The sequence below is a fragment of the Anolis sagrei genome, chromosome 9, assembly GCF_037176765.1.
Source record: "Anolis sagrei isolate rAnoSag1 chromosome 9, rAnoSag1.mat, whole genome shotgun sequence".
NCBI classification, from domain to species: Eukaryota; Metazoa; Chordata; class Lepidosauria; order Squamata; family Dactyloidae; genus Anolis; species Anolis sagrei.
In genome coordinates this window covers 21,035,753-21,096,700 of record NC_090029.1, presented here as the reverse complement: position 1 = coordinate 21,096,700, position 60,948 = coordinate 21,035,753, and the positions used below count along the sequence as shown (strand labels likewise).

At 42.5% G+C, this 60,948-nt stretch overlaps 3 protein-coding genes across 6 annotated transcripts; 1 reads left to right on the top strand and 2 right to left on the bottom strand.

Annotated features, from left to right (window-relative positions):
* The first annotated feature begins 546 nt into the window (after positions 1–546).
* On the top strand, positions 547–19,466 carry MPI (mannose phosphate isomerase). Its single transcript, XM_060755537.2, has 8 exons — positions 547–701; positions 5,497–5,624; positions 7,610–7,810; positions 9,843–9,984; positions 10,361–10,543; positions 13,964–14,137; positions 15,424–15,632; positions 18,304–19,466. Exons 1-8 carry the CDS (start codon positions 686–688, stop codon positions 18,520–18,522), a joined length of 1,272 nt encoding a protein of 423 aa, XP_060611520.2. The 5' UTR covers positions 547–685; the 3' UTR covers positions 18,523–19,466.
* A 4,899-nt stretch (positions 19,467–24,365) lies between these two features.
* Positions 24,366–37,580, bottom strand: FAM219B (family with sequence similarity 219 member B). Of its 2 annotated transcripts, none has more exons than XM_060755538.2 (6): positions 37,424–37,580; positions 35,439–35,535; positions 33,156–33,246; positions 31,958–32,035; positions 29,564–29,612; positions 24,366–27,396 (listed from the first exon to the last, which is right to left on the bottom strand). In XM_060755538.2, exons 1-6 carry the CDS (start codon positions 37,514–37,516, stop codon positions 27,241–27,243), a joined length of 564 nt encoding a protein of 187 aa, XP_060611521.2. In that variant the 5' UTR covers positions 37,517–37,580; the 3' UTR covers positions 24,366–27,240. The 2 variants fall into 2 exon arrangements, with proteins under 2 accessions (XP_060611521.2, XP_067327438.1); XM_067471337.1 differs by having other exon boundaries at positions 35,439–35,538; positions 37,424–37,575.
* A 2,407-nt stretch (positions 37,581–39,987) lies between these two features.
* On the bottom strand, positions 39,988–54,204 carry COX5A (cytochrome c oxidase subunit 5A). Of its 3 annotated transcripts, none has more exons than XM_067471336.1 (5): positions 54,183–54,204; positions 44,813–44,926; positions 43,420–43,541; positions 43,065–43,187; positions 39,988–40,146 (listed from the first exon to the last, which is right to left on the bottom strand). In XM_067471336.1, exons 1-4 carry the CDS (start codon positions 54,187–54,189, stop codon positions 43,074–43,076), a joined length of 357 nt encoding a protein of 118 aa, XP_067327437.1. In that variant the 5' UTR covers positions 54,190–54,204; the 3' UTR covers positions 39,988–40,146; positions 43,065–43,073. The 3 variants fall into 3 exon arrangements, with proteins under 3 accessions (XP_067327437.1, XP_067327436.1, XP_067327435.1); XM_067471335.1 differs by lacking the exon at positions 54,183–54,204 and adding an exon at positions 53,582–53,954; XM_067471334.1 differs by lacking the exon at positions 54,183–54,204 and adding an exon at positions 53,582–53,951 and having other exon boundaries at positions 44,813–44,929.
* Between the last annotated feature and the right edge of the window lie 6,744 nt (positions 54,205–60,948).

The window sequence follows — 60,948 nt, the reverse complement described above, 5'->3', positions numbered from 1 at the left end:
CTTAACGCAGTTTCATATCGTTCTAACTGCCATCCACCATAAACACATACATATAATACATACATACACACACACATATATATGGTAGATGCAACTACACTGTAGACTTAACACAGTTTCATACCGCTCTAACTGCCATCCACCATAAACACACACACATAATATATATACACACACACATATATGGTGGATGCAACTACACTGTAGACTTAACACAGTTTCATGCCTCTCTAACTGCCATCCACTATATATACACACACACAATATATATATATATATATATATATATATATATATATATATACACACACACACACACACACACACATATACACATGGTGGATGCATCTACACTGTAGACTTAACACAGTTTCATACCGCTCTAACTACCATCCACCATTAACACACATATATACACACACATATAATACATACACACACACACACATATAGGGTGGATGCATCTACACTGTAGGGGTGGTTTCAGTCTTTTCCACGCCCACTTTGTTTGCCTCCTCCCCCCGCAATCCGGATTCCTAGGAGAGAGAGAGAGAGAGAGAACCCGGATTCAAGGACTACACTTCCCGGCGTGCTTTGAGGAAAGGGGGCGTGGCTGAGACAAGCCTTTTGCCGGCTGGGAAATAACGAGGCTGAAAGAGACGCTGCGAGGAGGAGGAGGAGGAGGATGGCCGAGCTCAAAGGTGAGTGAGTGAGTGAGTGGTCCCCAGGGCGGGGGAGCCAAGCAATGGCCGCCCACGCGGGGTCAAACTGCCCTAACTCTTCCGTGTAGACGCCCCCTTTACTCCGCAATGGTCACCTCCCATTGCTTCTCAACCCTTTCTCTCTGCCCCCTTCTACATTGCCAAATAAAATCCAGGTTATCCCCTTTGAACTGGATTATTGGGCAGTGTGGACTCAGGCCCCTCCTACACTGCCAGATAATCCAGGTTATCAAAGCGGAAAACCCACATTTTGTGATTTGAACTGGATTATTTTAAGGCCCTTCCAGACAGGCCTTGTATTCCAGGTTTTCTGCTTTAAACCGGATTATATGAGTCCACACTACCAGATAATCTGGGATAAACAAAACCTGGGATCGTATCCTTCCACACAGCCATATAACCCTGAATATATCAAGGCAGATAATCCGCAATATATGCTTTGAACTGGATTATTGGGCAGTGTGGACTCAGGCCCCTCCTACACTGCCAGATAACCCAGGTTATCAAAGCGGAAAATCCACATTTTGTGATTTGAACTGGATTATTTTAAGGCCCTTCCAGACAGGCCTTGTATTCCAGGTTTTCTGCTTTAAACCGGATTATATGAGTCCACACTGCCAGATAATCTGGGATAAACAAAACCTGGGATCGTATCTTGGGATACAAAAGGCGCTTCCACACAGCCATATAACCCTGAATATATCAAGGCAGATAATCCTCAATATATGCTTTGAACTGGATTATTGGGCAGTGTAGACTCAGGCCAGATAACCCAGGTTATCAAAGCAGAAAATCCACTTTGTCTGATTTGAACTGGGTTATTTTAAGGCCCAGACAGGCCTTGTATCTCAGGGTGTGATCCCAAGTTTAAAGTGGATTATATGAGTCCACACTGCCAAATAATCTGGGATAAACAGAAAACCTGGGATCGGATCCTGGGATACAAGGCGTTTCCACGCAGCCATATCAAGGTAGAAGAATATCAAGGCAGATAATCCAGAATGTCTGCTTTGAACTAGATTATCTGAGTCCACACTGTCATATAATCCTGTTCAATGTGGATATTATATACAGCGGTGTGTATAATATCAACACAGATAACCCACAATCTGCTTTGAACTGCATTATATGAGTCTACACTGCCATGTAATCCAGTTTAATGTGGATATTATATACAGCTGTGTGTGTAATATCAACACAGATAACCCACAATCTGCTTTGAACTGCATTATATGAGTCTACACTGTCAAGATCACCCAGTTCAAAGCAGATAATCTGGATTTTATACAGTAATGTAGAAGCGGCGTCACATTAACCAGTTCAGAGCAGATAATCGGGATTGTCTACTTTGATAATCTGGATTATATGGCAGTGTAGATCCATCCTAAAGCCCTTTCTACACTGCCATAATAATCCAAATGATCCGCTTTGAAGTGGGTTATATGGCAGTGTAGACTCAAATAATCCAGATCAAATCAAACAATGTGGATTACCTGTGTTGATAAGTGTAACTCCAGCCTTAGGCCCCTTCCACACCGCTGAATTAAACCCCACAATATCCGCTTTGAAGTGGGTTATACGGCAGTGTGGACTCAAATAATCCAGATCAAATCAAACAATGTGGATTACCTGCGTTGATAATCTAGATTATATGGCAGTGTAACTCCAACCTTAGACCCCATCCACACAGCTGAATGGAACCCCGCAATATCCACTTTGAAGTGGGTTATATGGCAGTGTAATCCAGATCAAATCAGATAATGTGGATTGCCTGCATTGAATATATTCTGGGTCAAATGGCTGCGTGGAAGGGCCCTAAGTCTGTTGAATGGACTAAAGTCTAAGTCAGTTGAAGGGATCCTTTCAGGGCTAAAGTGAACTGATGGGAGAATTGGGATTATGGGAACTGTAGTCCCTAACCCCGGGATGGTGCGGGGATGATGGGAATCACGCTCCTAAATCCCTGCGGAGTGCTGGATCCAAACAGCTGGGAAATGTCACTTTTTGAGCCTCTCTATGAGTGTGACTCCAAGCATAGCGGGCCCTCCACTTGTTTGTTTGTTTGTTGTTGTTGTTGTTATACTGATTAATATCCGCTTTTATCTCTATGAGTGTGACTCCAAGCATAGCGGGCCCTCCACTTGTTGTTTGTTGTTGTTGTTGTTGTACTGATTTATATCCCGCTTTTATCTCTATGAGTGTGACTCCAAGCATAGCGGGCCCTCCACTTGTTGTTTGTTGTTGTTGTTGTTGTACTGATTTATATCCCGCTTTTATCTCTATGAGTGTGACTCCAAGCATAGCGGGCCCTCCACTTGTTGTTTGTTGTTGTTGTTGTTGTACTGATTTATATCCCGCTTTTATCTCTATGAGTGTGACTCCAAGCATAGCGGGCCCTCCACTTGTTGTTTGTTGTTGTTGTTGTTGTACTGATTTATATCCCGCTTTTATCTCTATGAGTGTGACTCCAAGCATAGCGGGCCCTCCACTTGTTGTTTGTTGTTATTGTTGTTGTTGTCGTACTGATTTATATCCCGCTTTTATCTCTATGGGTGCGACTCCAAGCATAGTGGGCCCTCCACTTGTTGTTTGTTGTTATCGTTGTTGTTGTTGTACTGATTTATATCCCACTTTTATCTCAATCAGCAGGCAAATAATTACTCTCCTTGTCTCCACTCTGCTGAGTTTGGCCCCATCTACACTGCCATACTATCCAGTTCCTGAGTATCTGCTTTGAACTGGATTTTATAGCAGTGTGGATGAGGATGAACAAGCTGAAGATTAATCCTGACAAGACAGAGGTCCTTCTGGTCGATCGTAAACCGGATGGGGGTATAGGGTGGCAACCTGTGTTGGACGGGGTTGCACTCCCCCTGAAGCCACAGGTCCGCAGTTTGGGTGTCCTCTTGGACTCATAACTTACGCTTGAAGCTCAGGCGTCGGCGGTGGCCGGGAGGGCTTTTGCACAATTGAGATTCGTGCGCCAACCGTACCTCGTGAAGGTGGATCTGGCTAGGGTGGTCCATGCCTTAGTCACCTCCAGATTGGACTACTGTAATGCGCTCTACGTGGGGCTGCCCTTGAAAACAGCCCGGAAATTCCAACTGGTCCAACGGGCGGCGGCCAGGTTGTTAACTGGTACTCCTTACAGAGAGAGGTCAACCCTCCTGTTTAAGGAGCTCCATTGGCTGCCATTCGTTTTCTGGACCCAATTCAAGGTGCAGGTGCTCACCTACAAAGCCCTAAACGGTTTGGGACCCGCCTACCTGCGTGACCACATCTCCCTATATGAACCCACATGATCTCTCCGATCATCTGGAGAGGCCCTGCTCATGATCCCACCTGCATCGCAAGCACGATTGGTGGGGACAAGGGACAGGGCCTTCTCTGTGGTGGCCCCCTGACTCTGGAACTCTCTCCCCAAAGATATCAGACAAGCCCCAACATTGGTAGTCTTTAGGAAGAGCTTGAAGACGTGGTTGTCCCAGTGTGCCTTCCCAGAATAGGAAACTCCTAGCATTATATCCCAATTGCACTTTACTCGAGATTAAGATTGTCTGCACACCGCACCTATCTCCAAAAACCTATCCATCTCACCTGTCATGTTCTTCATTTTAAAATTTTAATCATTACATTTATCCCGGCCTTATTTTTAAATGTGTCGTGGTGTTATTGTCTAATATTTATTGCTATTGTTTTAATGTTTATTGCTTGTTTTATGAGTTTATTTATTGTTGTATTTGTTATGCTGTTGTTTTATTGATGTGTTGGGACTCAGCCTCTTGTAAGCCGCACCGAGTCCTTCGGGAGATGTTAGCGGGGTATAAATAAAGGATTATTATTATTATTATTATTATTATATAACCCAGTTCAAAGCTAAATCATCTGGATTCAGAAACTGGATTTTATGTCCGTGTAGATCCAGCCTTAGGCCCCTTCCCTACTGGCTCTATCTCCCAGGATCTGCTCCCAGATTATCTTTTTATCCCAGATTATCTGGCAGTGGAGACTCGGGGCCCTTCCACACAGCCATAAAACACAGGGTATCAAGGCAGGGCCCTCCCACGCAGCCCTATCAAGGCAGGAAATCCCCCAATATCTGCTTTGAACTGGGATATCTGAGTCCACACTCGGATAATGTGGGATTTCCTGCCTTGATACTCTGGCATATAGGTCTGTGTGGAAGGGCCCCCAGGAAATCCCCCAATATCTGCTTTGAACTGGGCTATCTGAGTCCGCACTGCCATATATCCCAGTTCAAAGCAGATAATGTGGGTTTTTTATACAGCTGTGTAGAGGGGCCCCCAAATAATCCAGTTCAAAGCAGATAACCTGGAATCCCATCCTGAAATATAGAGCAGTGTAGAAGGGGCCCTAATGGAGCTCCTTGAAAGCTTTGGACTCAGTTTGCAGCAATGGAAGTCAGCCGAGGACGAGGAAGGGAGGCAGGGAGAGAAGCCAGGACACTTTAAAAGTAGCCGAGGAAGTGGGATGGTGGGCCATTCGTCATGGCTGCTAAAAGATGGTTTGGTTCTAGAGAAGGCAGCGCTCGACCCTAGAGCCATAGGGTAGGAAGAGACCACAATGGCCATCCGGTCCAAGACACCATCCAAGCCCTCCCGACAGATGGCCAACCCCACTTCTGTTTCAAGGCCTCCAGGGGTCTCCCAGGCAGCATATCCCAGTGTTCTTCCTAAGGTTTAGGTGGGATCTCTTTTCCTCCCATTTGAATCCATTAGCAACCCTTCTTTCTGTGTGTGCCTCCCTTGCCCAGTATTCCCGCTCTCGTGCGCGGTGCAGAACTACGCCTGGGGCAAGGCCGGCCGGGACAGCGAAGTCGCCAAACTCTTGGCCAGCAGCGACCCCACTGCGCAAATCGAAGCAGAGAAGCCCTACGCAGAGGTAAGCATGGGACCCTTCACCAGTTTCCTTTGTATTGCTATTAAGACTGGTGGGCTGTTAGGAATTGTGGGAGTTGAAGTCCAAAACACCTGGAGGAATGCAGTTTGCCCGTGCCTGTCTTCAGACTTGGTCCTTGTATTGAGCCTATGAGGCTGAAAGGACAGCAAGTGGGAATTAGTTATGTTATTAGTTACTAGCAGTACCACAACGATGCTGTGGCCAATCTTCCCTCCCTCTTTCTCTCCTTCCTTCCTTCCTTCCTTCCTTCCTTCCTTCCTTCCTTCCTTCTTCCCTTCCCTTCCCTTCCCTTTTCTTTCCCTCCCTCTTTCTCTCTTCCTTTGTCTCCCTTCATCCCTCCCTCTTTCCTTCCTTCCTTCTTCCCTTTCCCCTTTTCTTTCCCTCCCTCTTTCTCTCTTCCTTTCTTTCTCTCCTTCCCTTCCTCCCTCTTTCCTTTCTTTCTTTCTCTCTCTCCTTCCTTCCTTCTTCCCTTCCCTTTTCTTTCCCTCCCTCTTTTTCTCTTCCTTTGTCTCCCTCCCTTCATCCCTCCCTCTTTCCTTCCTTCCTTCCTTCCTTCCTTCCTTCCTTCCTTCCTTCCTTCCTTCTTCCCTTTCCCCTTTTCTTTCCCTCCCTCTTTTTCTCTTCCTTTCTTTCTCTCCTTCCTTCCTTCCTTCCTTCCCTCTTTCCTTCCTTCCTCCTTCCCTCCCCCTTTTCTTTCCCTCTCTCCCTCCCTCTTTCTCTCTTTCTTTCTCTCCTTCCTTCCTTCCTTCCTTCCTTCCTTCCTTCTTCATTTCCCTTCCCCCTTTTCTTTCCCTTCCTCTTTCTCTCTTCCTTTTTTCTCTCTTCCTTTCTGCCTCTCTCTCCTTCCTTCTTCTTTTCCACCTTTTCTTTCCGTCCCTCTTTCTCTCCTTCCTTCTTCCCTTCCTCCCTCCCTTTTCTTTCCCTCCCTCTTTCTCTCCTTCCTTCTCTACCCTTCCTTCTTCCCTTTCTTTCCCTCCCTCTTTCTCTCCTTCTCCTTCCTTCTCTTCCTTTTCCCTTCCTTCTCCCCTTTTCTTTCCCTTCCTCTTTCTCTCCTTTCTTCCTTCTCTATTCTTGGACTGCAACTCCCAGCAGTTCTCCTGATCAATCTACCTACCTATCTTATCTATCAGGAGGGTTGCTGGGAGTTGCAGTCCAGAAATAGGAAATTGGAAATATGTTGGGATTGGGATGCTCTCAAAGAAATCCAAGGAGAAGAAAGCTTGCAGCTTGGAAGCAGCGTGTTTGGATCCTCCTCCCCCCCTAAAGTGCCTGGTCTAGGGGATGCTTGGAGCTGAAGTCCGGAAGAGAGTGTGGATATGCTATTGTGTGTTCTGTTTGCCAGGGAAGTCATTTTTGCTCATGCACTGTAGCGTCTTTATGCTTTTTTGGCTTTTTAAGTCCCTTTTGCTGTGTTTTTCAGTGTTTTCATGAGCGATGGTCACTCGTTGGCCTGACAGGTGTCTTGTGTCCAAATTTGGTCTCAATCCGTCCAGTGGTTTTTATAGTTATGTTAATCCTACAAACTAATATTACATTTTTATTTCTGTCGACTAGCTTGGGAGAGTGCCCGGGTTCTTAGAAGAAGGCATTGTTTGTTTTGGGGTATTAGGTAATGTGACTGAAGTTTGGTCCAGATCTGTGGTGGGCTGGGTTCGGTGCTCTCTGAATCTGGGTTGAGTGCAACTCCCTGGTTCCAAGGTCAACAATCACCCCCAAACCCTGCCAGTCTTCACAGTTGGCCATTTTGGGTCTGTTTGCCAAGTGTCTGTTAGGAATTGTGGGAGTTGAAGTCCCAAATGCCTGGAGGGCTGAAGTGTGCCCATCCTTGGTTTCTCCAAAACCTTGGAAGATCCTCAACTGTGTTTGGACCTACAATGCCGTGCCAGTTCTGGCCCCGGCCTGATGGGGAGTGCCCCCCCCCCCCCAAACGACTACAAGGCTTGTGCTTTTGCCTCCTTCCCTCCCAGCTTTGGATGGGCACTCACCCCAAAGGCGACGCCGTGATCTGCGACAACCGCATCCCGCAGAAGACCTTGGGCCAGTGGATTGCGGTCAACCCGGGCTGCCTGGGCTCCAAGGTGAAGGATTCTTTCCAGGGCCAGCTGCCCTTCTTGTTCAAAGTGCTGTCGGTCAACACGGCTTTGTCCATCCAAGCCCATCCCACCAAGGTAAGCAGCTCTTCGTGGGGTCAAAATACTCCGGGTAAGATTTGACAGGTTTTGAGTGCGCGAGGCTTGAATCACGGAATTCCCTATCTCCATAAAGTCTTTGCCGTCTCTGTATTCTTAAAGAAAGGTAAAAAACAAATCAAAAAGGCCTGTTTTTTACAACCCCATTTCTTTATGAGCTCTCCCTCACAAATAATCTGCTCCTCTTTTATCTCACCCTGAGTTTTAGCCTTTTATCTTGCACATGCGGCCCACTCATTGTCATTGTGGATATTGTATTTTTATATTGCTTATTGTATTCATATGTTTTATGTATTTCACTGTGTTGTCATTTGTGTCTTTGGGTTTTATTTTACTGTAATTTTTTGCTTGGGCTTAGCCTCATGTAAGCTGCCCCGAGTCCCCTTGGAGAGGTGGTGGTGGGTATAAATAAAGATTATTATTATTATTATTATTATTATTATTATTATTATTATTTTATGTTGTATATTTGGTTTATTGTAATTGTTGGGCTTGGCCTCATGTAAGCCGCCCCGAGTCCGCTTGGGGAGATGGTAGTGGGGTATAAATAAAGATGATGATGATTATTATTATATGTTGTATATTTGGTTTATTGTAATTGTTGGGCTTGGCCTCATGTAAGCCGCCCCGAGTCCCCTTGGGGAGATGGTGGCGGGGTATAAATAAAGATTGTTGTTGTTGTTGTTGTTGTTGTTGTTGTTGTTGTTATTATTATTATTACTAGCTGTACCCGCCACGCATTGCTGTGGCCAACCTTCCCTCCCTCTTTCTCTCCTTTTTTTCTCTTCCCTCCCTCCCTCTTTCCTTCCTTCCCTCTTCCCCCCCTCTTCTTTCTTCCTTCTCTACCTGTTTCTTTTCTCGTTTCCTTTGTCTTTGGTTCCACCCTTCCTTGTCTCTTTCCTTCCTTCCCTCTTTCTTTCATTCCTTCTCTCCTTCCTTCCTTCCCTCTTTCACTTTTTTATTTCATTCTCTCCCTCTTCTCCTTCCTTCTCTACCCTTCTTTCTTTCCTTCCCCCCTTCTTTCCCTCTTTCTCTCCCTCCTTCTCTCCTTCCTTCCTTCCTTCTCTACCCTTCTTTCTTTTCTTCTTTATCTCCTTCCCTCCTTCCTTCCTTCTCTCCCCTTTTCTTTCCTTCCTTCCCTTTCCCTCTTTCTCTCCCTCCTTCTCTTCCTCCTTCCTTCTCTACCCTTCTTTTTTCCTTCCTTCTCTCCTTCCCTCCTTCTTTCCCTTCTTCTCTCTCTCTTTCTCTCCCTCCCTCCTTCCTTCCTTCTCTATCTTTCTTTCATTTTTCCCTCCTTTTTTCCCTTATTCTCTCTCTCCTTCCTTCATTCTCTATGCTTTTCTTTCCTACCTTCTCTCCTTCCCTTCTTCTTTTTGTGTATGCGTTTTGTGTGTGTATATGCATATATGTGTGTATATATGTTTGTGTATATATAAGTGGTTTCGCGCGTGCGTTGTAATTTTTTTTGTTTTTTGCCTTTTTAAGTCTCTTTTGCTGTGTTTATCAGTGTGTTTATGAGTGATGGTAACTCGATGTCCTGATAGGTGTCTTGTGTCCAAATTTGGTGTCAATTCGCCCAGTGGTCTTTGAGTTCTGTTAATCCCACAAACCAACATTACATTTTTATTTATATAGATTAATGTTGTATATTTGGTTTATTGTAATTGTTGGGCTTGGCCTCATGTAAGCCACCCCAAGTCCCCTTGGGGAGATGGTGGCGGGGTATAAATAAAGATGATGATGATGATGATTATTATTATTATTATTATTATTGGGAGCTCTGGCGTGGGCTGGTCCATGAGGTCACAAAGAAGCGACTGAACGAATAAACAACAACAAACAACATGGTCTTTGGGGCCTATTTGGAGTCTATCCACTCCCTATGTATTTTGGGTCTTATTTGGAGTCTGTCTCGGGTTAAGCGGTGTAAGCAGCCTTGATACCCTGTGTTGCAGGTCTCAGCTTTGGTCCCCCTCCTTCTCTCCTTCCTTCCTTCTTCCCTCCCTCCCAGGAACTGGCCGAGAAGCTGCACGCTCAGTCTCCGGAGCATTACCCCGATGCCAACCACAAGCCGGAGATGGCCATTGCCCTCACCCCCTTTGAGGGCATGTGCGGTTTCCGGCCGGGAGAGGAAATCGTGGGCTTCCTCCAGAGTAAGCATGCAATGGGACTCTTCCGTGGGGAAGTGCATAAATAGCGCCATGCGCCGGTCACCAAACCCTGAATGTGAGAGAGGTCTCAGTAAGTGGTGAGATTTCTGTGTAAATGGGCGTAGCTTCGGAAGCGGATCCAGCGAGGGACGGCTGGGAGGATTCTGCCGCCAAGGATTTGCTCCTCTTCCTCAAATACATAACGAAAGGAGGCATTCCTAGAGAGTTGCTTTAACGCGAAGGCAATTCCTCTCGAGAGTAGCCGGCTCTGGAATAATATCCATCGGTTAGTGGGAAAATATTCTGGCTTGCTATTCTGCAGATTTATGGGTGGCCTTTCCAGGAGGCGGCCAGCCTGATTTGGGGGCTTTTCCTGCAGATGTTCCTGAATTCCGGACATTAATTGGGAACGTGGCGGCGGAGCAGCTGGAGCGCAGCGTGAGGGATGACCCCCGGGGCGTGGCGGCCGCCTTGCGCGTCTGCTTCACTAGGATGATGAAGAGCGAGAAGAAGGTCTTTGTGGACCAGCTCAACATGTTGGTGAAGCGCATCTCTCAAGAAGGTTAGTTCAGCGTGAGGTCGGGTGCTTTCGGCATGGGAATAGAGATAAATAAAGATTATTATTATTATTATTATTGCACCGTTACTAATGTAAGCCGTCCTGAGTAGAGAAGAGACAGGGTACAAATGCCATAAACAAACAAACAAACAAATAAATAAATAAACAAGCCAGTCAAGGTGGTCCCAGTGGTGATGGGCACACTGGGTGCAGTGCCTAAAGACCTTGGCCTGGACTTACAAACAATCGGCACTGACAAAATTACCATTTTGCCCACATCTATGGCAGGCATCTGAGGAACGTCAGGAGAGAATGCTTCTGGAACATGGCCATGCAGCCTGCAAAACTCACAGCAACCTTTTAAGGTTGCCAAAAGCGCAATTCTGATTGTAAGCCACTTTGTACACATACAGGGCCCGTCTCCTTTTCACTTTCGCCATCAGGGAAGTATTTCCAAATTGAGAAGACTTCTCCCTTTCTTCTTTAGGGAGGCAAAACCCTCTTCAGGTCTGAGCACATTTCTCACGACACCTTTGGGCATGTAGGCACAGATTTGTAGTTTTCCGTAGGCTCTGGGTCTTTTGTTCTCGCCCTGTGGAAGCTCTCCCACCCCAGGAAACCAGTTCGACTGCTAGAGAGGAAGAATGTGGGCTTCCATTGGCGGAGGTTTGTTTACGGAGGCTTCCCCTGCTCATTGTTTACTCGTTTATGACCTCTCACAGTACTTGCAAATGACAGACAAGTTCCATTAATTGATGGACACAGGCTGAGAGAGGGATCCAAGTTGGTCCCATTCAAGCCTCTTGTAGGAGAACTAAAACTCCAAAACTCAAGGTCAATGCCCACCAAACCCTTCCAGTATATTCTGTTGGTCACAAAAGTTCTGTGTGCCAAGTTTGGCCCAATTCCATCATTGGTGGAGTTCAGAATGCTCTTTGAGTGTAGGTGAACTATAAATCACAGCAACTACAACTCCCAAATGTCAAGGTCTATTTCCCCCAAACTCCACCAGTGATCACATTTGGGCATATTGAGTATCCGTGCCAAGTTTGGTCCAGATCCATCATTGTTTGAGTCCACAGTGCTCTCTGGATGTAGGTGAACTACAACTCCCAAACTCAAGGTCAATGCCCACCAAACTCTTCCAGTATTTTCTGCTGGTCATGGGAGTCCTGTGTGCCAAGATTGGTTCAATTCCATCATTGGTAGAGTTCAGAATGGTCTTTGATTGTAGGTGAACTATAAATCCCAGCAACTACAACTCCCAAATGACAAAATTAACCCCCCTCCCCAATCACACTAGTATTCTAATTTGGTTGTATTGGATATTTGTGCCAAATTTGGTCCAACAAATGGAAATACATCCTGCATATCAGATATTTACATTATGATTCATAACAGGAGCAAAATGACAGTTGTGAAGTAGCTACGAAAATAATGTTATGGTTGGAGGGTCCCCACAACATGAGGAACTGTATTAAGGGGTCATGTCATTAGGAAGGTTGAGAAACAAAATATCTACATGCCAAGTGATCATTCATTACCAAATAAACTCTGCTACCCCAATTAGGTTGTGATCCTCACAGGCCATGATCTATACCGCAGTGGGTAGTGATCCTAACAGGTCGTGATCCATTATCCCCAATGAGACCAGTTTCACAGTGGAATCTGCAGCCTTGGAAGGTGGTGGAGTCATCTCCTCTGGGGGTTTATAAACAATATAGATGGGCATCTGTTGGGACTGATTTGATTGTGTTTTCCTGCAGTGCATGATGGGGTTGGACTGGGGTCTTAAATAGTTACATATTTGGGTTGTTGTAGGTTTTTTCGGGCTATATAGCCATGTTCTAGAGGCATTCTCTCCTGACGTTTCGCCTGCATCTATGGCAAGCATCCTCAGAGGTAGTGAGGCCTGTTGGAACTAGGAAAATGGGTTTATATATCTGTGGAATGACCAGGGTGGGACAAAGGACTCTTGTCTGTTGGAGCTAGGTGTGAATGTTTCAACTGACCACCTTGATTGGCATTTGGTGGCCTGGCAGTGCCTGGGGCAATCTTTTGTTGAGAGGTGATTAGAAGTTCCAGATTGTTTCCTCTCTGTTGTTTTGCTGTTGTAATTTTAGAGTTTTTTTTAATACTGGTAGCCAGATTTTGTTCATTTTCATGGTTTCCTCCTTTCTGTTGAAATTGTCCACATGCTTCTTGTGGATTTCCATGGCTTCTCTGTGTCGCCTGACATGGTGGTTGTGAGAGTGGTCCAGCATTTCTGTGTTCTCAAATAATATGCTGTGTCCAGGTTGGTTCATCAGGTGCTCTGCTATGGCTGACTTCTCTGGTTGAAGTAGTCTGCAGTGCCTTTCGTGTTCCTTGATTCGTGGTTGGGCAATGTGGCTGCGTTTGGTGGTCCCTCTGGAGACTTCTTGTCCACAGCTGCATGGGATACGGTAGACTCCTGCCGAAGTGAGAGGATCCCTCTTGTCCTTTGCTGAATGGAGCAGTTGTTGGATTTTCTTGGTGCGTCAGCCATAGCAGAGCACCTGATGAACCAACCTGGACACAGCATATTATTCGAGAACACAGAAATGCTGGACCACTCTCACAACCACCACGTCAGATGACACAGAGGACCCATTGAAATCCACAAGAATCACATGGACAATTTCAACAGAAAGGAGGAAACCATGAAAATGAACAAAATTTGGCTACCAGTATTTTTTAAAAAAACTCTAAAATTACAACAGCAAAACAACAGAGAGGAAACAATCAGGGACACTTTAAACAGAGGCTGGATGGCCATCTGTCAGGGGTGATTTGAATGCAATATTCCTGCTTCTTGGCAGGAGGTTGGATTGGATGGCCCATGAGGTCTCTTCCAACTCTTTGATTCTATGATTCTATGACACCTAATCACCTCTCAACCAAAGATTCCCCCAGGCACTGCCAGACCATCCAATGCTAATCAAGATGGTCAGTTGAAACATTCACACCTAGCTCCAGCAGACAAGAGTTCTTTCTCCCACCCTGATCATTCCACAGATATATAAACCCATTTTCCTAGTTCCAACAGACATCACTACCTCTGAGGATGCTTGCCATAGATGCAGGCGAAACGTCAGGAGAGAATGCCTCTAGAACATGGCCAGATAGCCCGAAAAAACCTAAAACAACCCAGTGATTCCGGTCATGAAAGCCTTCGACAATGCATGGTTACATATTTGACTCTGTTTAATTTTGGTAATCCCAGAATCCGACTGTAGGTATGAGTGAGTTGGACCTCATAGATTTGGAAAAGATCGCAAAGGCCATCCAGTCTGACCCTATTCTGCCAGGCAGGAAAGGCCCACAGCAGCTGGGGAGAGATGACGGACTGCCTCCAGAGTATACTGCCATTTATCGGGCTCTCTTTCCCCTTCTGACCCACAGCGGCTGCAGGGAAAGACATTTCTGGCAGTTGTGGGGAGCTGCTCCTCCGGCTCCATTCCCAGTATCCCGGAGACATTGGCTGCTTTGCCATCTATTTCCTGAACGTGGTGAAGCTGCAGCCGGGCGAGTGCATGTTCCTGGGAGCCAATGAACCTCACGCCTACCTCTATGGAGGTGAGTTCATAAGGAGGAGGGAGGCAAGGTAGTAGTTCTTTCTTTCCTATACTAGCTGTACCCGCCACACGTTGCTGTGGCCAACCTTCCCTCACTTTTCTCTCCTCCCCCCCCCCCCCCCCCCATTTCCAAACTTACCTGCCAGAGCGCATCTCTGTCTATGAACCATCATGGAGGTTAAGATCTCCTGGGGAGGCCCTGCTCTTGGTCCCACCACTTTCACAGGCGTGACTGGTGGGACCGAGAGACAGGGCCTTCTTAATCCCAGCATGAACTCTGTGGGCTGCAAATGACCCCCGGACCATGTTATTGCTTATTGTTATTGCTTTAATGTTTATTGTTTTGCTTTATGAGTTTTTTTGTTGTATTTGTTGTGCTGTTGTTTTATTGAGGGCCTTGGCCTTTTGTAAGCCGCACCGAGTCCTTCGGGAGATGTTAGCGGGGTATAAATAAAGATAATAATAATAATAAATAAATAATAAAATAAGATACTTACTTACTTACTTAGGCGATCCCTCGTTGGACGAGTAAGATGGTCTTCCTTGATGACTATTTTTGTGGGTTTGTAGGTGGCTGTGGAGCCCTATTCTTGACCCTCATCTTCTCCCACAGTTTCCAGGTGGAAGGCGGTCCCGGTCGGGGTTGGCTTGACGTGCCTTCCTCCTGACATGTTTCTCTCTTTCACCCTCCACTCGTGCCTCCTCGCATTCTGCAGCACTGCTGGTCACAGCTGACCTCCAGCTGGAGCGCTCAAGGGCCAGGGCTTCCCAGTTTTCAGTGTCTATGCCAGAGTTTTTAAGGTTGGGTTTGAGGCCATCTTTAAATCTCTTTTCCTGTCCACCAACATTCCGTTTTCCGTTCTTAAGTTCGGAGTAGAGCAACTGCTTTGGGAGATGGTGGTCAGGCATCCGGACAACGTGGCTGGTCCAGCGGAGTTGATGGCAGAGGACCATTGCTTCAATGCTGGTGGTCTTTGCTTCTTCCAGCACGCTGACGTTTGTCCGCTTGTCTTCCCAAGATATTTGCAGGATTTTCCGGAGGCAGCGCTGATGGAATCGTTCCAGGAGTTGCATGTGACGTCTGTAGATAGTCCACGTTTCGCAGGCATAGAGCAGGGTTGGGAGGACAATAGCTTTATAGACAAGCACCTTGGTATCCCTGCGGATGTCCCGCATATATATAATATATTTGATCATCACCCATGCCATAGAAGACAGCTCTCTTGTCCCCAGGAGAGGATCCCCCCATAGCGTGCCTTCTTCCCAAGGCTCTTTCTGTTTCCACAGACTGCATCGAGTGCATGGCGTGTTCTGACAACACTGTCCGAGCCGGCCTGACCCCCAAGTTCATTGACGTCCTCACCTTGTGCGAAATGCTGAACTATACTCCGGCTCCCGGCAGCTCCAAGCTCTTGCCCCCCGTGCAAAGCCGCCTGGACCCTTACGTCTACCTCTACGACCCGCCTGTTCCAGACTTTGCTGTCATGAGGATCACGGTGGGTTTTCTTCCTCCTCCTGCTCCCTAGCCAAGATGGCTTTTTGACTCTCCCTGATCCCCTTGGTTTTGGAAATACAGTTCAGTCTTCCCTCACTTGTCGCGGGTATTATGTTCCAGGATCACCCGCAATAAGTGAAAATCCACAAAGTAGGGACACTATATTGATTTTAATATTTATATGTTATTTTGGCATACTTCAGAAAGGGAGGCTGGTATGCGGGCCGGAACTCCCTCCGGCGGCTCCGCTTGCCCTCCTGCGACTTGGAGAGCTTGTGTGTCCGCCACTCCCGGTCCATCTCGAGGGTGCCTGACTGCCTCCCTGGCCTCCGAAGCCAGGCCAGCCTTCCCTGTGTAAAAAAATCTCTAAAATTAGGGCGGTAAATAAAAAACAACAATCTGAAACAGAAGAATTCCAGACTGAAACAATCAGAGTCAGCTAACACCTCCTAACAAAAAATTCCCACAGGCAGGAATCAACCAGGCCTTGAAGCTGCAAGGCTTGCAGTGCTAATCATGGTGATTAATTGCAACATTCACACTTGCCTCCAACAGACAAGAGTTCTTTCTTTCTCCCACCTTCCACAGATATATAAACCTTTTTGAAGGCTTTCATGGCCAGAATCACTGGGTTGCTGTAAGTTTTCTATGGCAGGCATACTCAGAGGTTGTGAGGTCTGTAGGAAACTAGGCAAGTGAGGTTTATATATTTGTGCAATAATGTCCAGGGTGGGAGAAAGACCAATCAGGGTCAGCTAACTCCTCCTAGCAAAGGATTCCCTGAGGCAGAAAGCATCCAGGCTTTGAAGCTGAAAGGCCATTCAATGCTAATCAAGGTGGCCAATTGCAACATTCACACTTGCCTCAAGCAGACAAAAGTTCTTTCTCCCTCCCTGGAGAGGGTGGGAAATGCAGCAGCGATTGATAATACAGAATAAATATAGATACCAATAATATTACATTAATCAAGGAAACAGTAGGTTAAATGTTTTTCAATGTTTACATACAACTAATTTAAAATAAGACTGACCAACTTTGATTAAACCATTATTCTAACCTTTTTCAGGGTCAATGTGCTTACGTATCCTTCCAATAATAATAAAGAAAGTAAAATAATAAATGTAATAACAATAAAGTAAAATAATAAATGTAATAATAATAAAAATAGAGTAAAATGAATGTAATAAAATAATAATAGAGTAAAATAATGCAAATGTAATCATAATAAAAATAAATAGAGTAAAATGAATGTAATGAAATAATAATAGAGTAAAATAATAAATGTAATAACTGTTGTGGCTCAGTCTGAGCCTGAGCTTTCTGAGCCTGAGTTTCCTCAGGACGGGGAGGATGATGGGTTGCAGATTTCTGATCATGTTCCGGTTATTGAGGCAGATAGTGTTGTTTCTGATGAAGAAGAGATGGGCATTTCTGTTCCCCAGAGAAAGGAATGTGGCTTTAGATAAAGATAGTGAAACTTTACAGGTGCAGGTGGAGGCTCCTTCTGAGAGCTCAGGGCCTCTTGGTTCCCGGGGTGACTAGGCCCAGCAAGCCCAGGATAATGAGCTCTCCGACCTTGAAGATAGTGGAGATTTGATTAGACAGGACTGTTTGCAATTAAGAGTTCGGAGAAGAGCACGCCTTACCAACAAACGTGAAGCTAGAGGTCAACGTAATGCTTTCATGTTGGGAGAACATATTTAATGATCTGGTCGAAGGGCATTCTTTGTCAGTGCAATGTTGCTTATACCTTGTTAACCTCTGTGGAAATACCTTGGCTTTTGGGGAAAGCTTCTGGCTCTTTGGGACTTTGGTTTTGATCCTGATTTTGGAGACTTTGTCTTGCTGCCATGGACTCTTGTTTAACCAATGCTAAAGGACTATGCTTCATGTTATTTGCCTTTTGATCTTGGGAACTTTGCCTTTGCATTTAAGACTCTCTTTTGCCTATTGAACTTTGCAACTTTATTTCTCTGTTTTGATTTTGCCTTTTTTCAATAAACTACAAAACCTACAGCCTTGGTGTGTGGTGGTGTCTTGAGCAAGGTGAATCTATCCTGAGCTGCGACAATAACAATAATAATAAAGTAAAATAATAAATGTAATAATAATAATAATAATTAGAGTAAAATAAATGTAATAAAATAATAATAGAGTAAAACAATGTAAATGTAAAAATAATAATAGAATAAAATAATAAATGTAATAACAATAATAATAAAGTAAAATAATAAATGTAATAATAGAGTAAAATAAATGTAATAAAATAATAATAGAGTAAAATAATGTAAATGTAATAATGCCAATAATAGAGTAAAATAATAAATGTAATAGTAATAATAATAAAAAATAAATAAGAGTAAAATGAATGTAATGAAAATAATAGAGTAAAATAATGTAAATGTAACAATATCAATAATAGAGTAAAATAATAGATGTGTAATAAAAATAATAGTAATAACAGAGTAAAATAATAAATAACTTGGACTCAAGTATAAGCCGAGGGGAGCTTTTTCAGCCTAAAAAGGGGGCTGAAAAACTAGGCTTACACTCGAGTATATACAGTATATATATTTAAAATAATCCTGCCTGTTCAAGGCAATTTAAAAGGAAGGAGACATCACCTCTCCTTCCTTTGTTGCCTAACTCTCTCTTTCTTTTTCAATTTTCAGATTCCGGCTTCCATTAAGTTGTACCTCATTTCGGCCATCGACTCGGCCAGCATCGTGCTGGTGGTGCAAGGGGCGGCCGTGGGCTCCTCCACCGCGGCCACGGCCGAGATGCCCCTCCGCCGGGGTTCTGTGCTGTTCATCTCGGCCAATGAGAGTGTCTCCTTGCACCTCTCCAACGGTGAAGGAATGCTCCTCTTCCGTGCCTGCTGCCTCTTATAAATAGCCTGGGACCCTTGGCTCTTCCCTCCCTTGGCTCTGACTCGCGTCGCATCCATAGAAGCTGGCCTGGGCCCCCCAGGTTGATTCCCACCCATCCCATCCCTGTGTCAGGAGCCCAGCTTGATTCCCACTCAACCTTCTTATGGTTGGCACCCGTTTCCTATCCTTCTTGCCCTTACGGTTAATTATGTTTTGAAAAAGCAGGCAGGAAATCCCTGCTGCTGAAGATGGTTTCATTGCTGCTGCTGTTTCAAAAATCGGTTTGCTCGGCTAATGCAGAGCTGGAAAAGCCGCGATTGTCTAAATACCACTAAACTCTAAATCCCATCACTCAGCATGGATTTGGAGTTCATCAACATTTAAGGGAGTTGGTGAAAATTTCAGAACTGTAAAAAAACTTTCAACATTTAATTATTATTTCATTATTGGCGATTTGTATGACAGAACCAATTAGGAACTGCCACTTACAATGAAATTTTGAGAGTTTTGTTAGAGTTCTGAAATTTTCACCACCAGAACTTTAGTTTTGTAAGTACTTTAGAACAGAGATGGGAATTGAATCCTTTTCTCTGGGTGTTTTCTGGACCGTATCTCCCAGCTTACTGTGTCATTGGCGAAGCAGGCTGGCGCTACTGGAAGTTGTAGTCCAACATCTAGAAATTTGCACAGTTCCCATCCCTGACCCAAAGTGTTAGCGGCATCGAGACTGTTTTGGATAGTATACAGATACTTGTTGTTCTATTCAAGAGAAACTTTAGATTATTGCCCGAACACAGGCATGGGCAAACTTTGGCCCTCCGGGTGTTTTGGACTACAACTCTCACAATTGTGGGAGTTGTAGTCCAAAACACCCGGGGGGCCAAAGTTTGCCCATGCCTGATCTAGCAGCATTCTTTAATTGAAACAGAAATGGTTGCAAACCTTGTTATTTAGATATTTTATATATATATATATATATATATATATATATATATATATACATACATACACACACACACACACACACACATACATATATACACACGCACAAACAAAAACATGACAACGTCACATAGTGAATGTTCATGTATACAGTGTTCTCTCACTTATCGCGGGTTTTTCGTTCCAGGATCACCCTGAAAAGTTGAAAATCCATGAAGTAGGGACTCTCTCTCTCTATATATACACACACATACAGAGATACATATATACATACATAAATATATACACACACACATACAAAAACATGACAACATAACATAGTGAATTTTCACGTATACAGTGTTCCCTCACTTATCGCGGGTGTTTCGTTCCAGGATCACCTGCAAAATTTGAAAATCCGTGAAGTAGGGACTCTCTCTCTCTCTCTCTCTCTATATATATATATATATATACACACACACATACACACTAGGCCTGGGCAATCCATGGTTCTAAAGTACTTACAAAACTAAAGTTCTGGTGGTGAAAATTTCAGACCTCTACCAAAACTGTCAAAATTTATTTATTATTTCATTATTTGCAATTTTTATGTCAGAATCAATTAGGAACTGCCATTGATAATGAAATTTTGAGAGTTTTGTTAGAGTTCTGAAATTTTCACCACCAGTTTTGTAAGTACTTTAGAACCATTTAGAACCACACATTGCCCAGGCCTAATACACACACACACATATATACATTGCATTCCGAGGGTGAGGCAGAAGCGAGGAGAGATTTAAAGCCACCGCACACTTTTTTTTTTTGCTAGCTATAAGTAAGGGGCTATAAAGTCGTGATTTACACACTGCTTTGTATCTCCTCTCTCTCTTTTTTATGATTGGCAGCCTCTTTCCAGAGAGGGAGAGTGAAACCCCCTTCCAGACTCCATCATTGCAAAATAGCGAGTCTGCAAAAAGCGCTCTGCGAAGTAGCGAGGGAACACTGTATACCCCATTTTCCCCAAAAATAAGACAGGGTCTTATATTAGTTTCTGCTCCCAAAGATGCTTTAGGGCTTGTTTTCATCGGCTATCTTGTTTCCCCAAAGTGACAGTATCTAGGGCTTATTTTTGAAATAGGGCTTATATTTCGAGCATCCTCAAAAATCAGGATTTTTAAGGATCATGATAGGTCTTATTTTGGGGGTCATGATAGGTCTTATTTTTGGGGTAGGTCTTATTTTTGGGGGGACAGGGTAGCTGCTATCATGCTTATGTCAGGGGCAAGGGGGAGCCTATACATTTCCAGATGCTGTTGAACTCCAACTCCCAACCACCCCAGACAATCTGGCAAAGGGTCAGAGGCCTCGGTTTCCAATCCACAATTGATAATCAGAATGTGTCTGCAACTTGGAGATAAACATTGGCATCAATCCACAGTCCGTACCTTTTTTTTCCCTTCCTGCCCACAGCTGCATGGTTTATCTATTTATAACTTATTAGAAAAATAATCCACAGGTTTACTGTGACTCTCAAACATCTCCAGACTTGCTGTGTTCCCTTCAACCTGGTGAGTTTGAATTCAAAACAAGGTTGAGACCATTCCCCAAGGCCAGCTTTTCCCGCTCAGAACCGATTGCGTGACACAACTAGGACTAGAAATGCATGGAGTGAATACCTTTTTCCCCAACTTTTGTGGGGAATTAGATTAGATATTTTAGGCCAAATGTACCCCTCTTTTGAGGTTTAAGAGCAGAAAGTATCAATTAAAAATATTGGTGCAAGACACAACAAGAAAGTGTTAGGGCACCAAAGTTCTCCCCCCAAAAGTTTTGCAAATGGGACAACCCTTTGCCCAGTACTAAACGGCATACCTTTACCTCTCTAAGTATTCATGTCTACACTGTTTTCCCCAAAATAAGGCAGTGTCTTATATTAATTTTTGCTCCTAAAGATGCGCTAGGTCATATTTTTAGGGGATGTCTATTTCCATGAAGAATTCACATTTAGTGTTGAACAAAAAACAAGAAGCTGAAATTATTGCTTTTAAAGGAGACGATACATACACCATTTCCCCGAAAATAAGACAGTGTATTTTATTATTTTTTATGCACTAGGTCTTATTTTCAGGGGATGTCTTATTTTTCCATGAATTGTCTTATTTTTCACATTTATTGTTGAACAAACAACCCAAACATTGATTATATATTGTGCAGTAGTTGTCATCCCAAACATAACCAGACAAAGTGTAAATCCTTTCAAGAATTTCTTGTTACTTCAATTATTTCCCTTTACAACAATCTATGGTACATTTACCAATCCCGATATTTGTGAACCTAAAGCTTTATTAGGTATTACTTTTGGGGGAGGCCTTATATTTGGCAATTCAGCAAAACCTCTGCTAGGTCTTATTTTCAGGGGAGACCTTATTTTTGTTACGCTCATTATTTCCATGTACAACCATCTATGGTACATTTACCAATCCCGATATTTCTGAACACAAAGCTTTACTAAGTCTTACTTTCGGGGGAGGCCTTATATTTAGCAATTCAGCAAAACCTCTACTAGGTCTTATTTTCAGGGAAGGTCTTATTTTTGGGGAAACGGGGTATTGTTACTCCCATTATTTCCATGTACAACAATCTATGGTATATTTACCAATCCCAATATTTCTGAACACAAAGCTTTGCTAGGTCTTACTTTCGGGGGAGGCCTTATTTTTGTGGAAATTGGGTATTGTTACTCCCATTGTTTCCATGTACAACCATCTATGGTACATTTACCAATCCCAATATTTATGAACACAAAGCTTTACAAGGTCTTACTTTCGGGGGAGGCCTTATATTTAGCAATTCAGCAAAACCTCTACTAGGTCTTATTTTCAGGGGAGGTCTTATTTTTGGGGAAACTGAGTATTAAAATGTGGCAGAGTTATATTGTAACAGAATTGCCAAAGACTGGTTGCGCGTAATTATGGTTAGTTAAAAAAAAAATCAGTAATTGTGATTTGCAGCTGGCATGTTTGAAGCTTACGATGGTCCTTTGACATATTCTTTTTTTCTTTGGGAGTTGTCGGTGTCAAAAATATTTAATGCTGAAAATACAGATTGTGTTTCAAGGAATCATTGAGTCAGGCGCGGGTACAGAGCTTGGAAATGTTGACTTTCTGGACTACTTATCCCTCTAGTACAGAGATTTCCAAGCTTTAGAACACCGTTCCAAACTAAGTCTTGGAATTTGGAATTTTTTTCACGTACTGCTTTCACATTTGCAAAATAATATTCATGTCAATCAACTTCAGATACAGATTTGAACTGAGCAGTATTTTGATTTTTAGAGTCAAGAGGATGCATGAGGGAAAGGGATGTGGCGCCGAGGTCAGCAGAAATCCCTGGAATAAAGCAGCATTCCTCCCATTTCCTTTGCACTAATCCGCATTTAGGTGCTCTGTTTGGAGCTAATAGTACTCAAGAAGAATGCAGGTGGGGTGGCAAAGGGGAAACTGAGGAAGCAGGAACACAAAATCATCTCAGTGGAGTAAAAGCTTCATTTGTTAAAAGAGTCAATGCGTCCAGGAAAAAATCGGCTAAATAAAAGAGGTTTGTGGCAAAGTTGCCCCAAAAGCTTTTAAGCATTTCTGTTTTTATTTATTTACTAGCCGTCCCCTGCCACGCGTTGCTGTGGTCCAGTCTGTGTATATGTGTTTTGTGTGTGTATATATTTGTGTACATGTGTATATATGTTTTTGCAGATGCATTTTAATGTTGTTTTTTTTGCTTTTTAAGTCTCTTCCGCTGTGTTTTTCAGTGTTTTTATGAGTGACTAGCCGTCCCCTGCCACGCGTTGCTGTGGCCCAGTGTGTATATGTGTGTTTTGTGTGTATATATTTGTGTACATGTGTATATATGTTTTTGTGCATGCATTTTAATGTATTTTTTATTTATGTATTTTTTTATTTTGGCTTTTTAAGTCTCTTCCGTTGTGTTTTGTGTTTTTATGAGTGACTAGCTAGTTTGGCCCAATGCTATCACTGCTGGGGTTCAGAATGCTCTTTCTTTGTAGGTGAACTATAAATCCCAGCAACTCCAACTCCCAAATGTCAAGGTCTATTTTCCCCAAACACCACCAGTGTTCACATTTGGGGGCATATTGAGTGTTCGTGCCAAGTTTGGTCCTGATCAATCATTGTTGGAGACCACAGTGCTCTCTGGATGTAGGTGAACTACAACTCCAAAATACAAGGTCAGTGGCCACCAAACCCTTCCAGTATTTTCTGTTGGTCGTGGGAGCTCTGTGTGCCAAGTTTGGTTCAATTCCCTCATCAGTGGAGTTCAGAATACTCTGATTGTAGGCAAACTAGAAATCCCAGCAACTACAACTCCCAAATGTCAAGGTCCATTTCCCCCAAAATCCACCAGTGTTCACATTTGGGGGCATATTGAGTGTTTGTGCCAAGTTTGGTCCTGATCCATCATTGTTTGAGTCCACAGTGCTCTCTGGATGTAAGTGAACTACAACTCCAAAATGCAAGGTCAATGCCCAACAAACCCTTCCAGTATTTTCTGTTGGTCATGGGAGTTCTGTGTGTGCCAAGTTTGGTTTACTTCTATTGTTGGTGGAGTTCAAAATTACAGTTATGAAGTAGCAACGAAAATAATGTTTATGCTTGGGGGTCCCCACAACATGAGGAACTGTATTAAGGGGTCAGGCCATTAGGAATGTTGAGAAACACTACTCTGAGGGAAAACGATTTGCAAACCTTACAACCTCTGAGGATGCCTGCCATAGACGCAGGCGAAACATCAGAAGAGAATGCTTCTGGAACATGGTCAAACAGACCAAAAAAATTACAACAACCCAGATTCGTAGACGACTTTGTTATTTAGCGACTTCCAACACCCATTTTCAATACAGTGCCCTTTTCAGGTAACAAAAGAAAGGAGCCTTTGTAGTGCAAGGTAGAAGTTTATTGATACACGCTTCCCTTGCTTCGAATGTACCAAAACAAAGAGCTCAATAGTTCTCTATACATACAATAATATTAAATATCCAATAAGATTAAGATTGTCTTCCTATATAATGCATTTAGAGTAATTTAAGGCAGCTTTTAAGGCCCTTTTCCAGGGCACAGTGACCTCCCTTCTCTCCCTACAATTGCCATATAAATAAAGGACACACGTACACACTCCTTCACTGACTAGACACTCACTCTCTCCTGACAATCCTCCCTGTGGTTATCCTGCATCTAAAGTTAGTCAGAATACTTCCATATCTGCCATGAAAATCTAACTTCTGTAAAGTCTCCTCTGAAAGTGCTGCAGACACCCAAATAAAGTAAAAAAGCAAGAGAGTCTGGGTGCCTAGAGACTCCAAAGCTGGAATATTCCCCCAATATCCCCCCAATAATGTGGTGGGAAAGCACTGCTTTGTGTTATGGTCAATGTTGCATCCTAATACAACTTACTCGTATCCCCATCAGCTTCCCAATTGTATTGTTTACCTAGAAAAATATCAACATGAGGAGTAAAAGGCCTCACTCTCCACCTGGATCTTTTGGATTGCTACCGTAAACAATGAGAATGGTGATCCACAATCTCTCCGCGGCCAAAGGTCCTCTTGATTTAGAAGAACGAAGGACGCTGGTCTGGGTTCAAATCTCTTTGCTAAAAGGCCACTCCATCCCATGTTTATGAGCAGCCACCATCTTTGGCTTGGAATGGCTATCCCAGAACAACTCTCCAAAGACTCATGCTGCATTCGTGCAAGGTTCGATGGACTTCCTGCTGTTGGAAGTGTACTGCTGTTTTTTAGGGAAGGCCGATGGATCCCGCAAACGTTGTAAACAAAGCTCAGTCAGCGTCAAACTCTTAAAGGGCTGGGGAGACACTTGACTTGTGCACCTTCAGGAGGAGCCTTAGCAAAAGCAAGTGTACCTGCTCTGCCTCCATGGCAGTGGATCCGCCAGGTATGGTTCCCTGAAGTCGGAGGCACCCAAAAGGACTGCATCCAGGCCCACATGTATCCCTTGCTGCCCACAAAACAGCTTTGTGAAGCGTCCAAGGTACGGTAAACAGGTATTGGCTTCCTCCAACCTAAAGTAGGTCTTCCTGCCATCTGCAGGACAAAATAAGCTCCCAGAAGCTAATATAGCATTGTGTTGGTTACAGAAGCTAATACAGCATCGAAACAATATGCAATTAGTGTCAGTTAATTTCCTGCAATAGGACCAAGAGCCTATTCTATAGCTGCATGCTGCAAAATCACACAAATGTAGCTGTGTTGTGATGCTGGACTCCAGTTGCAAAACCGTCCGCACAATATGTTGGATGGTTGTGCCCTCTCACACCCTACCCAGCCACAAAGGCTACACTTCTCCAGCCTCTCAGATTCTTATAACTCTGAATAGGATGCAACTTGCTACCAGGTGAGTGTACCTGGAAAACAGAGTTGCTACACTTCCATAAACTTATTCCATATCTGCATGCTGCAAAACCACACAAATGTAGCTGTGTTGTGATGGTGGACTCCTCAGTTGCAAAACCGTCTACATAAAATATTGGATGGTTGTGCCCTTTCCCATTGTGCCACTCACTCTCAAATCTTCCTACCCAGCCATAAAGGCTTCACTTCTCCAGCCTCACAGATTCTTATAACTGCATAGGATGCAACTTGCTACCAGATGAGTATACCTGGAAAATGGACAGTTGCCACACTTTTCTAAGCTTCCTGAAATCTGCAGGGACAGGTTTGCATTTCCTGCAGATTTTAAAAGTGTGGAAAAATGGGTAAAGACAAACAGCACCTTTAAGTCAAGAGTTAGACCTTTCCAGAAGATCCAAGCAGCTGATCACACAGTTCTAGAACCAAGGTCTGGTGGGCCTCTTGTCTGAACCAGCACTAGTTCCCAACAAAGGAAAACAACTTCAACCCACAACAATCTGCCATTTGTCATCTTCCTTCACAACGAACCCAGGAACTTCCCTGAAGAGTCCTCAGCCTGTCAAGAGGTGCCGTCTCCAAGGAAAGAGAATAGACTTGGCCTCTCCATTCATTACAGAACCTACACATTCAACTCCCAAGTTTCCATTCATGAAACCCAAACCTGAAAGACTCCTCGGGATCGAGCAGAAGTTTGTGTGAATGAATGCCCAAGTTGCACTGAAGCTTGAAGGAACTCAAGAGCAACCATTTCGGCTACCGAGATAGCAATGGGCGTCCAAAAGGTATCTGGCCCCAAGGAAATGATGGATCACGCTGCTTCAGACTCCAGAAATCCTCTCTGATGTGTGAGTATCACCAAAGATGCATTCCCGGCAAGGATTTTGCCATCCTAAGAGAAAGTCCAGTCCAGGCACTAAAGGAAAGGATCCTGAGGAGAGACTAGGAAGATCCCCTTTGTTCAGACCTTAGTGTTGCAGCTTTATTTTTGTTTGTAGGCCAGACTCGTCACTTGCCATCCTTTACTTTGACACCAGAACCTGGGCACTTGACCTTTAGGGAAGATAACTCTTTCCTCCATTGCCTGGCCCCGTTCCACAAGTTCATGTGCTGGCCCTCTGCCTCCTGAGTACTTGCACCTAATAGCGCTCTATATTGCACCACTGAAAAGAGCCCCGAAAGAACATTCGGCCCCCTGAGCAGGTGCCAACAGTGCAAAGGGATGCCTGGTCCTCCCAGTTACCAAATCCCTTTTTTCCATCTCCCTGTCGGTCTCAGTCAGGGCTGGGTTGGCATCCATTGCCTGCCATCCACACTCCCCAAAAGAAAGAAAAAGTGCTGCTATCTTGACCTGTGCAGGGCATCCCTCCCAAGACCGCCTTTTACTGGATGGAGCAGGAGGAAGACTCCCCAAAGCAACATGCGCAAGGCGAGGACGAAATGGGCTTTGGAGGGATGAGGTCGAGGTCCTCGTCATCAGGGATTTCATCGAGGTGGTACCCGTCCTGGAGCAGCTGCCGGCTGAGATCCTGGTTGACCTGCAAAAGGAAAAAGGGAGTCCTTGAATCAAAGGCCAGTGGTCGCCCTTGTTGGGCGAGAGGGCTTATTAACAAAGACCCTCCTCATAAATGTACAGCAGAGGAACTTCTTAGTAGCAGCGTGACCCAGCACCAGGAGCCCAAAATGATAGAACAAAAACACACAAACCAATGATATATCTTCCATAAGAAACTTTTCTTTACACCAAAATAATATGGTTGCACTATTTACAAGAACAAGGTTTTCATAACACAAATACAGTTCTTTATATTTATTAAGATAAATATATAAATATTTATTTATATATTTATCTTATCCCGCCCATTTCAGCACGAAGGCAACTCAGGGCGGCATACAGATCGGCAACTATTAGATGCCATATAGAAATACATATATCAATAAAGACAATTAAAACACACCATAAATACATATAAAATCCATTAAAAACTATAAAAAATCAATAAAAAAACAAAGTCTACCAGTCCAAATTCCTCGTCCATTTACATAGTCTACACCGTTCCATGTTCATATTACGATTTTGTGTTAACTGGTTACGCTGCAGTTCCAAACGTTTGCTCAAAGAGCCAGATTTTCACTCGTTATATTTCTTTCTTTGCTTCCACCCTGGGCTTCTTTCTCATGCAGGTAAAACAGCTTTATCTCACTGAGCTTCCTCAGGAGCTTCACACAATAGCCTTTTACACACAGCGGCCTTCACACTAGAGCTTTACACATGAGGCCTTAAACCTGGGGCTTCTCTCACTGAAGCCTTCTCACACCAGGCCTCTCACATACTGAGGCCTACCTCACACTGAGACCTACTAACACTGAAGCATTCTCATACTGAGGTAAACTAACACTGGAGCCTTCTCATACTGAAGCCTCTTCATACTGAACCCGACTAACACTGAGGCATTCTCGTACTGAGGCAAACTAACACTGGAGCCTTCTCATACTGAGGCTTCTCTCATACTGAAGTCTCTTCATACCAAGCTACAGGCACACCTACTTATATTGAACTCCAGCTTAATAATAATAGTAATAATAATAATAATAATAATAATAATAATAACAGCAACTTTATTTTTATACCCCGCCAACCATTTCCCCTAGGAGACTCAGGGCGGCTTACAAGGGACAAGCCCAAAATCACAAATAAAACACGACCAATTAAAAACATCAGATATAAAGATATAAAAACAATCACCATTGTAAACAACAGCAAAACAATATGGCTGAAAAAAAGAACATAGCTGAGGTACAGGCTCACTGAGTGCAATACATTCCGAAGGGAACGCAAGGAAAGTGCAACAATCAACTAGGCAGGGCTGGGAATCATGTCATCAAAAGTGTTGAGGTAGACGATAAGAGGGATGATGTAAAGTGCTAAAGTAGGGAGAGGAAAATTACTGGTGGACTGTTTAATCAAAAGTACACTGGAACATCCAGGTTTTTAGTTGTCTCTGGAAAGAGGACAAAGTGGGAGCCTGTCTGATCTCCCAAGGGAGTTCCAGAGCGGGGGGGGGGGAGGGGGGGCACCACCGAGAAGGCCCTCTCCCTCGTCCCCATCAACCGTGCTTGAGATGGCGGAGGGAGAGAGAGCAGTGCCCCCCAGATGATCTCAAGGTACGCACTGGTTCATAGGAGAAGATGCGATCACGGAGATAAAAAGGTCCCGCACCGTTTAGGGCTTTATAGGTGATGACCTGCACCTTGAATTGGGACCGGAAACTTATTGGAAGCCAGTGGAGCTGTTTAAACAGGGGGGTAGACCGCTCCCTGTAACCAGCTCCCATAAGTAGTCTGGCCGCAGATCTTTGGACCAACTGTAGTTTCCAGGCCGTCTTCAAGGGCAACCCCACTTAGAGTGTGTCGCAGTAATCCAACCTAGAGGTGATTAGGGTATGGACCACCATGGCTGGATCGGTTTTCATGAGGTACGGGCGCAGCTTTTGCTGAGTTATTGCATCCATTTAACCCTTTCAGTGCTTGACTCACATTTTTGTAATTAAAAATGCCTAGTTAATTTTTAATATTTCTGACAGCCCTTTCCTCCCGCTCCTGCCAGAATACACACCCCAGGAACCAGAACAGTCCGGTCACATTTGGCACCCAAAGATCTGTGGAAATAAATAAATGTAATAACCAGAGAGATAACAGACTTACCTCTGCAGATGAGTAACCCGAGGAACATCGTGATTCCAACTCCCCATCACTAGGAGCAAGAGTCAGGAGAGGATAAAAGGAAAGAAACAAAGCAAGGGTGGCATTATTTCTCCTGTTATGACCAACAATGTCCATTATACTATTATTGCTGCATTACATTTGATCATTCACACATGGGATCATGTTCAAAACAACAACAACAACAGTTTATTATTACCCACCTCTCCTTTCGGCTTGAGGCAACATTGTCAAAGATCTCTATAAACGTATATATTTTATTTATTTATCAAATCAGAAGCTAATTTAGAGTACAATTATAACGTATTTTTTAAAAAATATTTATGTATTTATTTATTTCATATGCTTCGATCCCACCCATCTCCCCACGACGGGGACTCAGGGCGGCCTCACATAGGCATCAGCGATGCTCACAACATATACATCACAAGAATAACAGTTAAAACAGAAAAAAAACTTTTAAAACATTGTACAAATCAACCAATAAATTCATTTAACAATAATATTAGCATGCCACTAAAACCAAAAATCAAGCCGGGAATCCAATATTGCAAACCCAGAGTTCCTTTTCCTATTGTTACTATCATCTAATCAAATGCCTGGCCCCAGAGCCAGGTCTTCAGTTGTCTTCTAAAGGACAGGAGGGAGGTGGCCAATCTGATGTCCTTAGGGAGGGGGTTCCACAGACTGGGGGGGGGGGCACTGCTGAGAAGGCCCTGTCTCTCGTCCCTACCAACTGCATTTGCGAGAATGGTGGGATCGAGAGCAGGTCCTCTCCTGATGATCTTAAGCTTTGTGATGGTTCATAGCAGGAGATACGTTCGGACAAGTAATATGGGCCAGAATTTGGCATGATGCTAAATGTCCTTTGACCAGAAGCTGGTCACTTGGAGTGCCTCTGGTGTCGCTGTGAGAAGGTCCTCCATTGTACACATGGCAGGGCTCAGGCTGCACTGTTGTAAGTGTTCAGTGGTTCGCTCTTCTCCACACTCGCATGTCATGGATTCCACTTTGTAGCCCCATTTCTTAAGGTTGGCTTTGCATCTCATGGTGCCAGAGCCTTATCTGTTCAGTGCCTTCCAGGTCACCCAGTATTCTGTGTGCCCACGAGAGAGACTCTCATTCAGTATTAGCCATTGATTGAGGTTCTGGGTTTGAGTCTGCCACTTTTGGACTCTCACTTGCTGAGGCGTTCCTGTGAGTATCTCTGTCGATCTTAGGAAGCTATTTCTTGATTTAAGTAGTTGAGGATGGACCAGAGATGTCACTGCCTTGGTCCTTTCATTGCTGGCTGTTACTTCCTAGTGGATGTCAGGTGGTGCAATACCGGCTAGACAGTGTAATTTCTCCAGTGGTGTAGGGCGCAGACACTCCGTGATAATGCGGCATGTCTCATTAAGAGCCACATCCACTGTTTTAGTGTGGTGAGATGTGTTCCACACTGGGCATGCATACTCAGCAGCAGAGTAGCATAGCGCAAGGGCAGATGTCTTCACTGGATCTGGTTGTGATCCCCAGGTTGTGCCACTCAGCTTTCCAATACATTGTGTCTAGCGCCCACTTTTTGCTTGATATGCAGGCAGTGCTTTTTGTAGGTCAGAGAACGGTCCAGAGTGACTCCCAGGTATTTGGGTGCGCTGCAATGCTCCCATAGGATTCCTTCCCAGGTGATCTTCAGAGCTCGGGATGCCTGTCTGTTCTTGAGGTGAAAAGCGCATGTCTGTGTTTTAGATGGATTAGGGATCACCTGGTTTCCCCTGTAATGGGCAGTAAGAGCACCTAGAGCTTCAAAGAGCTTCTGTTCAACCATCTCAAAGCTCCCTGCTTGAGCAGTAATGGCACGATCATCAGCATAGATGAAACTCTCTGTCCCTTCTGACAGTGGCTGGTCCTTTGTGTAAATGTTGAACATGAATGGAGAAAGCACACTCCCCAGAAGCAACTTGAAGCATTAAAACATGTTAAAATAAGACCATAAAACTACATATTAAAACAAGCACATGTTAAATTACATGGGTGTCTTAATTCTCTTGTTTTCCTCTTTCCTTTCTCAACCCTTAGTCCATTTTTGTTTATAAGCAGTAAGCTTCAGACCAGGAACTGTCCTTTAAAAAGACTGTACTCTTTGGACTCTTCTGATTGAATAATAATAATAATAATAATAATAATAATAACCCCAAATGTAGACTCTGCAAGGAAGCAGATGAAACAATAGATCCCATCCTCAGCTGCTGGAAAATAAAACATAAGTGCCATCAATGAAATAAATATTCCTGAAATAAATCTCCCTGAAGTCAATTTAAGTTGATGGCAAATATTCAGCCTCCTTGGTTTCTTGTGCTCAGGTGCATCAAACAGGTTCTAGTCACTTCTCACCTATCCGAATCCAGTGAGACCAGAGTTTCATCTGCAGTCTGGCTGAGAGCAGCATAGCCTTTGTTAAACTTCACTGACCTAGAGAACAAAAGAGATACAACACAAGATGAAGCTTACCGGCACGGTTCTTTAATCTCTCACCTACCTGAGACAGGGATCAAGTTTTTGAGACACTCGATTCGGCCTGGTAACCCTGAAATGCAATAATTCCCATTCCATTACAGGTAGTCCCCGAGTTACAAACATCAACTCATAGTTAAAAATTAGGGTGAGACAACAGGAAGTGAGAGGAATCTACCCCTCGGAAGGGAAATTCACTCCAGAAAGAGTTATCATGGGGGGGAAATGTCTCCGCTGAAGCTTTCTCCCCAATCCTTGTTTCCACAATAAGCTAAAATTTTCAAAATTCAATTCTCACAGGGACGGAAAGTGGGATGAAATTTTCTGAAGACAGGCAAAAACAGCAAAATAAATAAATAAAATGAATATTGTGTCCAATTCTGGGCACCACAATTGAAGAGAGATATTGACAAGCTGGAATGTGTCCAGAGGAGGGTGACTCAAATGATCAAGGGTCTGGAGAATAAGCCCTATGAGGAGCGGCTTAAAGAGCTGGGCATATTTAGCCTGAAGAAGAGAAGGCTGAGAGGAGACATGATGAGGACCAGGGATAAAGAGGTGAAGGGAAGGCCTAAGGAGGAGGGAGCAACTTGTTTTCTGCTGCCCTGGAGAGAGACTAGAACGCAAGGAAACAATGACTTCAAATTACAGGAAAGGATATTCCACTTGAACATGAGGAAGAACTTCCTGATTGTGAGAGTCATTCAGCAATGGAACTCTCTGCCTCAGAGTGTGGTGGAGGCTCTTTCCTTGGAGGCTTTGAAGTAGAGGCTGGATGGCCATCTGTCGGGGGTGCTTTGAATGCAATTTTCCTGCTTCTTAGCAGAATGGGGCTGGACTGGTTGATGGCCCACCAGATCTCTTCCAACTCTAGGATTCTATGATTCTAAATCACAAGTGTCAACCCTTCCCTATGCTATTCAAATCTAATATAATATATGCATATATATTTCATTGGAGCTGCACGTAATCATGTGCTTGTTCTGACTTACAAACAAATCCAACTTAAGAGCAAAACTATAGAACCTATCTTGTTTGTAACTTGGGGGCTGTCTATATAAGAGAAAATGGCATGGACCTTTTGGCTGTCGATTGAGGTTGGTGCCGTACGGCTCCCGAAAGCACTCCCTTCCTCCTCAGCATTGCCTTGGCCATCTCACGGTGTTTCTCTGAAAGCCAAAGGGAAAAAACAAAATGGAAACAAAAAAGTCACTGAGAAATAAGGTTGATATGACTTAAAATTCAAAATGATTTACATCATGATCTAAATCAGGGGTCCTCAAACTAAGGCCCGGATACGGCCCTCCAAGTCATTTACCCAGCCCTCGCTCTGGGTCAACCTAAGTCTGAAACAACTTGAAAGCACACAACAACAACAACAATCCTATCTCATCAGCCAAAAGCAGGCCCACACTTCCCATTGAAAGACTAATAAGTTTATATTTGTTAAAATTGTTCTTCAATTTAATTATTGTATTGTTTTAAAGTGGTTTTTGAACTACAAATAAGATATGCACAGTGTGCATAGGAATTCATTCGTATTTTTTTTCAAATTATAATCTGACCCTCTAGCAGTTTGAGGGACTGTGACCTGGCCCTCTGTTTAAAAAGTTTGAGGACCCCTGATCTAAATTCCTACCTTTAGTCTCAAAATTTCAGATGTAAGGTTGAGGAAGGCATTTACTTGGATAAGTAAAGTTAGGCACAGGAACATAGTTATACTTTGATGAGTAAAGTACTTTGAAAAGTAAATCTGAGTATATCTGTACTTGAATATATGAATAACCATTTTCTCCCAATGACGAATTTCAGGCATTATACTTGTTATCAGAAGAGAATTTACAGACCAGCGTTTTTCAACGTGGGGGTCAGGACACCTGGGGGAGGTCGCAAGGAGGTTGCAGAGGGGTTGCCAAAGACCATGATATATTTCTGATGATTTCAGGAACCTCTTTGAAAGAGAAGGCTGAGGGTCTCTCTCCACCTGTCCTCCTCTTCCTTTTTGGAAACTGACGGTGAATCCTCCCACCAAAGACCCCCTGCACTGTGATGGGCCAGCCTCTCAGCCAAGGGGAGGGCTGTTTCTGAGACTCCCAAGCAGGGAGGGGAGAGCAGGCATGCTCGGCGCATGGCAGCTTCATGTACATGTGCGGGGCCAGGGAGAGCATGCACGGCTGGAGGGAGGCTCACATCAGCAAGTCCCTTCAAGGCATGGGGGTTCTTTGTGGGAAGTTTGGCCCAATTCTATCATTGGTGGTATTCAGAATGGTCTTTGATTCTAGGTGAACTACAAATCCCAGCAACCACAATTCCCAGATCAAGCTCTATTTTCCCCAAACTCCACCAGTGTTCGCATTTGTGCATACTGAGGATTCATGCCAAGTTTGGTCCAGATCCATCATTGTTTGAGTCTGGATGTAGGTAACCTATAACTCTAAAACTTAAGGTCAGTGCCTACCAAACCCTTTCGGTATTTTCTGTTGGTCTTGGGAGTTCTGTGTGCCAAGTTTGGTTTAATTCCATCGGTGGTGGTGCTCAGAATGCTCTTGGATTGTATCTGAACTATAAATCCCAGCAACTACAACTCCCAAATGTCAAGTTTATATTTTCCCCAAACTCCACCAGTGTTCACATTTGGGCATATTGAGTATTCATGCCAGTTTTGGTCCAGATCCCTCATTATTTGTGTCCATAGTGCTCTCTGGATGTAAGTGAACTACAACTCCCACTAAACCCTTCCAGTATTTTCTGTTGGTCATGGGAGTCCTGCGTGCCAAGTTTGGTCAATTCCATCGTTGGTGGAGTTCAGAATGCTCTTTGATTGGGAGGTTAACTATAACTCTCACAACTACAACTCTTAAATGAAAAAACCAGAACCAGTATTCAAATTTGGGCATATCATTGGGTATTTGTGCCATATTTGGTCCAGTGAAGGAAAATCCATCCTGCATATCAGATATTTACATTACTGTTCATAACAGTAGAAAAATTACAGTTATGAAGTAGCAAAAATTATGGTGATCCCCAATTTTATGAGAAAGTGTATTAAGGGGTCATGGCATTAGAAAGGTTGAGAAACACCTTCCTAATATATTATAGACAGATCAGAAGCAAACAAGGGCTGAATTATCATCGTCAAGTTATGCTTGGTTCAAGCTATTGTTCGAGGGACTCAGAATATGGAAATGTTTCTTTTGGAGGAGCAAAGCTAGGGAATTTGGGGAGCTGTAATACAAAAACTTTGCCAAGAACAACACGTACAGAGTCTGCTATCTCTCCGGCTTACTTTGTTTATTAAGAGGGGAACCTTTCCAACTTAATTACAAAGAGATAACATGCAAGTCTTGTGGTACTGACTTACGCAGTTTGTCCTGAATGGAAGGCGTTTTGCTCATGATGTAGGGTCCCCTTTTCTCCACTGGCAAGTCCCTGCTCATCCTCTTCTTGTCCCATTGCCCCTGCTGGGAGTGAAAGCATTTATTTATTTACATTTTTTTTATTTATGACATTTATATGCCACCCTTCTCACCCCGAAGGGGACTCAGAGCAGCTTACAAGGTATATATTACATACAATATATTATATTATTAGCATAGTACACTATCAACATTAAACATTGCTATACTGCACCATACCAGTATATTGTAATATTATTAGTAATATTACATGTAATATAAATATATAATTATAATATCATATTGTTAGTATTATTATATAGCATTACATTATAATATTATAAATATATTATATTATTAGAATAGCACAGGAGACAAGGTGGAAATGTCCCCTGGCTCCCTCTCTCTTTACTCTGGCCCAGAGCAACAGTTGGTGTTGGGGAGAAGGGTCTTCAGCTGATGGCATATCCAGGAGACAAGATGAAACTGTCCCTTGGCCTCCCCTCTCTTCACTGTGGCCCAGAGCGACAGTTGGTGCACTTCTCACCCTGAATGGGACTCAAGATATATATACGTACAATACGTTATATTATTAGCATAGTACAATATCAGTATTATATATTACTATATTGTACTATACCATTATATTGTAATATTATTAGTAATATTACATGTAATATAAAAAGTAAAGGCTGTCCCTTGATATTAAGTCCAGTCATGTCTGACTCTGGGGGTGCTGCTCATCTCCATTTCTAAGCTGAAGAGCCAGCGTTGTCCGTAGACACCTCCTCCAAGGTCATGTGACCAGCATGACTGCATGGAGCGCCATTACCTTCCCGCCGGAGCGGTACTTATTGATCTATTCACATCTGCATATTTTCGAACTGCTAGGTTGGCAGAAGCTAGGACTGACAGTGGAAGCTCATGCCGCTCCCCGGAATCGAACCTGCGACCTTTCGGTCAACAAGCTCAGCAGCTCAACGCTTTAACCCACTGCGCCACTGGGAGCTCCCACATGTAATATAACTATATATAATTATATCATTAGTAGTAGTATTATATTATAAAGTAGGACTATAATTTTAACAGCTGCTGTAATAAACACATTAAATAATAAAAAATAAAACAATACTACAAGCAGATCTATTTTGATCTTTCCTAGCTTTTAAATGATCTGAATGATGTTGGATGAGGGTCGCAGTGGTTTCAGTAAGTGAGTAAAGATACTGCAAGTCCCATCATCCATGGTCCATCCCCCTTAGAACTGCATCAGGATGTAGAGTAGGCCATGAGTACTCTGTGTGCCAAGTTTGGGCCTGGTCTGTGATTTGTAGGGGCTACAATGTTCTGTGGGAAGTGAATCGGGTGAAGGTACTGCAAATCCCATCATTAGTGCCCCATCCTGCCCTGAACTACACTGGAAGTCCCATCATCCATTGTCCCTCCTTCTCCAAACAGCATCGGGATGTAGAGTGGGTCAAGGGGCTCTGTGTGCCAAGTTTGGTCTTGATCGGACATTAGCTGAGGGTTGCAGCAGTCTTGGGAAGGGAGTGGAGGTACTTGAAGTCCCATTATCCATGGTCTGTCCTCCTCGAAAGTGCACCAGGATGTGCCACCGGGAGGTCAGTGTGTGTCAACTGCAAAATAAGATGCATGAAGCTGATTGGTCAGGCAAAGCACAGGGTGATGGCTGAGCCAGGAACCTTTGGATACTGTTGCATTATTGTTCAGGCATAAGCGGCTGAGGGGGAAAAGGAAGGGGCCTGAGGCTGTAAGGATTTGTGGGAGTTAGAGTCCAAAACACCTGGGGGGAGGCCCAAGTAGGCCCAGGCCTGTTCCAGCCTATAACAAGGCTGTTTGGGGGATTCTGGGAGCTGTAGTCCACGAAAAAGTCCATTCTCCCGGCTTCCCCTAATCCCACAGGCCCTGCCTTCCCCTGCAAAGGCCTCACCGGGTCGCTTTTCGCCCGAGCCGGTGCCCCAGGGCCTGCGGGGTCCCTCCATTTCGAGGGCGCCTCCTTCTCGCCTCCATCCCCCGTCGCCATGGCCGCTTCTCTGAGGAAAGTCGCCTCCTTCGAAGCCACGCCCCCGCTCCAAACGTCATCGCACGTTTCAACCAATAAGGAGGAGCTTCTCACTGACTCGAAAAAAATTGAAGGTTCTCACACTCTCTCCGATTGGCTAGTCACGAGCGTCAACTCCTATTGGCTATGTGGGACCCCATTGGAAAGCCAGTATTTCTTCTTTCCGCAACAGGAAGAGGAGCCGGTTGTGACGTTCTAGGATTCAGGGGGTCTTGGGCTCGGTGGTGTTTCATTGCCCTGGCTATTCAGATGCTATTCAGATGTGTATACTAGCCATCCCCTGCCATGCTTTGCTGTGGCCCAGTCTGTGAATATGAGTTTTGTGTGTGTTTATATGTATATGTGTGTATATCCTGCAAGGAAGACTCCAGCAATACATGGAGCGAGAGTTGCCAGATGTTCAAGCTGGGTTTAGAAAAGGCAGAGGAAGGAGAGAACAGATTGCCAATATCCGCTGGATAATGGAGAAAGGCAGGGAGTTTCAGAAAAACATATACTTCTGCTTCATTGACTATTCTAAAGCCTTTGACTGTGTGGATCATAATAAATGGTGGCAAGTTCTTGGTGGGATGGGCATCCCAAGCCACCTTGTCTCTCTCCTGAGGAATCTGTACAAGGACCAAGTAGCAACAGTCAGAACTGACCAGGGAACAACAGACTGGTTCAAGATTGGGAAAGGCGTACGGCAAGGCTGCATCCTCTCACCCAACCTTTTTAACTTGTATGCAGAACACATCATGCGAGGATGTGCGGGGCTGGATGAATGCAAAGCTGGGGTGAAAATTGCTGGAAGAAATATTAACAACCTCAGATATGCAGATGACACCACTCTGATGGCCGAAAGCGAGGAGGAGCTGAGGAGCCTTCTAATCAAGGTGCAAGAAGAAAGCGCAAAAGCTGGGTTGCAGCTAAACATCAAAAAAACCAAGATCATAGCAACAAGAATGATTGACAACTGGAAAATAGAGGGAGAAAATGTGGAGGCTGTGACAGACTTTGTATTTCTAGGAACAAAGATTACTGCAGATGCAGACTGTGGCCAGGAAATCAGAAGACGCTTACTTCTTGGGAGGAGAGCAATGTCCAGTCTCGATAAAATAGTAAAGAGTAGAGACAGACTGGCAACAAAGATCCGCCTAGTCAAAGCCATGGTATTCCCTGTAGTCACCTACGGATGTGAGAGCTGGACCTTAGGGAAGGCTGAGCGAAGGAGGATAGATGCTTTTGAGCTGTGGTGTTGGAGGAATGTTCTGAGAGTGCCTTGGACTGCGAGAAGATCCAACCAGTCCATCCTCCAGGAAATAAAGCCCGGCTGCTCATTGGAGGGAAGGATACTAGAGACAAAGTTGAAGTACTTTGGCCACATCATGAGGAGACAGCAAAGCCTGGAGAAGACAATTATGCTGGGGAAAGTGAAAGGCAAAAGGAAGAGGGGCCGACCAAGGGCAAGATGGATGGATGGCATCCTTGAAGTGACTGGTTTGACCTTGAAGGAGCTGGGGGTGTTAACGGCCGACAGGGAGCTCTGGCGTGGGCTGGTCCATGAGGTCACAAAGAGTCGGAGACGACTGAACGAATGAACAACAAATTCGTTTATATGTGTATATATGTGTGTTTGCATATATATGTGTGGTTTTGTGCATGCGTTGTAATTTTCTTTTGGCTTTTAAAGTCTCTTCTGCTGTGTTTTTCAGTGTTTTTATGAGTGATGGTCACTCGCTGGCCTGACAGGTGTCTTGTGTCCAAATTTGATCTCAATTCGTCCAGTGGTTTTTGAGTTATGCTCATCCTAAACGGTTTGGGACCCACCTACCTGCGTGACCGCATCTCTGTGTACGAACCCACACGATCTCTTCGTTCATCTGGAGAGGCCCTGCTCACAATCCCACCTGCATCGCAAGCGCGATTGGTGGGGACGAGGGATAGGGCTTTCTCGGTGGTGGCCCATCGACTCAAACTCTCTCCCTAAGGACATCAGGCAGGCCCCGTCGCTAGCAATCTTTAGGAGGAGCTTGAAAACGTGGTTGTTCCAGTGTGCCTTTCTAGAATAAGGAAACTCCTAGCATTACGTCCCAACGCACTTTATCAGAGATCCAGGATATCTGCATGCCCATCCCCCTTCAAACACCCCACCATGTCATGCCCAGCACATTTTAATTTTAATTATTACATTTGGCCCAGCCATGGTTTTTAATTGCGTCATTAGATGTTGTTAATGTTATGGCTTTGTTTTTTTGTTTTTTGAGTTATTATGTTGTTGTTGCTGCTGCTGTTTTTGTTGTTGTATTTGGGCTCGGTCTCTTGTAAGCCGCACCGAGTCCTTCGGGAGATGGTAGCGGGGTACAAATAAAGGATTATTATTATTATTATTATCCCACAAACTAACATTACACTTGATTTTTTATTCCAATCACAGGCCACAAGGACTACAATTCAGTTCAAACCATTCCCTCTTTATTAGGTCCAGCTTCACAATACATATTCCAGGACTGAATAAAAGGAAGTAATTTCAAATAATATTTTAATTGTCTGTATCCAGGAAATTGTTGGACAATCAGGTAGCATGAAGAATAAATCCACAGGAAGCTCATCTGGAAGAGAACAGAGATCTGTGATTAATTCAAGGACATCTACTGTATTTAAGGTAATGTTTGTCAATCCCAGCCACAGAAAAGTCCTTCTGAAGGAAAAAAAAAGATGGAATGGGAGAGAGAAATGAGCAGCTAGTTGCTCCAAGCAGATTCAAGATCTCCCTGTGAGACTATTGTATATCTGTCACATGTTGGTAGAAGAAAATAACCTCACCCTTTCTAAGTAATCTCCATAATACAAAGTTTGTGAGCTTTCGTAGCTCACAAATTAAAAGGCTTAAAGCAAAAGAAGAGATATTAACCAAAAAGATGGAATGGAACTCAATTTTTTTCTTTCTTTTTTTTACCTCTCTGGTTCTTTCTAACTTTTCTATAATGGTATTGTTCCCACTCATTCGCTGTTTTGTTTATAATATATTGTTTAAATAATTCAATAAAATTTTCAAAATTAATAATAATAATTAATAAAAATCCCAGCAACCCCCCCCCCCAAAAGATGTGACTCAAACACCATTCCTAGATATTAGCAGACTGCATGTCCCAACAGCACAGCAAGCATAACCAATGGCAAGAAATATTGGAAGCTGTAGTCCCAACAAGAACTCTTCCCTCCCCTATTCTTAAACTAAATATGGAACAGAACTTCAAATAAATCAGTTGTGGTCCACAAGGAAAAAGAAATAGTTGAAAACAAGGGCTCTCTTGGTATTTTTCAAAAAGTTTGCTTTAATTCTTAAGGCAGATATGCCGTATATATCTGCCTTAGTACAAGCCAACCCAAATATAAGCCGAGGCACCTAATTTCACCACAAAAATGGGGGAACTTATTGACTCGAGCCTATACCAAGGGTGGGAAATGCAGAAGCCACTGGTCAAAAATAGGGTGAGGAGGGGAATAGAAGAAGGAGGAGAAGGAGAGCAAGAAAAGGGAAGAATAGGAGGAAGGAGAAGGAGAAAAAGAAGGAAGGAAGAGGAGGAGAGGAAGAAAAAGGAAGAGAAGGAGAGGAAGGAAGAAAAAGAAGCAGGAGGAGGAAGAATAGAGGAAGGAGGAGAAGGAAAAGAAGAAGCAGAAAAATAAGAGGAGGAATAGAGGGGGAAGAAGAAAAAGGGTGAAAAGGTGGCCCCTGGTGTGGCTCAGAAGCAGAGAGGCATCCATCCCTCCAAGGTGTGGCTTTGGGGACTGAGGTGGTGACTCCACAGAGGCCTGTCTGGAGCAGACACCCAAAGGGCCCCCCAGGAATGCATGGGCTGGGCTGGAGAGTGGATTCAAAGGCCTCTGCCTTTCCCCATGGAATCCCCCTTTCTTTCTTTCCTTCCATCCTTCCCTCTCCAGCCACCGTGTTACCTCCTCTCCCTTCTCCTCCTCCTCTTTGGCTGGGCCGCGATCACAGCGGCGGCGATGGCAGCAAGGGCCAGGAGCTTCCCTGAGGCAACAAGGCCGCCCCTGAAGGAGGGCGAGGAGCTCACAGCTCATACTTTGCTGGCAGTGGATGTGCTGAAGGGGAAGCACCCGGCTCCCCCTCCTCCAAGGGACGGCGCCTCCTTCCCTTGGCTCAGGTGAGCATCCGGATGGTGAGGAAGAGGCTGGCGAGGAGATGGAGCTGGGCACTTTTCCCTCTGCACATCTGTTGGTGGTGAAGCAGGAGCTCCTCCTCGCCCTTGCCCTCCCTCGTGTGGCCTTGTTCCCTCAGGGAGGCACCTGCTTTCATTCAGCCACAACAAGGCCTGCAAACAGCAGGTGGCTCCCCCTCAGCTACGCCCGCCTCCCTCCCTCCTAAGGGGGGCTTTTTCAATATAAAAAACCCTACTTTAAATGCTGACTTATACTTGAGTATATTTGGTAAGTACTAGAACTCAATGCTTCAGGCAAGATTAATAACAACAACAACTTTATTTATATACCGCCCTATCTCCCCAAGGGACTCAGAGCGGTTTCCACATATGCAAAATAATACAAAAACATACAATATAAAACAACAACACAGGCATAAACTGTTAACATAACATATACATATAATATTACAGTATAATGTCATAGTACAATGTAATATATAATATTAATATTTTGCTATGGTAATAATATATTGTATATATATATATATATATGTTTTATTACTAATATTAATTAATAATATTACTGATAATATTACAGTATAATGTTATAGTACAATGTAATATATAATATTAATATTGTGCTATGGTAATAATATAATATATTGTATGAATATATGTATCTATTTTATTACTAATATTAATTAGAAATATTACTAATAATATTACAGTATGTTATAGTACAATGTAATATATAATATTAATATTGTACTATGCTAATAATATAATATATTGTATGTATATATCTATTTTATTGCTAATATTAATTAATTAATAATATTACTAATAATATTACAGTATAATGTTATAGTACAATGTTATATATAATATTAATATTGTGCTACAGTAATATAATATATTGTATGTATATATATCTATTTTATTACTAATATTAATATTGTACTATGCTAATAATATAATATATTGTATGTATATATATACCTATTTTATTACTAATAGTAATTAGTTAACAATATTAATGATAATATTACAGTATAATGTTATAGTACAATGTAATATATAATATTAATATTGTGCTATGGTAATAATATAATGTATTTACTTTTTACTTGTAAGCCGCTCTGAGTCCCCTTCAGAGTGAGAAGGGCGGCATAGAAATGTCGTAAATAAATAAATAAATAAATATTAAAATCAATTTAAGTATGATCTGTCACAGGCTTACACCAGAATTTCATGCCACGAGACCAAAATTATCTTCAAGAATTCTTCATAACTAAAGCTTGTTCAATAGAAAGTTTTTAGACTGGATGAAGCCCACCCAAAGAATGGGAAATTGGCAGTCTTACCACTGAAAATTATGCTTTGTCGAGGCCGAGTTCCTCTGGAGTTGAGATTCCCAATTCATTCAAAGTTGGTCTAAGTTCCTGGATAACATATGGATATATTTCCTTGTGAGGGCCTGCTTTATCCTGTTTGATGAGAAGACAACATGAATTCAGAATAAATAGGGGAAAACTGAAATTTATAGGCAAAAGAGCGGTCATAAGTCCATTCAAACTGATTCTGATATACAAAACAAATCCTCTGCTATGAAGTACTAAGATGCTTGAATAGCAGTGAAAGCTATGGAACCCAGTACAGAAAAATTACAGAGACAAAGGCATAATGTTGGTGCTTTGCATTCAGCACTCTTTTACTGACCTTTACAACTTCTAAGATGCGGACCGCGCTGGCAAAGTCATTTAGTCGTCTGCATGCCCTCAAAGCAGCATCGATTATTTTTGGTTCTGGAACCAAGTCATAACCGACCAACGTGTTCATACCTTTCAGAACAAACAATTTGAGAATGCTCAAGATTTGCTTAGAGAGAGAAAAGGAACACCCGTGCCATCCCTCTTCCCAACATTCATTATATTTTGACTCTATCAAATCATCCCAGAACTCAGTCCCAAACTGAGCCCTTTCTGTTCTGTAAACATCTCCCACATTCCTATTTCCCTGCACTATAATTAGATAACTCTACAGTATATTAAAGGAGCCCCCAGAGGCACAATAGGTAAAACCCTTGTGCCAAGGGGATTTGAGGTTCGAATCCAGAAACAGCACGGATGAGCTCCCTCTGTCAGCTCCAGCTCCCCATGTGGGGCCATGAAAGAAGCCTCCTACAAGGATGGTAAAACTTCAAAACATCTGGGCAACATCCCCTGGGCAACATCCTTGCAGAAGGCCAAATCTCACACCAGAAGCGACTTGCAGTTTCTCAAGTCGTTCCTGACACACAAAAAAGTATATTAAAACAGTAGTCAACCAACGTGACAATGCACTCATATTCAGGGGGTGAAATCTTGGTTTGAATCTCACACCTGTCAATTCTGTGCAAAAATGGGGCAGAGTAAAGAGAGAGGGGGCCAGGGGACAGTTCCATCTTGTCACCTACATATGTCATCAGTTGGGGACGCCTCCCCCCAGCACCAACTGCCGCTCTAGGCCAGAGTGAAGAGAGAGGGGGCCAGGGGACATTTCCACCTTGTCGCCTTTGCTGTACTAATAATATAATATAATGTAATATAATATATTGTATATACATATAATATTTATAATATTATAATGTTATACAATATAATACTAATAATATTATTATATATTTTATATTACATGTAATATTACTAATAATAGTACAATATAATGGTATAGTACAATATAGTAATATGTAATACTGATATTGTACTATGCTAATATAATATATTGTATGTATATATATCTTGTAAGCTGCTCTGAATCCCCTTCAGGGTGAGAAGGACAGTGTATAAATGCCATAAATAAATAAATCTTTTGTTCTATTTTTATTTAATCTAAAGTTAAGCAACAAAGATGCATATCTGGATTGTAATGTCTGACATGTCAAACAGCTCAAGCTAATAATTTTTTTCTGTATATTCTCTTTCCTGCCCATTTGAGTAAACAGACAGAATAAAGGTTAGTTACTCATTAAGCTATCTGTTGCTGTTCCGAAGAAGAGACACCCAGCAGAATGCATCATGATGCTTTCATGGATGTTTCCAAGCTCAACGTCAATGCTTCCATTCAGACTTACCTTTCCTTAGCTCCCAGGCATCAATATCTGGTTTGTTGAAGTATGTCACCCAGCGAGCATCAAACTCTTCATCTGACTCATGCGACCCATGAGAATAGCAACGGGCGGGCAATACTGCTGTGTGGCAAAAACAGGAAAGGAAGGAAAGCAATGAATAAACGTTGCAATGCAGTAGCTATAATGTGATCCAATACAACAGCCAGCAGAGTGTCTGCTGTGAACGCATCTTGTTGTGTTTCTAATAATAATAATATTAATAACAACAACAACAATAGTCCTAGACACTTGGGAAGTGTCCGACGTGTGATCCAATACAACAGCCAGCAGAGTGTCTGCTGTGGACTCATCTTGTGGTGTTTCAAATAGTAATAATAATACTTTATTTATACCCCGCCACCATCTCCCAAGGGGACTCTGGGTGGCTTACATGAGGCCTAGCCCAACAATTACAACAAAACAAATATAAAACATAAAAATGCAGCAATAAAATATAATGAACATAATAATACAAAAAATAAAATAAAAAGTAAACACACAGTGCAATATATATACACATTTGGATGGAGCTACACTTTAAAATATACCTGTTTCAACGCACAAACAAGTTCAACTTAAGAACAAACCTACAGATCCTATCATGTTCATAACTTGGGGACTATCTGTATAGAGCTTCTCCCCAGTGTGGATTACACATCAAACATAGCTTCCTGCTAGTCAGAGCCTCAATTGTCCATATAAAGCTAACTAGCTGTGTACCCACCCGCATTCTCCCCGGATTACCCTTGTTTCAGCCTCAATTTTTTCCCACTCAAATATAGATTGAAGCTAGTAAGAACAAGAGAACATTGCAAGATTTGCCCAGCTGGATAAATGAAGGAATGGACATTGCTGCAATAAGGAAATTCCTCATTTCCCAGCAGTACTGGGACGGGCATGTACATTTACATGTGTCTACAAGCAAAAGAAAACAAAAACTTCTCAACAGTACTACATGTAATTCTACAGCAATGTACTTTCAATGACCATGGGAAAGTAAGAGGATCGAAGTACGTTGACTTTTGATCTAGAAAAGCCTGTTTTCCTATACATCAGTGGTTCTCAACCTGGGGGTCCCCAGATGTTTTGGCCTTCAACTCCCAGAAATCCTAACAGCTATTAATCTGACTGGGATTTCTGAGAGTTGTTGGCCAAAACACCCGGGAACCCACAAGTTGAGAACCACTGGTCTAGTGAGTGTTTTCAACCCACAGTCTTCTCTCTGCAAGCCCTACTAGGGCTCTGGGTTTCACTTGATGTATGGTTAGATGCCTTCAGGCCAACTGTAATTTATGGCAATCCCATCCTATGATTATTATTTTTTTCCTGGCTAGATTTATTTATTTACTAGCTGTCCCCTGCCACGCGTTGCTGTGGCCCAGTCTGTTGATCTGGAAAATAAAGTAATGAGAAAGTGTTGGTTTCTAATAAATGTAACTTCTTTATCCTTGTAGGTAAACAGTATTTCTTGCTGTTTCTTTGTCAGTGTTGATGTGGAGAGTGTCTGGTTGGCCTACTCTGGAACATGCAACATATCATTGTCCTTCTTTAAGGGTCCCTTTCAAATCTAGGATACTGTATCTGTGAATCCCAGTGACTACAACTCCCAAATGTCAAGGTCTATTTCCCCCAAACTCCATCTGTGTTCATATTTGGGCATACTGAGTGCTATTTTTAATGTATTTTTATTGAATTTTTTTGGCTTTTTAAGTCTCTTCTGTTGTGTTTTTATGAGTGACTAGCTAGTTTGGCCCAATGCTATCATTTGCTGGGTTTCAGAATGCTCTTTCTTTGTAGGTGAACTATAAATCCCAGCAACTCCAACTCCCAAATGTCAAGGTCTATTTTCCCCAAACACCACCAGTGTTCAAATTTGGGCATATTGAGTGTTCATGCCAAGTTTTTTTTTTTTTTGCTATGTATTGTATTGTTGTATTGTGTTGTGCTGGGCTTCGGCCTGTTGTGAGCCGCATCGAATCCCTTGGGAGATGCTAGCGGGGTACAAATGAAGTTTAATAATAATAATAATAAAAAAGTTTGGTCCAGATCCTTCATTGTTTGAGTCCACAGTGCTCTCTGGATGTAGGTGAATACAACTCCCAAACTCAAGCTCACCAAACCCTTCCAGTATTTTCTGTTGGTCATGGGAGTTCTGTGTGCCAAGTTTGGTTCAATTCAATTGTTGATGGAGTTCAGAATGCTCTTTGATTGTAGGTGAACTACAACTCCCAAATGACAAAATCATAATGTTTTGAGTGATGGTCACTCCTTGTGATTTGAGACGTTTTGTTGCCAAATTTGGTGTGATTTTGTTCATTGGTTCTTTTGTTTTTAAGGTACTCATTATGCACAGAGCATTTTTAGATAGATAGATAGATAGATAGATAGATAGATAGATGGGAGGTTAAAGAATATTAAAGGGGCTGTCACCCATGTGGAACATTTTTACATGTGGTATTCAACATTTGTGAATGCTCTTGTAATGTTTTTATTAAAACTCAGAGTAGATGTGTTGTCCCACTAATAGAAAACTCACCAGTGAAAACAACCTTTGCACTAAAGTAGTCAATATGAGAAACAACTGCCAAACATAGGTGGTCTACAGATATTTTGGACTTCAACTCCCTTCTGGTTATTTTGCTTAATTGTTTTGATTTGCTTTGTTTATTGTTGTGTTATGTTTCTATTGTATTGTGTTTTGAGGCTTCGGCCCGTGTAAGCCGCATCGAGTCCTTCGGGAGATGCTAGCGGGGTACAAATAAAGTTAATAATAATAATAATAATAATACCCCAGCCAACAGTCACTTCCAAGAATATTTTCGGTTGCCAAGAAACTACTTGGATAGAGATGGATTACAATGCATCTTATGACTCAATAGCCAAAGGCAAACAAAGAAATAAATAATCTAATGCTTATAGTTTAATCAGTTCTGTACTGTTAAAATTATTGGAACATACCAGGCATGGGCAAACTTGGGCCCTCCAGGTATTATTTAGTGTATTTTAAAGTTGTTTTGTAATTTGTGATATATGATATTTTAATGAATGTATATGTTTTTATGGCTGTAAACCGGGCTGAGTCCCTCAACGAGGCTGAGAAGCTCGGTATACAAAACTGTGAAATAAATAAATAAATAAATATTTTGGACTGCAACTCCCACAATGTCAAGATTCCTAACTGGCTGTTAGGAATTGTGGGAGTTGCAGTCCAAAACACCTGGAAGGCCCAAGTTTGCTCATGCCTGGTATATACACATAGGAAACAAGGAACATGGATGTTCATGATAAACATAATCTAAGAATCCGAGAAATGCGTAATTAGGATAGACAACTGTATCTAGATTACTCATTTATATTCTACTCGATACAGCATGCATGATTACTATTCATTTGGTGGCAGCTTGGTACAGTTTCTCTTTCTTAATGTATTACACCATGCACAGATGACATGGAACTGCAACATCTGCTGCTACAGAAAGATTGCTCAATTGAACACTTTCATTCTCTTACAATCCCACTCAGCAGGGTAACTAAAACGTGTGCATTAAAACTTCCTTTAGGCAGGAAAAAAATTATGACAGGTTTGATTTTTTTTAATTGACTACCGAACTTTTAACAATGCAATCTTGACATTATATAATTTATAAAGGCTTGAACATTATTGCCATAATTATTTTGTTCTTTAAATTCATAACTCACTCAGAACAGCTGTTTAACTAAAGTAAAGCAGCAGTCCTGTAATGCTGATAGGTTTAAGATGATGCCTAATTGCTGCTCTCATTACAGCTTCCATAGATTTTGAAGTTAGTTATGTCTCTTAAAGGACTGTAAAACCTGCTTTGTAAAATGTAAATATATCACATCTTCCTGTTCCTCAAAACTGTTAAAGCATAGATAGAGGCTTCAAGGCAATGCAGCATCTGTCAATTAGGCTTCCAGCTAGATAAGTATCAGGATCTCAGTAGCAAAGCATTCTGCAATGCTATGTCGTTGTGTTTACCACCCCTACTTCTATTTAGATACACTCAAAGTCACCATGGGATCATGCCCTTCGAGATATATTTTGGTTGTAATACCCAATCTTCCTAATGCTGCGACCCCTTAATACAGTTCCTTATGTTGTGTTGACCCCCAACCATAAAATTATTTTCGTTGCAACTTCATAACTGTAAGTTTGCTACTGTTGTGAATCATAATGTAAATATCTGATAGGTAGGATGTATTTTATACCCAATATGCCCAAATTTGAATAATGGCAGGGTTGGGAGGGGGGTGGATTTTGTCATTTGGGAGTTGTAGTTGTTGGGTTTTACAGTTCACCTACAATCAAGGAGCATTCTGAACTTCACTAACGATGGAATTGAACCAAACTTGGCACACAGAACTCCTATGACCAACAGAAAACACTAGAAGGGTTTGGTGGGCATTGACCTTGAATTTGGGAGTTGTAGTTCACCTACATTCAGAGAGCATGCGGACTCAAACAATGATGGATCTGGACCAAACTTGGCACAAATACTCAATATGCCCAAATGTGAACACTGGTGGAGTTTAGGGAAAATAGACCTTGACATTTGGGAATTGTAGTTGCTGAGATTTATAGTTCACCTACAATCAAAGAGCATTCTGAACTCCACCAACAATAGAATTGAACCAAACTTGGCGCACAGAACTCCCATGACCATCAAAAAAAATATTGTAAGGGTTTGGTGGGCATTGACCTTGAGTTTTGGAGTTGTAGTTCACCTGCATCCAGAGAGCACTGATGGTCTTTGGTGATCCCTCTGACACCCCCTTGTGACACCCCCAATTGAGAAACACTGTCCTATACAGTGATAATACCTTTTCCTTCCTTGGAGCAAGAACTATCTGTATGGGATTGGTAACAGAAACTGAATTCCATAATAAATCCACATAAGAACATGGTAATAAAGTTGTATTGCTGGGCTTGGCCTAATGTAAGCTGCCCCGAGTCCCCTTGGGGAGATGGTGGCGGGGGTATAAATAAATTATTATTATTAAGGATCAACTCCTCCATGAAGCTGGTCTCTGATTCCCTGTTTAAAGGGCTTTTAAGGACATGAGTTTTTTTAATTGCCCTGAAGGGAGATTAAAATTGCACAAAACAAAAAACAAATACCATACTCAGCTTCAACCCAGTCTTCTTTCCCAGATCTCTATTCTAGTATCAAAAGTCAGGTAGAAGTGGACACTTGGCAAGAACTCTATGCAGTAAGAGCACATCAGGCCACCGTTTGCTTTAAGAACCTGGCCCAGCCTCTCTCCACTATATCTTACTGGCAGTCCTGATTAATTTTTCAGTTTCCTCCATGTACTTTGAGCCTTGAAATGAAAGGAAAGTACCCGAGAACAAATGCGACCCATTTATTCACTTTTGTAACACTAACAGGTAGTATGTGGATTCTGCAAGTGTGACACACAACCAGAATTATGAAGACAGGGCTGACCTGTTAAGTTTGGGGTTTTTTTTGTTGTTTTTTTTTTGCATGGGAGACAAACTGATAGAAAAGGAGCAAAGGGGTTATTAGGACTTACAGAAGATGAATAGGGACAAAAGGTTCTAGAGAGCCAAAGCTGAAGTAAATAGGGCTTCTATGACCTTGAAAAAGAGATTATGGCAAGACATATCGATGCAAAAGAGGATTCATAACATAAGGGACATTTGATGCTACCTCTTTAAGAGTTCAAAAGCTAATCTATCTTTTCAAAACAGAATTAGGAAAAATATGGATTTGAAAATAGTTTTTCCATTCTCTCTCCATTGATTTCAGGGCACACATTAATTTCACCATCATGACTAACCAATAAGTAGGTTAAGTTGTGGCCAAACAAAGAGACCCAGTTTCACCTAATATATCTGATGTTTTCTTTGAAATACCAGAAATGTGGCCTTACTCAAATGTGAATTTGAACAGTAAATTTTACATTTGCTTTATATTACAATCATGTTTCAATCTTTGTACTATGAAATTTCCTATATCTGTTTCAGATGTGTTTGAGCTATAAGGAAAGGTGGGTAAAAAATACAATCTATTATTATTATTATTATTATTATTATTCTATATACAGATATCCTTTCCCATCTCTTCCTCCATTTCTTCCCCTCTGAAAGTGCAACAACAATACTACCATCAACCCTAACATTTTCAGTTTCTGCATATATATGACCTGTTGATTCCAAAAATGGCACCCATTTTCCCCATCAGATTTAGTTTTGAGATACAGAACAAATGCCATCTACCAATAGTCATCTGCTCATCTACAGACAAACATGATAACCCGATCTAAGAAACTTGGGCAGACGTGGTCTATGCTAGTACAAAATAGATAAACACGAAACTATGTGAAATCGAATACTGGAACGACTTAAGACAATGTTTTTGGACGACGAGGCTAATAGTGAAAGTAGTGGTTTTATATGTTTTTAAAGGTTTTAATGTATGTATTTTATAATTTTGTTTTAAGTGTTTATTGTAATTTTTACATTGTTTTAATGACATCGAATAGCTGCCTATGTTGCAAAGCCACCTTGAGTCACCTTCAGGTTCAAGAAAGGTGGGGTAGAAATATTATAAATAAATTAAGAAATTGATTCAATTTCAATGAGCTTAGCAAAATATATTTAATTAATTAATATTAAATATTTTAATGCCTAATATTTATTTCTAACTTATTTCTGGACTTTGTTATGCTTTGTGTGATTCTTGGCTTGTACCTTTAAATATTAAAGGTGGTTTGATCCGTATTGTGTGCCACTTTGGGTCCCACTACAGTGAAAAGCGGGATATAAAGATTTATTATTATTATTAGCTGTCCCCTGCCACGCGTTGCTGTGGCCCAGTCTATGTGTTGTGTATGTGTGTATATATATGTGTGTGTGTGTGTATGTGTGGTTTTGCACATGCGTTGTATTTTTGTTTTTTGGCTTTATAAGTCTCTTCCGTTGTTTTTTTCAGTGTTTTTATGAGTGATGGTCATTCATTGGCCTGATAGGTGTATTGTGTCCAAATTTGGTGTCAATTCGCCCAGTGGTTTGAGTTCTGTTAATCCCACAAACGAACATGACATTTTTATTTATATGGTCACTCACTGGTCTGTATATATATGTTTTTGTGCATGCGTTGTAATGTAATTTTGTTTTTTGGGTTTTCAAGTCCCTTCTGTTGTGTTTTTCAGTGTTTTTCAGAGTGATGGTTGCTTGTTGCCCTGAGAAGTGTCTTGTGTCCTAATTTGGTGCCAATTTGTCCAGTGGTTTTTGAGTTATGTTAATCCCACTAATGAACATTACATTTTTATTTATATGGATAATAATAATAATTTGAATACTTTAGAGTCCTGCGGAGGTTTGAAATAAAAATATTATTATCTCCCTGAAATCAGGGCTGAGGCTTGGTGTGTGTGTGTTAATCCCACAAACAAACATGACATTTTTATTTATATGGTCACTCATTGGTCTGTTAAGGGTGTAGTGTCTTTTACAAATACACTCTTTCTACTTCCTATCTCACCCAGGGTTTTAACATTTTATCTTGCACATTTGGCCTGCCCTTTGTGTTTGTTTTTGTTATGTTATTTTGCATTGTCTATTTTATTTTGTTGTGTTATGTATTTTGTTGTGTTTAATTTTCTATAGTTTTGTATATTATTTTGTTGTATTATTTTTGGGCTCGGCCTCATGTTAGCTGCCCCGAGTCTAATTATTATTATTATCCAAATTTGGTGTCAATTAATCCAGTGGTTTTTGAGTTATGTTAATTCCACAAACGAACATGACATTTTTATTTCTGTGGATTATATTATTATTATTAATAATAATAATAATTTGAATAATTTTGTGAGTCTGCTTATAGTAGAACGGCATATCTTGCTTTCTTGTGTGTACTCCAGTCACTCCTTAAATCTGCCAAATCTGTCATCATCAACATTATATTATAATAAAATAAAAGCAATATTGTTGCACTATGTGTTTATATATGCATATGTGTTTTGTGTGTGTATATAAGTGGCATATATATGTGTGTGCGCGTGGTTTTGTGCATGCGTTGTAATGTAATTTTGTTTTTTGGGTGGTTTTGTGCATGCATTGTAATGTAATTTTGTTTTTTGGGTTTTTAAGTTCCTTCTGCTGTGTTTTTATGAGTGATGGTCACTCATTGGCCTGAGAGGTGTCTTGTGTCCAAATTTGGTGTCAATTCGTCCAGTAGTTTTTGGGTTCTGTTATTTTATTTATTTATTTATTTGCTTTATTTCTATACCGCATTTTTCAGCCTAATTAGGCATCTCAATGCGGCCACCACCAAGAAGGCCCTGTCCCTCGTCCTCGCCAACCGCGCCTGTGACACAGGCGGGACCGAGAGCAGGGCCTCCCCGGACGATCTTAATGTCCTGTGTGTTAATCCCACAAATGAACATGACATTTTTATTTATATGGATTATATTATTATTATGAATAATAATTTTAATAATGTTGTGAGTGCAGCGAAGGCTTGAAACAGAAGCGAAGGTGTCTCCCTGAAATGAGGGTCGTGGCCTTGAGGCCTGGTGTGTGTGTGTGTGTCCGTGCAGGCCGCAGGTGCCGCCTTCCTGAGGTAGCCGGGCGGGGGTCACGGCAAGGGCACGCCGAGGCCTGGCGGGGAAAGCGAGGCCTGGCGGGCGCCCAGCGGAGAGGGCGGGCCTTAGCGCCGCCTCCCTCCTCCCGAGGCGAGGGCTCACCTGCGGCGGAGGCCCGAGGCAGGAGGGCGCGGAGGGCGGGCGCGGAGACGCAGCGGCGGAGGAGCCCGGCGGCGGCCAACATGGCTGAGGGGGGAAAAAGAGGAGGCCCGCGGGCTGAGGCGATTGAGGAACCCGCGCGGACCCGCTGCTCCTTCCTTCCTTCCTTCCTCTTCCCACGCCGAATGGGCCACGCGCCGCTACCTCACCGCTCTGCAGAGAGAGACACACCGAGGGCAAAAGTGGGAGGAGCCCAACTACGGCGAGGCCAGGCGGACAAACTAGGGACGCTTTGAACTGCGCATGCGTAGCGCCTCGGGGAGCACCGCTCACTCTCGACAAGAAAGTGGGAGGAGTATGTCCGACTAGGGCAGGCGCTTTCACTGCGCATGCGTAGTACCCAGTCCCGCTCACTCCCTAGACCAAAACTGGGAGAGGCCGAGTTACGGCAAGGCGAGGCGGACAAACTAGGTCAACACGCTCTCAGGGAATATCGCTAACTCTCGACGTGAAAGTGGGAGGAGCTTGGCTACGACATACAACGGCAACCGCTTTCCACTGCGCATGCGTAGTGCCTAGTTCGTTTCTATAGAGTCCAGCTCACCGCGCATGCGTAGTGCCTAGTTCTTCTCTATAGTCCCGCTCACTCCCGAGATCAAAACTGGGAGAGGATGAAGTACGGCAAGGCGAATTGGACAAACTAGGTCAATACGCTCTCAAGGAATACCGGTAACTCTCATCGTGAAAGTGGGAGGAGCCTGGTGACGACATACAACGGCAACCGCTTTCCACTGCGCATGCGTAGTGCATAGTTCTCTATAGAGTCCCGCTCACCGCGCATGCGTAGTGCCTAGTTCTTCTCTAGAGTCCCGCTCACCGCGCATGCGTAGTGCCTAGTTCTTCTCTAGAGTCCCGCTCACTGCGCATGCGTAGTGCCTAGTTCTTCTCTAGAGTCCCGCTCACTCCCTATATCAAAACTGGGAGAGGATGAAGTACGGCAAGGCGAATTGGACAAACTAGGTCAATACGCTCTCAGGGAATAGCGCTTACTCTCGACGTGAAAGTGGGCGGAGCGTGGCTACAGAAACGCTTTCACTGCGCATGCGTAGTTCTTTTCTCTAGAGTCCCGCTAATTCCCAAGATCATAACTGGGACGAGGTATGGCAAGGCGAGGTGGACAAACTAGATCAATACGTTTTAAACTACGCATGCGTAGTGCCCAGTCCTTTTTAGTCCCTTTCAGGGAATGTACCGCTCACTCTCGACACGAAAGTGGGAGGAGCCTGACTAGGACAGGCTACGGCATGCGCATGCGTAGTGCCCAGTTCCTTTCTCAAGTTTCCGCCCACTCCCCAAGACCAAACTGGGAGGAGCCGAGTTATGGCAAAGCGAGGCGGACAAACTAAATGCGAAAAGGGACGAAATATGAGACGTCAAAATGCGCATGCGTAGAGGCCCTAGCTCCTTTTATGGAGAGCAGCAGAATGAAAGGGAGGGGCGGAGGGAGACCGACCGCCATTTTGTCAAAGTAGGCGGAGCTTAGTCTGTCACCTTCATTGTAGGGCTCCGGGAGGCGGGCTTTTGGAGATGGGAACCAATCAGAGCCCGCCTGGCGGAAAATTGACATTCATCATCCTCAAAATTCCAAATTGGTGGCTGAGAGAGTGAGACATTTGCCTTTTGAGGGCTCAGTGAGCACAGATGTTTATGGCGTGAGCACAATAAGATGTATTGTGTAAAAGGTGACATTATGTATTATTTATCTTTTATGATTATTTATTATTTATTATTATTTATGTATGAGATAATAAATGGAAAATATATATTTAAATTTATTATTATTTATGTATGTGATTAAATATAAATTAATATATTGAAAATATATATATAAATTTATTATTATTATTATTTATGTATTATTTATGTATTACTTATGTATGAGATTAAATATAAATTAATATATGGAAAACATATATTTAAATTTATTCATTTATTATTTATTGTGCATTATTTATGTGTTATTATTATTTATGTATGAGATTAAATATAAATTAATATATGGAAAATATATATTTAAATTTATTCATTTATTATTTATTATGCATTATTTATGTATTATTTATGTATGAGATTAAATATAAATTAATATATGAAATATTTTATTATTATTATTTATGTATTTATTATTATTTATGTATTATTTCTGTATGAGATTAAATATTAATTAATATATGGAAAATATATGTTTAAATTCATTTATTTATTATGCATTATTTATGTATTATTATGTATTATTTATGTATGAGATTAAATATAAATTAATATATGGAAAATATATGTTTAAATTCATTTATTTAATATGCATTATTTATGTATTATTATTATTATGTATTATTTATGTATGAGGTTAAATATACATTAATATTTGGAAAATATATATTTAAATTTATTATTTCTGTATTATGATTATTTATTATGTATTCTTTATGTATGAGATTAAATATAAATTAATATATGGAATATATATATATTAATACATATATGAAGTATAAATAAATGGAGTTCTTACATTTGGGCCCCATATCCAAAATATATATGGATTTCGTGAGGCATTTTTAAATTTTTGTAATATTTGCCAAGGGATTGTTTTGAATTTTGTTTTATATCTATCGATCTATCTCTCTGTCTAAGCCTCATCAACCTATAACTCCCAGAATTCCATAGCATTGAGCCATGGCAGTTAAAGTGGTATCAAACTGCATTTATTTTACCATGTCGATGCGTTGAATCTTGCCTTTCCCAGTAGACTCAGGCAAAAGCAAACTGCTGCAGCCTTTCTTGACTTGGGTTTTCTCCCTCATTCATAACCTCTGTCAGCTAAGCCACGTTTTGACGCTTCCTTGTTTTCATCTCTTAACTGTGGAAGGGTATGTTATTTATTTATTCATGTTCCGCTGAGACGCTCGTAAAAAGAGCATCGCCTGCAGTGGAGCTGTCATCCAAATGGTTTATCGTTGAATCGAGAATGCTGGAGAAAGCAACGAAGGGCTGGCAGCTCCGAGGCAGGCATTTGTGCCGAACGAACGTGTGTTTGCTGACAATCTGAATTATATTGCGAGGGATTTCAGGCAGCTGTTTTCTCCATCCAAATGGCTTGAATCTGCCTTAGCAACCAGGTAACTTGGAAAATGGAGATTAGGCCTTGGCTAATGATGCAAAATTTCCCTAAACAGCCAACCCCAGGGTCCCATAAAATAGAAGCAGGGCCATTAAAGTAGAATAATATTGCTCTAATTCTGTCGTGCAAATGGGTCTTTGGGGTGGTTAAAAGAGAGGGCCTGTCTCTGAACTATGGTCTATTCCCTTCTCTATTGAGCTTGATTCTCTCTTGGTTTCCTTGATCGGTGAACCAGTACTCAGCTGCCACATTGAGGCTTTGTTCAGCCCATTTTGGAATATTTGAAACTCGAAGAACCCTAACCTATCTGTTGTTGAAGGCTTTCACGGCTGGAATCACTAGGTTGCTGTGAGTTTTCCGGGCTGTATGGCCATGTTCCAGAAGCATTCTCTCCTGATTTTTTCGCCCATATCTATGGCAGGCATCCTCAGAGTTTGAAGAGTCTGTTGATGTCATACCTCAGGGTAAAATCACCTTGCTTAAGACACCAAAGAACACACTAGCAGTAGTCTTTAGGGCAGGGGTCCTCAAACTAAGGCCCGGGGGCTGGATGCAGCCCTCCAAGGTCATGTACCTGGCCCTCGCTCAGCGTCAACCCAAGTCTGAAATGACTTGAAAGCACACAACAACAACAACCATATCTCATCAGCCAAAAGTAGGCCCATACTTCTCATTTAAATACTAATAAGTTTATATTTGTTAAAATTGTTCTTCATTTTAATTCTTGTATTGTTTTTAAGTGTCTTTTGCACTACAAATAAGATATGTGCAGTGTGCATAGGAATTCATTCATGCTTTTTTTCAAATTATAACCCGGCCCTCCAACAGTTTGAGGGACTGACCTGGCCCTTTGTTTAAAAAGTTTGAGGTCCCCTGCTTTAGGGTTTATTAAAGTAAAAGATAAAAGGTTCAAAAAGGCAAAAGTATATTTCAAAAGATCCATCCAAGGTAACATAGGCAAACAAGATCCGTGAAGACACAGGTAAGGCAAAGTCCCATGAGAACATGACAAAGTCCTGAAACATGAACATGAAAGCTGCGAGATAAATCCAAAGTTTCTTGGTTGAAGCGGGAAGTTGCTCTGACACTGAGGCATCTTCGAACAGCCTGTTTAATACACTTTGGGCAACATGAAGGCGTTTCTATCACTCCGAGCCTCCCTCTCTCGTCTGCTAGCGATCCTGACACTCCTTCGGACCTTAAATTTCAACAGATCAGCTCGATCTAAACCTCCGGCTCCATCAAGGTCAATTTCCTCGTTAGTGCTTTTTCCCTCATTATCTGGCTGAGAACCGTCCTCCCTTCCTGAATCTACCTGGCTCTCAGTAGTTTCACTTTCCCCAACGTCATCCCTTTCTGTGGGAAACAACTGAACTTCTGCCCCTTGTTCCTGGTCTTCTTTGTCTAACACAAGGACATCATAACTTTGCACCTGACTGTGAATCTGAAACCCATCATCCCCATCAGAATCATTGACACTATCACTCTGAGATTCCAGCTGAGTCACAACAGTTGGAAACTAAGTAAGTGAGGTTTATATACCTGTGGAATAATGTCCAGGGTGTGAGAAAGAACTCTTGTCTGTTAGAGGTATGTGTGAATGTTTCAATTAGCCACCTTGACTGGCCTTTAATGGCCAGTAATTTGAAGGCTTGGCTGGTTGCCGCCTGGGGAAATCCTTTGTTGCAAGGTGTTAGCTGGCCCTGATTGATTCTTGTAGTTGGTAGGCTGTTGAGAACTGTGCTAGTTGAAGTTCAAAACATCTGGAAGGGCAAACTTTGCCCACCCCTGGTCTATACTGACCATATAATGAATTTCAGTGCATTATATGTGTCCACCCTGGTGATACAATGGAGTTCAAATTCCAACATTGACCCAACTGACGCAACGCTTTCCCATGAATCAATATAAGGCTTTTTCAGATCCCTAAACAGAAAGGAAAGCCATAACCATGTGGACAATTTCAACAGAAAGGAGGAAACCATGAAAATGAACAAAATCTGGCTACCAGTATTAAAGAAACCTCTAAAATTACAACAGTAAAACAACAGAGAGGAAACAATCAGGGACACCTAATCACCTCTCAACAAAAAATTGCCCCAGGCACTGCCAGGCCATCAAATGCTAATCAAGATGGTCAGTTGAAACATTCCCACTTGGCTCCTGCAGACAAGAGTCCTTTGTCCCACCCTGGTCATTCCACAGATATATAAACCCACTTTCCTAGTTCCAACAGACCTCACTACCTCTGAGGATGCTTGCCAGAGATGCAGGCAAAACGTCAGGAGAGAATGCCTCTAGAACATGGCCAGACAGCCTGAAAAAACCTACAACAACCCAGAAAAGAAAGCATTTCTCTTGACCTTACCACCAGATAAAAGTTTATTATCTCCATTTTCCTGTAAACTGAATGTCTTTGTCTCTGAAGACTCTACCTCTGTTTACAAAAGCTTTGCTTTCTATCTGAACTCTCATTAACTTGACTCTCATTAACTTCTGCACTTGATAAATCATCTTCAGGCAGTTGTTCTGAGAAAAGCTGTGAAGGGCCCCTCCCAAGAATGTGGCCTTGTGAATCTTCCTGAGACAGCGCGTGCCTCTTGTCTGAGCTTGACTCAGGCCCAAGAAAACCCTCATCCCCAATGCCAACAGATCCAGGCCCATAACCAGGAACATCATCCCCATTCCCATCATAAACATCAGACACAATCACAGGCTGAACAGGCTGACATACAACATTATGCACCTGAACTTTGCTAATATTGTTGTTGCTGCTGTTGCTAATAATAATAATTAATAATAATAATAATAATAATAATACCATAACATTTGGCAAACTTCCATACAATGGCCCTTATTTCTCATGCCAGTAAGGTAATGCTCAAGATCCTGCAAGGAAAACTCCAGCAATTCATGGAGTGAGAGTTGCCAGATGTTCAAGCTGGGTTTAGAAAAGGCAGAGGAACGAGAGACCATACTGCCAACATCCCATTGCTGGATAATGGAGAAAGGCAGGGAGTGTCAGAAAAAACATCTATTTCTGTTTCATTGACTATTCTAAAGCCTTTGACTGTGTGGAGTATAATAAATGGTGGCAAGTTCTTGGTGGGATGGGGATACTAAATCACCGTGTCTCTCTCCTGAGTAATCTGAATAAGGACCAAGTAGCAACAGTCAGAACTGACCACGAAACAACAGACTGGTTCAAGATTGGGAAAGGCATACGGCAGGGTTGTATCCTCTCACCCAACCTATTCCACTTATATGCAGAACACATCATGCAAGGATGTGTGGGACTTGATGAATGCAAGGCTGGGGTGAAAATTGCTAGAAGAAACATTAACAACCTTAGATATGCAGATGACACCACTTTGATGGCCGAAAGTGAGGAGGAGCTGAGGAGCCTTCTAACCAAGGTGAAAGAAGAAAGGGCCAAAGCTGGGTTGCAGCCAAACATAAAAAAACCCCAAGATTATGGCAACAAGAGTGATTGACAACTGGGAAAAAGAGGGAGAAAACGTAGAGGCTGTGATAGACTTTGTATTTCTAGATGCAAAGATGAGTGCAGACGCAGACTGGGGCCGGGAAATCAGGGGATGCTTCCTTCTTTGGAGGAAAGCAAGGACCCATCTCTATAAGATAGTGAAGAGGAGAGACATCAAACTGGCAATGAAGAGCCGCATAGTCAAAGCAGTGGTCTTCCCCGTAGTCACCTACGGATGTGAGAACTGGACCAGAAGGAAGGCTGAGCGAAGGAAGGTAGACACTTTTGAACTGTGGTGTTGGAGGAAAGTTCTGAGAGTGCCTTGGACCGCCAGAAGATCCAACCAGTCCATCCTCCAGGAAATAAAGCCTGACTGCTCATTGGAGGGAAAGATAGTAGAGACAAAGTTGAAGTCCTTTGGCCACATCATGAGGAGACAGGAAAGATTGGAGAAGAGAATGATGCTGGGAAAAATGGAAGGAAAAAGGAAGAGGGGCCAACCAAGGGCAAGATGGATGGATGGGTCCTTGAAGTGACTGGATTGACCTTGAAGGAGCCCCTGGGGGTGGTGACGGCTGACAAGGAGCTCTGGCGTGGGATGGTCCATGAGGTCACGCAGAGTCGGAAACAACTAAACGAATGAACAACAACAACAAACAACATTTGGCAGTCCTAATGTTGTTCTCTGTATCTCTAAAGCTCCAGGCA

Bases quoted from the DNA above. Each gene is read 5' to 3' on its own strand.
- MPI (XM_060755537.2), top strand. The intron at 5,625-7,609 runs GTAAGCATGGGA...CTTCCCTCCCAG, and splicing joins CAGAGAAGCCCTACGCAGAG to CTTTGGATGGGCACTCACCC. The intron at 15,633-18,303 runs GTGGGTTTTCTT...TTCAATTTTCAG, and splicing joins TTGCTGTCATGAGGATCACG to ATTCCGGCTTCCATTAAGTT.
- FAM219B (XM_067471337.1), bottom strand. From the start codon at position 37,516: ATGGCGACGGGGGATGGAGGCGAGAAGGAGGCGCCCTCGAAATGGAGG. The intron at 35,539-37,423 runs GTGAGGCCTTTG...TTTCACTCCCAG, and splicing joins CTCGGGCGAAAAGCGACCCG to CAGGGGCAATGGGACAAGAA. The intron at 29,613-31,957 runs GTGAGAAGTGAC...TCTTGCTCCTAG, and splicing joins GTCTCACTGGATTCGGATAG to TGATGGGGAGTTGGAATCAC.
- COX5A (XM_067471334.1), bottom strand. From the start codon at position 53,663: ATGTTGGCCGCCGCCGGGCTCCTCCGCCGCTGCGTCTCCGCGCCCGCC. The intron at 44,930-53,581 runs GTGAGCCCTCGC...TTTGCCACACAG, and splicing joins GCCTCGGGCCTCCGCCGCAG to CAGTATTGCCCGCCCGTTGC. The intron at 43,542-44,812 runs GTAAGTCTGAAT...TTGTTCTGAAAG, and splicing joins TGCCTGGGAGCTAAGGAAAG to GTATGAACACGTTGGTCGGT.